Source organism: Thamnophis elegans, unplaced genomic scaffold (assembly GCF_009769535.1).
Source record: "Thamnophis elegans isolate rThaEle1 unplaced genomic scaffold, rThaEle1.pri scaffold_117_arrow_ctg1, whole genome shotgun sequence".
Lineage (NCBI taxonomy): Eukaryota > Metazoa > Chordata > Lepidosauria > Squamata > Colubridae > Thamnophis > Thamnophis elegans.
Genome location: NW_022473588.1, coordinates 63,836 through 120,708, shown reverse-complemented (window position 1 = coordinate 120,708; position 56,873 = coordinate 63,836). Strand labels below are relative to the sequence as shown.

The following is a 56,873-nucleotide window of genomic DNA, read 5'->3' as shown; positions in this document are numbered from 1 at the left end:
TGTGGTGAGTTGGCTGCAGCAAGCTGACAATATTGAGTTGTCCGTGGGAAGTTGATCCTGGAAAATTGGCCGTGGCAAGTTGGCCATTGAAAATTGGCAGTGGCGAATTGGCTGTAGGAAATTGGCCATAGTGAGTTGGCTGTGTTGAGTTGGCCATGGAAAATTGGCCATGGGGAGTTGGCTGTGTTGAGTTGGCTCTGGAAAGTTGGCCATAGAGAGTTGACCATGGGGAGTTGGTCATGGAAAATTAGCCGTGGGGAGCTGGCCGTGGTGAGTTGGCCATGGTGAATTCACTGTGGGAAGTTGCCTGTGGCAAGTTGGTTGTGGCAAGTTGGCCGTGGCAAATTGTCATAAACCTGCCCAGGATCCCCACCCAGAGGCCACTTACGCCTGACTCTCCAGGGGCAGCGACAGGTCGATGCGCTCAGCCAGGGGAACGCTGGACTCGGGGCTCTGCGGCCGGCCCAACTTGGCGGAGCCCGTCGGGTGCTTCGGCAGACACAGCCGGTGCTCTTTTGGGCCTGAGGATGAGGAAGAGGAGGAGGGAGAGGTCCGGTCCCACTTGGGGGCTTCGAACTGCGCTGTGGGAGGAGCAGGACAGACCCTTAGACGGATGGAGAGGCATCTCAAAGGAGCAAACAGCCACGTCCCCTGCCAGAGAAGGTTTCCTGATTGGCTAGGAGGGTCCCAAGGGGAGCGAGGTCAAAAAAGTCAAGATGGCGACTGTGCAGAGCAAGCTCCGCCCATTTCTTACATGCCCTCTTGCCATCAGCTGCCATTTTGACTTCCCTGGCAGCAGGGACAGGAGGGTGAAATGTTGGCAGTCTGTTTTTATTATATATATATCTGTGTGTGTGTGTGTGTGTGTGTGTGTTGTATTTGTGCTGATAAATAAATAAAGGGAGACTAGTATAGATCTGTTTCAAGCTATTTAGCTCTCATCAGCTAGCCATACCCTTACTGGGAATCGAACCTGTGCTGTATTACATCTTAGGCAGATGTGTTAACCACTAAGCCACAAGGTTCTCCTCCTTTATCAGCTGAGCCAGGGAAATAGGTATGTATTTAACGTCACGACCCCTGGTATGCCCAAATATGGGAGGAAGTCTACTGCTTCCATTCTGTCTATCGGCTCGTCACAAGAGACCATCCAGACAGAAACCCAATGTTTTTACTGTTGCCTTTGTTACATTTGTGTTGTATTTGTGCTGATAAATATTTATATATATATATATGTATGTGTGTGTGTGTGTGTGTGTGTATTCTGGATTTTCTGAAATAATTTAGACACTGCAGCTGAGGAAAAAAAATGAGTATCCCTTCCAGGATCTGTAGAGAGGGTTCAAAAACATCGAGATGGCGGCCACAACATGTGGAGAGTGTGTGTGTGTGTGGGAGGGGTTAGCCATGACCGCCATCTTGACTTTTTTGACCTTGCCCCCTGTGGACGCAGTTTTATAAGCCTTTTCTTTTCTGCCTCTACATAAGCAACGTTTGCAGGTTGCCAAGGCATTAAAAATTGAGCCGTTTGGGCTTCTCTGTGTTGTGCGTGAATGTGGTCGTGTGGTTGTGTCATCAAAACGCTAGGCGGGATAAGCCTATGGTCACATCTGAAGGAAGTTACCTTGGCTCGGGAATTAAACCTCTGGTTTCAAAATCGTTCTGGACTGCCAGCTTCTATGGCAAGATTGTGGGAGGAAATATGCCTCTCTCTCCCATTCAGGCAGTCCTCAAATTATGACCATGACTAGCGCCGGAACTTTGGTCGTTAAGTGAATCCCGCTCCCCCCCCCCCATTGATTTTGCTTCTAGGGAAGCCACCTAGAATGGTCGCAAGTGGCAATCAGGTGACGCCAGGACGCTGAAAACATCTTGAATATATGCTGGCTGCCAATCACAGGAATGTGCCAGGTCATAAGTGTGAGGACTGGTCATAAATCACTTTTTTCAGAACTGTTAATGATAGTTACGTTTGGGATTACTTTTACTTTTATTTATTTAGCACAACCTTAATTTCATTTCAATAATTAAAATAATAATTAAAATTAACTATTATAATAATTTTCAATAATTAAAAATTATAGCGATGGGAAGACAGGTAGACCTCAACCTACAACAGTCCTTGACTTACAACGGTAGTGGCCCTTTGACATTACAACAACACTGAAAAAAGTGATTTATGAGCGTTTTTCCCACACATATTACCATTGCAGCTTCCCAATGTGATCAAAATTCAGACCCTTCCCAACTGACTCGTATTTACGACGGTTGTAATATCCGTCAGGTTATCCTCTTCTGCAACCTTCTCACCAGCAAAGTCAGTGGGGAAGACAGAGTCACTTCACAACCCTGTTACTACCTTAACAACTGCAGTGATTCACTGAGCAGCCGTGGCAAGGAAGGTCATACAATACAATACAATAGCAGAGTTGGAAGGGACCTTGGAGGTCCTCTAGTCCAACCCCCTGCCTAGGCAGGAAACCCTATACCGTTCCAGACAAATGGCTATCAAGCATCTTCTTACAGTCTTCCAATGTTGGAGCATTCACAACTTCTGGAGGCAACTTCTGTTTAATTGTTCTAACTGTCAGGAAATTTCTCCTCAGTTCTAAGTTGCTTCTCTCCTTGATTAGTTTCCACCCATTGCTTCTTGTTCTACCCTCAGGTGCCTTGGAGAATAGCTTGACTCCCTCTTCTTTGTGGCAACCCCTGAAATATTGGAACATTGCTATCATGTCTCCCCTGGTCCTTTTTTCCATTAAACTAGACATACCCAGTTCTTCATATGTTTTAGTCTCCAGTCCCCTAATCCTCTTTGTTGCTCTTCTCTGCACTCTTTATAGAGTCTCCACATCTTTTCTACATCATCGTGACCAAAACTGAATGCAAATATTCCAGGTGTGGCCTTACCAAGGCCTTATAAAGTGGTATTAACCCTTCACGTGATCTTGATTCTATCCCTCTGTTGATGCAGCCTAGAACTGTGTTGGCTTTTTTGGCAGCTGCTGCACACGGCTGGCTCCTATTTAAATGGTTGTCCACTAGGACTCCAAGATCCCTCTCACACTGTTGAGCAAGGTACCACCTATACTGTCCCTGTGTATTTCGTTTTTCTTGCCTAAATGTAGAACCTTACTCTTTTCACCATTGAATTTCATTTTGTTAGATAGCGCCCAATGTTCAAGTTTGTCAAGGTCCTTCTGTATTTTAAATCTTCTGGAGTGTTGGCTATTCCTGCCAGCTTGGTGTCATCTGCAAATTTGATGAGTTCCCCATTTATTCCCTCATCCAAATCATTGATGAAGATGTTGAAGAGTCCTGGGCCTCAAACAGAGCCTTGGGGTACTCCACTGCATACTTCCCTCCATGAAGATGCAGTTCCATTGAAGACTACACAATGGGGCAAAACTCACTTAACAATTGTCAAAGGAATTTTGGTTTCCATTGTAGTCGTAAGTTGAGGACTGTCACCTAGGCAGTAGTGTCTGCAGAAAGAGAGCAGGGGAAAACCAACAGGAGGACACAGGTGTCCCAACACAACTCCCCCCTTTTTTTGAACATGCATCAGGATACCGCACACCCACACGTCAAAGCCAGAGACGGCATCACAACATCGCAAAGTCTTGTTTTCCGTTTTGGACCAAACGTTGGGGTTTTATACCGCAGACGCCTCTGGAAATGGGCTGTGAAAAATGCACAAGGACAGACAGTGTGTGAAACATGCTTTAAAAACAAGCAAGCCCATGCAACACACACACACTCACACACAACACAATTGACACATGTGCAACAAAAAGGAACAACAGTGAAAGGCAGAAAGGTGAGAAAAGGCGGGGAGGGAGGAGTAGAAACGATTAAATCTCTACAAAAAAATAATAATTCCGTGTCAATTTTTTTCAAAAGGGGGAGAGGTGGCAGCTCTGGAGGCCTTGGATTTTATTCCTGCAAAACTCATCACTGAATTTTTAAGCCCCAAGTTAAAACGACAACAGTTAGGTTTCTGTTGTGGCCCAGCAGGAGCTGTTGGAGCTGCCACCAGACTCCGACAGCGAGGGGCCCTCTGAGTCGGCTCTGGAGGATGTGGAGGACCCTGGACAGGGTTCCGACTCCGAGCAGGGCGCAGAGAGGTTGGTTGGCCATCAGGAGGCGCCTGAGCCTTGGACCAGTGCGGAGGAGGCAAGGGAGAGTGATCCAGAAGCCAGCAGTGAATTGTTCCTGGATGCCCGGCCCCGAAGAGCTAATAGGCGTCAGGAACAGTTGCGCAAGTACAGGAGGTAATTGCACTCAGCTGGTGGTCATTAGGCTCTTCTCCAGATTATAAAAGGACTGCTTGTGCACATGCCCCTCTTGCAGGAGTCAACGCAGGAACGAATGTTGGAGAACAGTCTTGTGAGCCTGGCAGGCTGGATTGCTGCCAAGCCTTATCTGTGCCTGTCTGTCTGTTAATAAATTCCGTAAAATATCTTTGACTCGGAGTGTGTTGGTGTGGGACGAGGGGGGTGAGAACAGGTTTCTAAGTTTTAAAACGTAAGGCATTTGGATTTTGTATACTTCTGAAATGCAGGTAGTCCTCGACTTACAACAGTTCATGTAGTGACCGTTCAAACTTACAGGGGCACTGAAAACTGTGAATTATGACCCTTTTTCACACAACTGTTGCGGCAGCCCTGTGGTCGCATGATCAAAATTTGGGCGCTTGGCAAGCGGTTCATATTTATGACGGTCGCAGTGTCCCAGGGTCATGTGATCCCCTTTTGCGACCTTCTGACACGCAGAGTCAATGGGGAAGTCAGATTCACTTAACAACTGTGTTCATAACTTAACAATTGTAATGACTCACTTAACAACGGTGGCAAGAAGAAATGGTAAAATGGGGCAAAATTCATTCAACAAATGTCTCACTTAGTAACAGAAATTTGGGGCTCAATTGAGGTCATATATCGAGGACTACCTGAATAGGAAAATTAGATTTAAAAGCTGTGTTGGCAGCAGCCAAATAAATAGAGTTCTTGATGACTGCTTCATTTAGAAAGAAAACACCTTTCTTTGGAAAGCAAATTGTGATTCGTGAAATTGGTTTCGGACAATATTTTTTCTCAACTTCTGCAATTCTAAGATGTGTAGACTTCAACTCCCAGAATTCCCCAGTCAGAATTTGTGGGAGTTGAAGTCCACACATCTTAAATTTGCAGAGGTTGAGGAAAAAAATGGTCCAGAGAGAACCCCATCTGTTCTTCTATCAATCTGGCACACTTTTGAGTTCAGAGGGGGCCATACCTGTTGAATTCCTGCCTGCCTAACTACAACTTCTGTCTACTAAATAAGGTAGACAGCTCCCTCTCTGTCAACCTCCCAAACTTGGGAATCACAGTGCTCAAAAAAGTTTAAAAGAGCTGTAGCAAAGTATTCTGACCGAGGCTTCCCGAGAGCATGAAGCCAACTCCTGGTCCCGACAAAAACCCCTTTTATTAATTGACTGTGAATTCTGCTCCTTCACATCCAGCAAAGTCTTTCGAGGGAGGATTTGCGGTCACAGACCTTATCTGGCTTGGAAAGCTGCCAGGCCGAGATCTGCAAAACTTGGCAAGGAGTCTCGGAGAGTCACGAACTAATTAAGCAAACTAATTGTATCCTGCAAACTCCATTTCCCCTTTTCTCTCCTCTTTTATTTCCTCTGGGAGGGGCCATTCACCGTCCACCTGTGGCCTTACTCCCAAGTCGACCCCTGTTCTTTAGCTGTTCCCTTCATCTGGCAGCTCTGTGCATGCGCACACTGGGAACAGGCTCCAGCTGTTCTTCTGCTCCACTGATGTCTGACTCCGAAGGCAGCTGATAACTGTCAGAGGGCCCTGGCCCCCTCTCTGCCTCCGACACAGAGCCCTCATCAGAGCCTTCCCCAGACTCCAGGACTGGCCCATCTTCCTCCCCAACCCTCCTCACTGTCTGAATCTGCCGCCAGCTGTGCTGGCGGGCCACAACAGAAAATAGAAAAACGGAGCGAAGGAAAGGAGAGGTTTTCATGGAGGAAGGGCAGGCTGAAAACAAACAGGAAGAAGGGAAGGTTGAAATCAAGACATCACCTTCTGGATCTAGGGGGTCTTCCGTCCCCGCAAGTTGTCCTACCGGCGGTGGCCAGGGCAATACTTTATTCTCCTTTATGTCTACTGCAAGGGGAAAGGGGATGCCATGGAGATGGGTTGGGAGAGTTTGTAGAGAAAGGGACAGAAGAGCACGGAAAGGAAGGAGAGAGAAGATGACGGGAGGGATGGGAAGAGGAGGAAGAAGAAGAAGACAAAACCGGCATGATAAAAAGGAAATGATCGAACCAGACAGACAGATAGACAGACACGGGAAGACCGGAGGAAGTCCCCTACTTCAACCTGACTAGGTCCCTCGAGTGACGACGGCAAATCGTTGCAACTCCTATCTTCCCCATCAAATGCATTGCCGATACAAATGGGAGGTCAACATTTTGAGACACTTACCTTGTCCATCCTATCCTGGATTGATGAATGAAACCTCATTTAACAGACTAAAGAGGTCCCTGTTATTCCCAAGTGTTCACTGAACACAAAAGTACATCACGCTCGCGTTGCGACAAAGATTCGTGTCTTTGGTGTTGATATGAATAACAATAACTGGGTGGGAAGGGATCTTGGGAGACTTCTAGTCTAACCCTCTGCTCAGGCAGGAAACCCTATCACAGTGATGGCCAAGCTTTTTGGCGGGAGCGTGTGTGTGCGCTCTCGTCAGGACTACAATCCCGAAGGACTTCCTGTTTCCGGCACGCGCATGCAAGCCAGCCAGCTAGTCTCCCAGTTAATGAAGCGCATTTGTGTGTGACGATCAGGGGTGGGTTCCTGCCAGTTCTAACCTCTTCTATAGAAGAGGTTCCACAAACCTACAGTGCCATTTAGAACCGGTTCCAGCTCCCTCTCCCCACCCGCCCGTCCGCACATCATCAAGATGAAGAGCCAGAGGAGGAATTGAAGTCCACAAGTCTTAAAGCTGTCAAGTTTGAACACCCCTGGGGTTTTTTCTCTAAAGGGTTAGGAGTGCAAGGGTGTTGTAACTTGACAGCTTTAAGACTTGCATGCTTCAATGCCAGAGTTCCTGAGCCAACATGACTGGAGGAGGAATTCTGGGAGTTGAAGTCCACAAGTCTTAAAACTGTCAAGTTTGAACACCCCTGGGTTTTTTTCTCTAAAGGGTTAGGGGTGTGAGGGTCTTGTAACTTGACAGCTTTAAGACTTGTGTGCTTCAAATGCCAGAGTTCCTGAGCCAACATTTTGGTTGCTAAGCAAGAGCGTTGTTAAGTGAGTTTCACCACATTTTACAAATTGGCCACGCTCACCCAGTCACATGGCCGGCAAGCCACTCCCACAAAGCAGGCCACACCCACAGAAGAGGTTCTAAAAAATTTTGAAACCCACCACTGGTGACGATCAGCTGGCTGGCATGCTCTTGCCGGAAAACGGACAAGCAGCTCTTCCACTTTCCAGCACGAAGGCCAGCTGATCGTCACGCGCACATGCGTGCCAGAAACCCAGTAGAGGAACGGGCAATGTCACACATGCCAGGCAACAAGGCTCTGCGTGCCACTTTGGCAGGCATGCCATAGATTCGCCACCACGGCTCTATACCAAATGATTTTCCAATCTCTTCTTAAAAACCTCAAGTGCTGGAGAGCCCATAACTTCTGGTGGAAAGCTGTTCCACTGGTTAATTATTCTAACTATCAGGAAATTTCTTATTAGTTTGAGGTTGCTTCTCTCCTTGATTAGTTTCCACCCATTGCTTCTTGTTCTGCCCTCAGGTGCTGTGGAGAATAGCTTGACTCCCTCTTCTTTGTGGCAACCCCTGAGATATTGGAAGACTGCTATCATGTCTCCCCTGGTCCTTCTTTTCGTTAAACTAGACAGACCCAGTTCCTGCAACCGTTCTTCATATGTTTTAGCCTCCAGTCCCCTCATCATCTTTGTTGCTCTTACAATACAATAGCAGAGTTGGAAGGGACCTTGGAGGTCTTCTAGTCCAACCCCCTGCCTAGGCAGGAAACCGTTTCAGACAAATGGCTATCCAACATCTTCTTAGAGACTCCCAGTGTTGGGGCATTCACAACTTCTGGAGGCAACTTCTGTTCCACTGATTAATTGTTCTAACTGTCAGGAAATTCCTCCTCTGTTCTAAGTTGCTTCTCTCCTTGATTAGTTTCCACCCATTGCTTCTTGTTCTACCCTCAGGTGCCTTGGAGAATAGCTTGACTCCCTCTTCTTTGGGGCAACCCCTGAGATATTGGAAGACTACTATCATTTCTTCCCTAGTCCTTCTTTCTCTTAAACTAGACATACCCAGTTCCTGCAACCGTTCTTCATTTGTTTTAGCCTCCAGTCCCCTAGTCCTCTTTGTTGCTCTTCTCCGCACTCTTTCCAGAGTCTCAACTTCATATTTTATATTGTGGCGATCAAAATTATGTGTCGTCTGCTTAGGAAAAGCACTTCCCAAACCGCGATAGCTTCTCCAAAATTGGGTATGAGTGGTTTTTCTTTGGCTAAACAACTCACAAGCCCCCTACACAATCACAACAGCGGCATTTAAGTAGACTTAAAATGTTTTACCTGTACAGGTAGTCCTCAAATTAAAACCACAATTGAGCTCCAGATTCCCATTTGCTAAACAAGACAGTTAAGAGAGTTTGGCTCTGTTTTACAATCTTTCTTGCCACCGTTGTTAAGTGAATCACTGCAGTTGTTAAGTGAGTAGCATGGCTGTTAAGCGAAACCCGGCTCCCCCATTGCTGCTCAGAAAAAGAGGTCACGTGACCCCGGGATGCTGCCACCGTCATAAATACATGCCAGTTGCCCATGGTCTGAATTTGTATACCATAAACCACTGCAACGGTCGCTAAGTGTGAAAAATGATCATAAGCCACTCTTTTCAGTGCCATTGTAAGTTCAAACAGTCATTAAATGAACAGTTGTATATAAAGAACTCCCTGCCTGCACCTCAGTTTTGGGTAATGAATAAAAAAAGTTTTAGAAACATTGGCTTAAGAACATTGCGATGCGATCTTTGTGCATATTATAAAGTTTGTGTCAATTTAATCAGCTCCCCCAAACTACTTTAAATGGTGGACGCTTTGCTCAGAGGCTAAAAAAGATTTAGGAGTAGATTTGAAATCACAGCCTATTTTTGGGGTGGGGGGAAGCAGCTTGTTTGAGCTAATTTGAGAAAAAAGCTGGCAACGTACCAATTACTGTAACAGGAAGACACTAGGAAAAAGCTCAGAAAATCTTCCCCTTATTAAATGTAAAAGCAAATTGCCTCCTAACACAAATCTCATCCTTTTGCTGAGATTTCTCCCCCTCCGGCTCTCCGTAAGTCTTGTCAAAAAGGACGCATTGCAAATTTACTTGGGGTTGAACCAACAGGATGCAAAGACCTTGGATTATTTCAGAAAAATCGCTGGAGGGAGAGTATCCAACCTTGGCAACTTTAAGACTTGTGGACTTCAACTCGTAGAATTTCCCCAGCCAGCATGTCATAAATTCCATTTCGGTGCTCCGTTGTACCTTCGAACTCTAAGGGATAGTCATAAGTCAAGGACTGCCTTTATAGGTAAAATTATTCCTTTAGAAACTGTCCCCAGAAATGCACTGACATTGCAGAGGCTCTAGAAATATTTCAGAGAAGCGCAACAAAGATGATTAGGGGACAGGAGACTGAAATATAGGAAGAATGGAATTGGGTATGCGAGAATTGGATACGTCTAGTCTAAGGGACGTGATGGCTCAGTGGCCAAGACGCTGAGCTTGTCAATCAGAAAGGTCGGCAGTTCGACAGTTCGAATCCCTAGTGCCACGTAATGGGGTGAGCTCCCATTACTTGGCAGCTTCTGCCAACCTAGCAGTTAGAAAGCATGTAAAAAATGCAAGTGGAAAAATAGGGACCACCTTTGGTGGGAAGGGAGCAGCATACCGTGCGCCTTCGGTGTTTAGTCATGCCGGCTACATGACCACGGAGACGTCTTCGGACAGCGCTGGCTCTTCGGCTTTGAAACGGAGATGAGCAGTGCCCCCTAGAGTCAGGAACGACTAGCACATATGTGCAAGGGGAACCTTTCCCTTTTAGTCTAAGGAAGAGAAGGACATGATAGCAGCCTTCCAATATCTCAGGGGTTGCCACAAAGAAGAGGGAGTCAAGCTATTCTCCAAGGCACCTGAGGGTAGAACAAGAAGCAATGGAGATAGAGATAGAGATAGAGATAGATAGATAGATAGATAGAGATAGATAGATAGATAGATAGATAGATAGATAGATAGATAGATAGATAGATAGATAGATAGATAGATAGATAGATAGATAGATAGATGATAGATGATAGATGATAGACAGACAGTTTTGGTCGCCACGCTGTAGAAAAGATGTGGAGACTCTGGAAAGAGTGCAGAGAAGAACAACAAAGATGATGAGGGGACTGAAGGATAAAATATATGAAGAACGATTGCAGGAACTGGGTATGTCTAGTTTAATGAAGAGAAGGACTAGGGGAGACATGATAGCAGTCTTCCAATATCTCAGGGGCTGCCACAAAGAAGAGGGAGTCAAGCTATTCTCCAAGGCACCTGAGGGTAGAACAAGAAGCAATGGGTGGAAACTAATCAAGGAGAGAAGCAACCTGAAACTAAGGAGGAATTTCCTAACAGTGGGAACAATTAGCCAGTGGAACAACTTGCCTCCAGAAGTTGTAAATGCTCCAACCCTGGAAGTTTTCAAGAAGAGTTTGGATAGCCATTCCATCTGGAACAGAAGGTTTGAACAGGGAGTTCGACTAAAAGACTTCCAAGTTCCCATCCGACTCTGTTATTCTGTCATTCTATTAAAGCACTATGGAGTGGTATATAAGTCTGGGTTATTGCTATTGCAGAGAAGAGCAACAAAGAGGATTAGGGGATTGGAGGCTAAAACCTCTGAAGAACAGTTGCAGGAATTGGGTATGCCTAGTTTAGTGTAAAGAAGGGGTGATAGGAGATCGGTTTTCCAATATTTGAAGGGCGGCCCCAAAAAAGAGGGGAGGGGGTCAACTTATTCTCCAAAGAACCAAAAGGCGGGACAAGAAGCAACGGATGGAAACTAATCAAGGAGAGAAGCAACTTGGAATTAAGGAGAAACTTTCTAACAATGAGACCAATTAACCAATGGAACGGCTTGCCTCCAGAAGTTGTGGGGTGTTTCCATCACTGGAGGGTTTTTATTTTTAGAAGAGATCGGATAACCATTTGTCTGAAATGGTATAAGGCCGTGATGGCGAACGCCGAAAAGGCTCGCCATCACGGGTATAAGGTTTCCTGCCTGAGCAGGGGGTTGGACTAGAAGACCTCCGAGGTCCCTTCCCCCTCTCTTATTCTGTCATACCCAGGAATGAAAAGAAAGCGAGGGAGCACACCAGTGGTGAATTGCTCTTACCGCCGCCACCGATATGCTGGTCGCGGTCTCTCCATGCACGAGCCTGATGTGTGCCGCGCATTCATGCGCAATCCACCCACCCCTGAAACACCCAGCTGCTTGTCAGAGGGCGTGCAGGCTCTGGATTCTGTACGCACGTGCGCAGTGTGCCTTTTGGTATAAATACAGCTATAGAGCATGGGTGGGCGGGTGGACCGAACACGCCGCAGTACCGCTACGCTCTCAGCTGCTCCAGGCCACTCCCGGTATCGCTGTCCTGGTCAGGACCGGCAACGACCCACCACTGGAGCACGCATGAGATTGTTTAAGGCAGCCGGGCATCGGTGAAACACAGAACGTAAGGCAGCCAATCAGCGGTCATAAATTGAGTTCCACCTATAGATTTCTGAGAGCAGTAACGCACGCAGCAGAGATCCAACGGGCAGGTTCAGGCACTTCGCCTGCTGTTTTTATCTGAATGCTCCAGGCAGATCCGGTGGGAAGCATATCACGGCTGATAAGAGAAAGAGCAGCTAAATTTACCTGCCGTATCTCTTATCAGCTAAGCCAGAGAAAGAGGCAATGGATGCATCAGATTGTGACTTTTCTGCATCCCTAGAGATAGGCCGTGCCGGGGGGGGGGGGGGGGCTGGTAGGGACAGGGGCGCACCTCTTTCCTTCCTCAATATCATATATATTCAAAGATGAATTGCCTTTCTTGAATTCTGAGTGGCCCCATTCTTTTTTTGCCGCTTAAAAACAGGGCGGGGGGCTTTTATCACATTTATTTTTAACAGAGCGCGAAAGATGGAGAATCGCCTCTTCTTCAACGCCCCATTAACTTTTTTTTTTAAAAAAAAACCCACACGAAATCATAGAAAAAGTATTTTTATTTTTTTTAGCTAGGAGTCATTCCGGGAAGCAAATGCTCACTCGATGGATGACTCGTGCGGGGAAAATGCAGCCAGCAGGTTGTCCTCGAGTTACGGCCATAATTGAGTCTGGGATTTCGGCTGTTCGTTAAGCGGGTCACCATGATGAACGTTGAGGGTGAAAGTTCGTTCTCTGAGCTTGTGGGTTGGTTTCTGAATAGCAATCGCGACAGAGTAATAGAGCCAGGGGTGGGTTTCAACCGGTTCGCGGCAGTCCTTGCGAACCGGTTGGTCAGCGAACCCGGAAGTAAGTAACTTCCGGGAACGGCGACTGGCCCACCCGCGCGCCCGCGCTCCTTACCCGGTTTTGACGAGTTCTGCGCTTCCACGCATGCGCAGGATGCATACAGCGCCTGCGCGATCCTCCAGGAGCAGCTGGAGCATCGCACAGACGCTAGTACGCATGTGTGAGCCGCGCGCGTACACGAGGACGCCGCCGGCCCCGTTCCAACCAAACCGGTTGGAACGGGGTGAGAAACCCACCCCTGAATAGAGCAATAGAGTCTCCTGCTTCTGCAGGGGGTTGGACTAGATGACCTACAAGGTCCCTTCCAACTCTGTTAATCTGTAATCTGATTAGGAGACTGGAGGCTAAAACATACAATGAACGGTTGCAAGAATTGGGTATGTCTAGTTTAGAGAAAAGAAGGACCAGGGGAGACATGATAGTAGCCTTCCAATATTTGAGGGGCTGCCACAGAGAGGAGGGGGTCAAGCTATTTTCCAAGGCACCTGAAGGCCAGACAAGGAACAATGGATGGAAACTAATCAAGGAGAGATTCAACCTGGAAATAAGGATAAATTTCATGATAGTGAGAACAATCGACCCATAGAACAGAAGTTGCCTTCAGAGGTTGTGGGAGTTTCATCCCTGGAGGCTTTCAAGAAGAGATTGGACTGGCACCTGTCAGAAAAGGTGTAGGGTTTCCTGCTTGGGCGGGGGGTTGGACTAGATGGCCTACAAGGTCCCTTTCAATTCTGTTAATCTGTTAAAACCAGGGAAGCCCAGTGGCCTTTGAGGGGGAAAAAGCACCTTTGGAATGACCACAATCTTATGCAGAGAATCTCCTTCTTCCTCCAGAGCAGCTGGAGGGGGTGGGATGTCATTTTTCTCCTGCATGAATTTTACATTCTTTTCACCTGCTCCCAAATTGCCGTTCAGCACGCATCCTTCCTCCAATGTGACAAAGCAAGCCACGCTCCCCTTCCTTTATAGAATAAAGTTTGCACAAGCCTCCGTTATGTTCAGAGAAAATATTTGCTCTCCTCATTTGGGGCTCTTGCAAGCAGAAGGACTACAATTGCTCTCCAATTTCCTACAAGTGTCGATGGTGGGAAGCTGTACAAAAATTCTCCCAGGCTGATTGACTGCAACGTGACCCTTTTGCCGAAAGTGAGCAATCAGGAGAAGTTGACATTTTCAAAGTTTACGGAAAACTCTTACACAGATTTTCCCATTATTTTTGGGGGGGGGCTGGGTCTCCAAGGGTGGCAGTGCCCTGCCTTACAGGTAGTCCTCAACTTACAACAGTTCATTTAGTGTCCACATTACAAGGGCACTGAAAAAAGAGACTTACCATATTTTGGGAGTATAAGACGCACCTTCCCCCCCTAAAAGAGCATGGAAATGTTGGTGCGTCTTATACACTGAATACAGCCATTTTTGGCATCCTGAACGCCTGCTCCCGCATCCCATTTTTGCGGGGAAAAAATGGCTGTTTTTCACAAAAAGCTGAGACTTTTTTTGCCTTACCCCAGTCCTGATGAAGCCTGCAGAGTACTACTGAGAGCTGAGGGAAGGCAAAACCTTTTTTCCCCTTACTTGCCGCTTTGAAATCTTGGTGCGTCTTATACTCTGGTGCGTCTTATAGTCCGAAAAATACGGTATGTCCGATTTTCACACTTACGCCCACTGCAGCATCCCTAGGGCCGTGTGATCAAAATTCAGATGATTGGCAACTGACTCGTATGTCAGGCCTGCCGCCATCTTTTCTTTTGGGTCTTTGGTCTACCACACTTTCTATTATTCTACTCTGCATTTTCTATGGTGGGAAAATGGGAGGTGAGATTGTAGGGAGTTAGATGCGATGTAGCCATAACAACATTCTTTCTAGAATGCCAAGGTCATCCTTTGTCTCTGAACTCTCTGCACCTGACTGGAACTGGATGGGTGGAAGCTGCCAGCATGGCAGTGGGAGATTGGACCATGGGATGGACTTGTGGGGGTGGGGGCAAGATCTTGAACTTTCAACTGGGTGGGAAGCTTTCAGATTCGGGTTTTCCCAGATGTGCCAACATGACATCTCTAATAAACTGGAACTTTGAGGAATCCTTTGCCTCGGACTCTGACTTACTTTTGGATGCTATTTGGAACCCTGACATCGTATTTGTGATAGTTGCAGCGTCCCGGGCTCACGAGATCCCCCTTTGGCGACCTTCCGATGAGCAAAGTCCACGAGGAAGCCAAATCCACTTAACAACCGTGTTACTAACTTAAGAACGGCAGTGTTTCCCCTAACCCCTGTGGCAAGAAACATTGTAAAATGAGGCAAAGCTTACAGCCAATGTCTCGCTTAGCGGCAGAAATGTTCGGCTTGATCGTGGTCGTACGTTGACCACGACCGTTTTACTCTTAGATAGGAAAAACCAAAAGGACAAGCATGAGGCGAAACCTGTCTCAAAAACAGTCACTGTGAGAGGCACCTTGGAGTCCTAGTGGACAACCATTTAAATAGGAGCCAGCCGTGCGCAGCAGCTGCCAAAAAAGCCATCACGGTTCTAGGCTGCATCAACAGAGGGATTGAATCAAGATCACGTGAAGGGTTAATACCACTTTATAAGGCCTTGGTGAGGCCACACTTGGAATACGGCATTCAGTTTTAGTCGCCACGATGTAGAAAAGATGTGGAGACTCTAGAAAGAGTGCAGAGAAGAGCAACAAAGAGGATTAGGGGACTGGAGGCTAAAACATATGAATAATAGTTGCAGGAACTGGGTGTGTCTAGTTTAATGAAAAGAAGGACTAGGGGAGACACGATAGCCGTCTTCCAATATCTCAGGGGCTGCCACAAAGAAGAGGGAGTCAAACTATTCTCCAAGGCACCTGAGGGTAGAACGAGAAGCAATGGGTGGAAACTAATCAAGCAGAGAAGCAACTTAGAACTGAGGAGAAATTTCCTGACAGTGAGAACAATTAATCAGGGGAACAGAAGTTGCCTCCAGAAGTTGTGAATGCCCCAACACTGGACGTCTTTAAGAAGATGTTGGATAGCCATTTGTCTGAAACGGTATAGGGTTTCCTGCCTAGGCAGGGGGTTGGACTAGAAGACCTCCAAGGTCCCTTCCAGCTCTATTCGGATTGATTGTTGCAAGGGTGAAAACAAGAAAATAATTTGGCTTGGCAATTTCCAGAGGAAAGGCAAGTTTAAAATCTGCTCGGCGGACACAATTACCGCTCAGCTGTCTATGGAGGGAGATAATTTTATCTTGGCCCTGCCAGCGTTGCCGAGATGACAAGAGGAGCACCTGTCTCTTGACATTCTCCTTGTGCGTTGTCCGGGTGTCTCCCCTTTTCAAAACAAACCGCTGGGCTTCACACTGATGGGAGATACCTCCCCCCCCGCCGCCTTCGCCACGGTGCCAAATCCACAGGGACCCACCGATCATCCGGATGGAAAGGAGCTCTTGAGATGAGTGATGGAGAACAAGGGGGAGAACTGAAGAGGCTACGCACACTGGAACACACACACACACACACACACATACACAAAACACAGCGCTCAATCAAGCTTAATCTTCAGCAGCGCCTGCCAGCCTCATCCGAAGGCTGGCACGTCAATTCCAGACATTCAGCCACCGCTAAGATTCCATTAAGTGACGTCGGGGGTTTCTCGAAACGACTTGGGAGAGAGGGTGGGGAAATGGGGGAGAAAGGTCAAAGCCAATATAAAGATCCCGGGGAAAGATTTAAGGGAATGTTGTGGCCCAGCTAGCGGCCAGCAGAGCTGGCAGCAGATTCGGAGAGTGAGGAGGTTGTGGAGGAAGATGGGCCAGTCCTGGAGTCTGGGGAAGGCTCTGATGAGGGCTCTGTGTCGGAGGCAGAGAAGGGGGCCAGGGCCCTCTGGCAGTTATCAGCTGCCTTCGGAGTCAGTCATCAGTGAGGCAGAAGAACAGCTGGAGCCTGTTCCCAGTGTGCGCATGCACAGAGGTGTAAGGAGAAGGGAACAGCTAAAGAACAAGGGTCGACTTGGGAGTAAAGGCCACAGGTAGACGTTGAATGGCCCCTCCCATAGAGAACAAATAGGAACAAAAGGGGAGTGGTGTTTGCAGGAGACAATTAGTTCATTTACTTCGTGACCCGACAAAAGCGCGCATGAGAAAAGCACGGCGACAAAACCGCGTCGCTAAAACCACGACGTCATCAACGCCCCGACAACAGCGCGGCAACAACAGCATGGAGACAGAAGGGCGCTTTACAACAGCGCTTCGACAGAAAGCCAATTTCACTTAAGGTAAGGGTTAGGTTTAGGGTTAGGTTTAGGGTTAGGTTTAGGGTTAGGTTTAGGGTTAGGTTTAGGGTTAGGTTTAGGGTTAGGCTTAGGGTTAGGCTTAGGGTTAGGTTTAGCGTTACGTTTAAGGTTAGGGTTAGCGTTACGTTTAGGGTTAGGTTTAGTTTTACAGCGCGCTTCTGTCGCCGCACTGTTGTCGGCGCGATTCAGCGCTCATTCGTCGGAACGCTTTAGAACGCGCGGTTTTGTCACCGCGGTTTAGTTGGGTGCGGCTTTGTCATTCGCCCTTTTATCGGTGAACCCATTTACTTTTGTGAAGATTTGCTTATCTCTTTTCCAGGTATTCCATTGTGCAGCGTTGCGACTAGATGTTGTGGCCTGCCAGTGGCCAGCAGAGCTGGCAGCAGAGTCGGACAGTGAGGAGGTTGGGGAGGAAGATGGGCCAGTCCTGGGGGCTGAGGAAAGCTCAGATGAGGGCTCTGCTTCGGAGGCAGAGAGAGAGCCAGATAGCAGTGAGGCAGAGGAACAGCTGGAGCCTGTTCCCAGTGTCCGCATGCGCAGAGCTGCCAGAAGACAAGAACAAGTAAGAAAGCGGGGTCGACTTAGGAGTAAAGCCACACCTTGGAGGTGATTGGCCCCTCCCACAGGAAACAAAAGAGGAATGAATGGGGAGGGGGCTTTTGCAGGAAACAATTCGTTCTTTCGGTCATTTCAAGAGTGGAAAGTTCTGTTTGTGAATATAAGAGACTCAGTGCCAAGTTTTGCCTTGCCCTGCATTTGGAAACTAGTTATCTGGCAGCTCTCCAAGCGAGATAAGGTTCGTGTTGATGAATATTCCTCTGAAAGACTGTTTGCTAAGCGGATTGTGAATGAAAGGAATTCACAGTCGTGTAAATAAAAGGCCTTTTGCCAGGACCAAGACTCTGCTTCTTGCTTTTTAAGGAAGCCTGAGTCAGGACACTAGAATCTCTCAGCCTGGCAACTATCCAAGGACTGATAAGGTCTGTTGTTGCAATTAAACTTTGAAAGACTTACTGCTGGGACTTTTTCTGAAGGTGAATGCAAGGAATTCACATTAACCAAATAAAAAGGGTGGGGTTTTTTTTTTGCAGGACAAAGAGCCTGTTTGGTGATTTTGTGAAGCCTAGGACAGAACAGGGAGGATTCTGGAAAGTGAAAGAAGGAGAGAGGGACAAAAGGGATTTCTTTGGGGGGGTCTTTTGATTTCAGCGGCCGAGTGGAAAAGGATGAAATTTTGCGGAGTGATAAAAGAGATTCCAAATCCATAAAGGATGCAGCAATCAAAGCCTCTTTAGACAGGAAGGACTCTCAAAAGTGTGTCGTATGAGAAGCTGGAAGCATAGAATTGCGTGGTTTTTTAAATTACAGGTAGTCCTCAAGTTACAACCGTTCATTTAGTGACCATTCGAAGTTACAACGGCACCAGAAGAAATGACTTATGACTGTTCCTCTCGCTTACAACCCATGGTGGCCTCTCCAGGGCCACGTGATCAGAATTCACATTTTTGACAACCAACTCTTATTTATGACGTACGTCGTGTCCCGGAGTTATCCTCTTTTGCGACCTCCTGACAAGCAAAGTAAAACGGGGAAGCCAGATTCGCTTAATGGCCGCGTTACTAACTCAGCCACTGTGACGATTCACTTGCAAACCGTGGCAGGAATTGTTGTAAAATGGGGCAAAATGCACTTAACAAATGTCTCGCAGGACAACAGAAATGTTGGGCTCCGGTTGTAGTCGTAAGTCGAGGATTACCTGAAGCCATTACTTGCCACCTCTTTCACACCCTCCTCCTTCCAAATGGGGGTTGGACTAGACGACCTCCAAGGTCCCTTCCAATTTTGTTATTCAGTTCTTGTTTTATATTAAGGGGCCTTATTTCATGCTGGCACTAATCTGCACTTCTCAAAGGACTGGAATGATGATAGGTTAGAGGACAATTGCTTCCTATTTGTTTATTTCATCTTTATTTATCTTCCGTTGTCGTTTTGTTGGCTACCGAGCTACGTGCTGGAGAACCAAAGGGAAAAATTCTTCTAAAGTAGAAGAAAATATTTGTAGCTTGGAGTTGAACTGGGAGGCCCTTGGTGCTCTCTGAGCTTGGTGGTTTTCTTGCAGACTTTTCATGAACCAACTAGGTAACATCATCAGTGCCAGAAGGGATCGGGGTTTGTAGAAAGGAGGAGGAGGAGGCGGGGGAAGAGGAAGAGGAAGAGGAGGAGGACTGTGGGGTCCTTGGTGCTCTCTGAGCTTGGTGGTTTTCTTGCAGACTTTTCATGACCCCACTAGATAACGTCATCAGTGCTAAGAGGGAGTGGGGATGGCTGGGGAATTGTGGGAATTGAAGTCCACAGAGTCTTAAAGTTATCAGCCTTGAGAAACAGTGATCTAATTGGAAATGCTGCGTGTAGGGTTTTACTCACGGGAAAAAAATTAGGAATGATTTACTGATGATAAGATCTTCCCTAAAAACTCTCAGCACCTCTCTCTCTTTCTCTCTCTCTCTCTCTCTCCCTCCCTCCCTTCCTCCCTCCCTGCAATTTACTTTCCAAAGTTTTCTTCAGTTCTTTAGTTTCATTTTATTATAGGCGATACGATATAAAAAGCAACTTTTCCTTCCCTTCATCTACAAAGATGCTAGGGATACACGCTGTCAAACATGAGGACTAGAAGATTGTGTGTTTATTTTTAACAGAGGTTTCCTTGAAAGTGGATTTTACGCTCAATCTCCTTTCTGGATATTTTTGTCTAGAGCAGGGGTGTTCTGCTGCTAAGTGACTAGTCCTCAGAAGTTTTCTTCCAGGGAAACTCGTTTGCATTTCAACTAGAGTCCGTTCGAACCTCTGCTCTGCTGTCTCTGCCCTCCCTGCACCTCCAAAATGCTAGATGCTCTCAAACAGGGCTGTCCAACTTGGACATTTTAAGACTTGTGGACTACAACTCCCAGAACCCCCCCAACCCAGTTATGCAAATTAGCCATGCTGGCTGTGGCTGGGGAATTCTGGAAGTTGAAGTCCACGAGTCTTAAAGTTGCCAAGGTTGGAGACCGCTGATCTAGCATTTGGGGGAGGTGGGAGCAGCAGACCAGAGATTAGAACTGATTCTAGCTTCAATGCAAGCCAGTTTCCCCGAGAAGAAAGCTCTTGAGGACTAGAAACTTAAGCAGCAGACGCAGCATTCGCAAATTGAAAGACCCGGGGGTTATATGAGTCCGACAGGTTAGTTTTAACCCTGGGAGGAGAAAGGATCGCACCAATTGTGGTTTCCTGGTCAACTCACCAGCGAAAGCCCGCGAAATGTGATTCTTCTTCCACTCCCAGGGCTGGTCGTATTCGTCGGCGGGCCGTTCATCCTCCTGGGGCAGGCGGCTCTTGGGGGGCTTCTCCATGGGGCCGGCCTCGGGGTTGGCCTCGGCCTCCTCCTCCTCGTAAGGGGTGTCGTACAGCTGCAGGTCGATCCGGGATTTCTTCACCCGCTGTTCCTCCCGTTCGTTTTTCCGCTGGAGGTCTGCGTACCGAGAGAGAAAAAACTGTTTCATTCAGGAAAGGATCCCGTCGTCCTCGACTTACGACCGTTTGTTTAGTGACCATTCAAAGGGCCTCGCCGCAGAAGGGCACCTCAATTTGCAACCATTCCCTTAGCGATCATTTGAAGGATCCCATCATGCAGGGAGTCCTCGGTTTACGACCGTTCATTTAGCGACCGAAGAATCCCATCATAAACGAATCCTTGATTTACGACCATTCACTTAATGACTGTTTGAAGGACCCCCATCATACAGGGAGTCCTCGATTTATGACCGTCCATTTAGCAATCAAAGAATCCCATCATAAGAGAATCTGTGGCTTATGGCCATTCACTTAACGACTGCTTGAAGGACCCCCTCATACATGGAGTCTTCGATTTACGACCGATTGTTTAGCGACTGTTCAAAGGATTCCATCATGTAGGGAGCCCTCAACTTACGACCATTCACTTAATGACCATTTGAAGGATGCCATCAGACAGGTTGTCCTGGACTTACGACCGTTCATTTAGCAGCTGTTCAAAGGATCTAATCGTATACATCGTCCTCGACTTACGACCATTTGAAGCTACAACAGCACTGAAAAAAGTGACTTAGCACCATTTTTCACACTTAGCGACCGTTGCAGCATCTCCAATCTTGGTCACGGGATCAAAATTTGGGTGCTTGGCAACTAGCGTGAATTTCCAACGCTCGCCATGGGTGACCTTCCCAGCCAGTTTCCAAGAAGCCAAGTTAATGACGGGGGGGGAGGCTGATTCGCTTAACGACCTCTGCAAAAAAAGGTCGTAAAATCGATGGACAACCCGTTTTGCAACTGCCTCGACTTAGAACCGTGATGGGGAGACTCTGTTACTGTCATAAGTCAAGGAATACCTGTAAAACGGTCTTTTATTTATTAGGAAAAAGGAGAAAGTGACTCTTTTTTCTTTCTTTTCCTTTTTCTTGTCCTTTACTTTTCCATTCCCTCTCTTATTTTTCCTTCACTCACCAGCCACCACTCTCTGGGCATTGTAGGGCTCCATGTAGCCATTGTTTTCCAGGCCCGCATCTTCCTCGCCTTCCCCTTTCGGTTCCCGGTGAGCATCGAAGGGGTCCGAATATTCACTTTCTCCAGGGGCCTAAGGGAAAAGCAAATGATTTTGATTCCATCATTAATGTAACCAATTCAATAAATAAAATAACAATTAACTTAAGTATTACTAATTATTTTAATTTTACTCAGTCCTCGAATTGCAACCACAACGGAACTCAAAATTCGTTAAGCGAGACATCCGTTAGGTGGCCCAGTTTTACGACCTTTCCTGCCACAGTTGGTAAGTGAGTCGCTGCAAATGTTAAGTCAGTACCACGGTTGTTAAGTGACTCTGGCTTCTGAGACAGAGAGACGGAGAGAGATAAAGAGACAGAGAGATGGGGAGAGAGAGAAAGAAAGAGAGAGAGAGAGAGAGAGAGAGAGAGAAAGGGAGAAAGACAGAGAGAGAGAAATACAGAGAGATGGAGAGAGAGAAAGAAAGAGATGGAGAGAAAGAAAGAGCGAAAGGCAGACAGAGAGAGACGGAGAGAAAGAGAGACGAAGAGAGAGAAAAAGAGAAAGAGAAAGAAAGAGGGAAAGGAAAACAGAGGGAAGGAGAGAGAGAGAGAGAGAAAGATAGAGACACACAAAAAGAAAGACAAAGAGATGGAGAGAGAGAAAGAGATGGAGAGAAAGAAAGAGTGAAAGGCAGACAGAGAGACAGAAAGAGAAAGAAAGGCAGAGAGACACAGAGAGAGAAAGAGATGGAGAGAAAGAAAGAGTGAAAGGCAGACATAGAGACAGAAAGAGAAAGAAAGGCAGAGAGACACACAGAGAGAAAGAGATGGAGAGAAAGAAAGAGTGAAAGGCAGAGAGAAAGGGAGGGAGACAGAGACGGAGAGAAAGAGAGAGAGAGAAAGAAAGACAGTCAGACAGAGAGAAAGAAAGAAAAACAGAGAGAGACATCGAGAGAGAAAGACAGAAAGAAAGATAGGCAGACAGAGAAAGAAAAAAAAAGAGAAAGACAGAAAGACACAGAGAGAGAGAAAGAGAAAGACAGAAAGAAAGGCAAACAGAGAGAAAGAGAGGGAGACAGGAGAGGAGAGAGAGACACACAGAGACGGAGAGAAAGATAAAGAGAAAAAGAAAGACAGATAGTCAGAGAGACAGAGAGACAGAGAGAGAAAGAAAGAAAGAAAGACAGATAGACGGCGAGAGAGAAAGACAGAAAGAAAGACAGGCAGACAGAAAGACAGACAGAGACAGGGAGAGAGAGAGAAAGAAAGAGAAAGACAAAGAAAGACAGGCAGACACAGAGAGACAGAGACAGAGAGACAGGAGGAAGAGAGGGACACCCAGAGACGGAGAGAGAGAGAGAGAGAGAAAGACAGACAGAGAGAAAGAGACCTTCAGAACTTCCAATCAGGGGTCTAAGTTGTCCCAGATACTTCCATCTAACCAACAGAAGGAAGGAAGGCTGAAGGAAGAAGGATCGCAACCGGTCGTAAGTCGAGGACTACTTTTAAAGAGGCTTCCCCAAGATGTGAATTGCCTGTTGCTTCTCTGTCTGAGTCACCGACCTGAGCTCAACCCCATTGAGTCATAGGCTTATTCCAGGAACACGTCACATCCACCCCTACCCAAGTGGCGCCATCACCGCACGACACGTCACCCTCCCCTCCCCCGCCTGCCGCACCGCAGCAACCCGTCTAGTGAACCCCAAGCCCTCCATCGCAACGGTGTGAGGCTGAGGTTCTTGTCCTGCGAGGCTGTCTCTCTCCAAAGCCTGGGGTGCATCGGGCCACGATATGTGGCGCCTTGGGCATCCAATGTGTTGTTTCTCAGTGTCATGTAATATATGTGGGTATAAACATAATTTTGCATTCATCTATCTTGTCGTGTTTATGTGGTGTAAAATTGGAGGTGGTGACCCTTTAAGAGCTGTATGAGACAAAATTTCATTTCTAATGTAAGTACATTTTAATGTACATTCAAAGTTTATTCTATTCTATTCAGAGGTGGGTTGCTACCAGTTCGCACCAGTTCGGGCGAACCAGTAGTGGAAATTGCAAATGGGTCGCTGAACCGGTAGGGATGGCAAGCTCGCCATGCCCCCAAACTGGTTCCTGGGTTGCCGCAGCATGGTTTTGTTTTGTTTTTTTGACATTTTAAATGTTCTGCGCATGCACAGACCTATTTACGGGCAACTGTGCATGCATGCAGAGCGCACATCAGGTGCATGAATGGGCAAAGTGCGTGCACACTGAACTGGCAGTAATGGTGGCAAAAACCCACCCCTGATTCTATTCTATTTTATTCTCTTTCTTTCATCTATATCTATCATCTACCTCTATTTATCTATCATCTCTCAATAATATCTCTCTCTCTCTCTCTCTCTCTCTCTCTCTCTCTCATCTATTCTTTTATTCTCTTTCTTTCATCTGTATCTATCATCTACCTCTATCTATCATCTCTCTCTCTCTCTCTCTCTCTCCCTCTCTCTGATCTATTCTATTTTATTCTCTTTCTTTCATCTATATCTATCATTTACCAATATCTATGTATCATCTCAATAATCTATCTATCTATCTATCTATCTATCTATCTATCTATCTATCTATCTATCATCTATCTATCCTTATTCTCTTTCTTTCATCTATCCATCTACCTCTATCTATGTATCATGTCTCAATAATCTCTCTCTCTCTCTCTCTCTCTCTATCTATCTATCTATCTGATCTATTCTATTTATTCTCTTTCTTTCTTCTATATCATCTACCTCTATTTATCTATCATCTCTCAATAATCTCTCTCTCTCTCTCTCCCCTCTCTCTCTCCCTCTGTCTCTCTCTGATCTATTCTATTTTATTCTCTTTCTTTCATCTATATCTATCATTTACCTCTATCTATGTATCATCTCAATAATCTATCTATATCTATCTATCTATCTATCTATCTATCTATCTATCTATCTATCTATCTATCTATCTATCTATTCTTATTCTCTTTCTTTCATCTATCTATCATCTACCTCTATCTATTTATCATGTCTCAATAATCTCTCTCTCTCTCTATCTATCTATCTATCTGATCTATTCTATTTTATTCTCTTTCATTTATCTATCATCCACCTCTATTTATCTATCATCTCTCAATAATCTCTCTCTCTCTCTCTCTCCCTCATCTATTCTATTCTATTTCCCCTTCTCCTCTTTCTCCTTCTTCTCTTCTCTTCTCTTTCTTACTCTATTCTATATCACAAAAAGCAGCTGTGCAATTCCCCCCGGAGAGTGTGTGTTTGTGCGTCCGTGCGAAAAGCTAGGTCAGGATGGCATCCCGCCGTTTTGAACCGGGGAAACCACCAGCCAAGATGGGGGCTGCTACCCACCCAGGAACCAGCTCTATAAGTGGGTTGATTAAAGCCCTCCAGCGGAGCCGGTTCGGGGACCCCCGTCATCTGCGATCCCCCCCCCCCAATTGTCCTTGAGTGCATCCTCAAGGCTCAAAGCCTCGGCTCAAGTGAAGACCTGCCCTGCCCTGTCCTTCTGTGTCTTCTGCCTCACACCTGCCCGTCAGGTGGCCCGCTCTGCCCCCCCTCCTCTGCTCTCCTGTGGACCCTAATGGCTCTGCTCACCACCCCACCTGCCCGATGGCGCATTAAATGCGCTCCAACGGGCCAGAAAAAGCCCGCAAGACAATTGTAGGCCAATCCTTCTCTTCCCCCAGCCATTATCCTCTCTTTTCCCCCTCGGTGCCTGCCGATTGAGTGCTGTCGAACAGCACCCGAGGGACGGAGGAGAGGGGGGAGCCCAAAGAAACGTCCTTCTTCGTTCAGTCCTCCACTCCCCCCCCTCCATTCCCTGCACATGAGAGGGGCTCTTTGCAATCTTCGCACACTCTTTCGACTGCAGAATGACAGCTGTCCTCTTTTCTTATTCGCAGACAACCCAGGCTGCGGTCAGGGTGAAAGTGTGGAGCAGGGAGGAGAGGGGGTGGGGGACACATTGCCTGCCCCACCAGCAAAGGATTTCTGGGACTGCCAGAAGCTTGCGTGGTTACGATTTTGCAGGAGAATATTTGGTGGATCAGGGTTTATCTGTGGGGTCCTTGGTTCTCTCTGAGCTTGGTGGTTTTCTTGCAGACCTTTCATTACCCAACTAGGTAATGTTATCAGTGCTAGAAGGGAGAAGGGTTTGGAGCAGAGGTGGGTTCCTACCAGTTCGCACCTATTCGGTAGAACCAGTTCATCAAATCTACCGAACCGGTTAGAAGAGGTTCCACCAGTGGACCCGGAAAGCAGGCCACACCTACAGAAGAGGTTCCAAACATTTTTTGAAACCCACCACTGGTCCTTGGATGTGATTATTCTACACTATCATGCTCCTATTTATAAAACTCAGTGCCTCTGTGAAAGGTAAGGATGGCTACTGCGTTTGTGGTGCAATCAGAACTTTGTGTGTGTTGAAGTTGTTTTAACGCAAACCAAAGATGCCTTTTAAAAAACAAGTTTGCATCCTATTCTTATGCATCCCAGTGCTGTGTGAGAGGTAATTTAAGGTGGTTCTGACAAGTGTCGCCGGCATCTTCATATCCGGTCACATGGGCGGCAAGCCACTCCCATCCGGTCACATGGGCGGCAAGCCACTCCCACAAAGGAGGCCACACCCACAGAGTAGGTTCGAACAATTTTTGAAACCCACCACTGGTTTGGAGGAGGAGGGAGGGAGGGGGACGGAGTGTGGGCTCCTTAGTGCTCTCTGAGTGTAACTGTTTTCTTGCAGACGTTTCATTACCCAACTAGCTAACATTATCAGTGATAAAGGGGAGGGAGGGAGGAGGAGGAGACTGTAGGATTCTTTGTGCCCTCTGAGTTTTGTTGGTTTTTTTCCCCAGATGTTTCATGACACAAACTAGGTAAGATCATCAGTGCTAGAAGGGAGTGGGGTTTGTGGGGAGGAGGAGGATTGTGATGCCTTCCGTGCTCTCTGAGCTTGGCGGTTTTCTTGCAGACGTTTCATTACCCAACCAGGTAACACCATCAGTGCTAAAAGGGTGGAAGGTTGGTTCTCTGATTATATACAGTGGCTTGCACTTCCAACTCAGGCAATCAGTCAAATAGCCAACAGCAGCCTAGTCAAGGGACTTACTACCAACGAGAAAACAACACCCTCACCAACATTGCAAGTTACTTGCACATAATCAGAGTCAATCCCAACTTTCTTCTGGCACTGATGTTACCTAGTATGGTAATAAAACGTCTTCAAGGAAATAAGCAAATTCAGAGACCACCAAGGACCTCCTCCTCCTCCTCCTCCAGACTCTTTTTAACACTGATGATGTTACCTAGTTGGGTCATGAAACGCCAACAAAGAACCGAGGGCAGACAGCACCAAAGACCCCCACCATGATGATTTATTTTAGCTACTTCCAGCTTAGATCAACTCCCTGCATGTTTTGAGACTTAGAGGCCATAAAAAAGAATATCTCTATTTTGCCCTGCATTCCACTACCAATGTTTTATTTTAGTAATCAATAAATATAATACTAAAATTTATTTTAGTTGTATTTGTCTTGTTTGCCCTCTACTTTAACCCCAATTAATGAATCATTATAATTAATAATACTCAGCATTTTTTTTGTGTGTGTGTATACTGTACACATACACTAACTTGCCGAAAGTATTCGCTCACCCATCCAAATAATCAGAATCAGGGGTTCCAATCCCTTCAATGGCCACAGGTGTATAAAATCAAGTACCTAGGTGTTCTGATCCCCTCCTCCGTCCAGTAACGAATGCTGAGATAAGCTTAACTTAACTGGAACGTCACAGCATTTTATTAGCAAGAAACCAAAATCTCGGTGGCTGAAAGCCAAGCGTAACAAACAGATAAGAACCTTGGCAGCAACTCAGACTTCGACAGATAACAGCTTCTCCAGCGTTAGGAATGACGTTGAATCCTGCAAAACCAGATTCCTCCCAGTCTCTCTTTAAATACTATCTTGAGAGGAGCCTAATTACAATCACCTGGGTCTAATTATCTTTGGTAACTGCGTAGCTGCTCTCTACGTCGATCTGCCCGGCATTGCTGGGCATCCAGGAACAACTCCCTTGGCTCCTCCCCACTGCTCCAATGCAGGACGTCAGGATTACACTCCCTTGTCTCCTCCACACTGGTCCAAGGCTCAGGCACCTCCTGGTGGCCAACCAGCCTCTCTGCACCCTGCTCGGAGTCGGAACCCTGTCCAGGGTCCTCCACATCCTCCAGAGTCGACTCATAGGGAGTCTGGTGGCAGCTCCAACGGCTCCTGCTGGGCCACAACACCTAGGCATGCAGACTGTTTTGACAAACTTTTGTGAAAGAGTGGGTGGCTCTCAGGAACTCATTGAATTCCGGCGTGGAACTGTGATAGGATGCCACCTGTGCAACAAATCCAGTTGTGAGATTTCCTCGCTCCTAAATATCCCACAGTCGACTGTCAGCTGTATTATGAGAACGTGGAAGTGTTTGGGAACGACAGCAACTCCGCCAGGAAGTGGTAGGCCACATAAACTCGACCGACATCAGTGTGTAACCTCACAAATGCGCTTCTGGAAGAATGGCCAAAGATTCCCATAAACACACTCCTGAACCTTGTGGACAGCCTTCCCAGAAGAGCTGAAGCTGTTATAGCTACAAAGGGTGGACCGACGTCATATTGAACCCTATGGATTAGGAATGGGAGGTCACTTACAGTAAGTTCATAGGCGAGTAAAGGCAGGGGAGCGCATACTTTTGGCAATATAGTGTGCCAAAGAGGTGGTATTCAGCCGGTAAGCGGAAATTGCAGGTGGGCCTGGCTACCCACCCCGTTGGCTCTATGCCATCCTATTTAGGCTACGTTTTTGAGGCCGGGCACATGCGTGGAAGGTGCGCGAGAGAGCAAACCACATACACGGAAGACTGGGTGCATGTGCGGGAGGGACGTGTGCGCCTGCGAAATGGGCTCCCCCCCTGCGCGAAGCGTGGCAAACTGGCGGAAACAAAATGGGAAACCCACCGCTGTTGTGCGCGCACACAAACACACACCCACATTTTCCTGAAACAACAGTCCTGCCGGGTAGGTTGGTGGCTGGGGAATTCTGGGAGTTGAAGTCTACACGTCTTCAAGTTGCCCAAAGTTGGGAGACTCTGAGGTGAAGAGAAACCGTTCTAGCATCCCTCGTTTTGGCTGAGATAATTATTACATTTATTAATTTTGGCGGGTGATTAATTATTTGAATGCACCGTGGCATTTCTTAGCGGTAGGCAAGGATTGCTTTTGACCCCTGACCCCTGGCAAGGTATCTTCCCATTAGAGTTTTTAATCTGGTTTGAGAGTCCGCTGGCGGCATTTTCAGGGAATTAAGAAAGTAAAAAGAAGCAACGAGGAACTTCGTAATCAAACTAAGCCACCATTTTTTAACCCCAACAATTCGAAGACACTTCGATTTCTGGGACTTCAACTCCCAGAATTCCCCAGCCAGCCATGCTCTACAGGTAGTCCTCGATGTACGACGACGATTGAGCCCAAAATGGTCTGTTTGGCCCCGTTTTATGACCTTTCCTGCCACGGTTGTTAAGTGAACCCCTCCCATTGTTAAGTTAGTGACACGGTTGTTAAGTGAGTCTGGCTTTCTCGTGGACTTTGCTTGTCAGTAGGTCGCAAGAGGGGATCATGTGACCCCCAGGACAGGCAACCGTCATAAATATGAGTCAGTTGCCAAGCATCCAAATGTTTGTTACGAGACCATGGGGATATGGTCGTAAGTGTGAAAAAGATCCTGTCACTTTTTTCAGTGCCGTTGCAACTTTGAACCGTCACTAAATGAACTGTTGTAAGTCCTATCTGTACTACAGCTGTTTTTTTTTAATCTGATGGAATACTCTGTGCATATAGCAATAGCAATAGCAGTTAGACTTATATACCGCTTCATAGGGCTTTCAGCCCTCTCTAAGCGGTTTACAGAGTCAGCATATCGCCCCCACAGTCTGGGTCCTCATTTCACCCACCTCGGAAGGATGGAAGGCTGAGTCAACCTTGAGCCGGTGAGATTAGAACCGCTGAACTGCAGATAACAGTCAGCTGAAGTGGCCTGCAGTGCTGCACCCTAACCACTGCGCCACCTCAGCTCCTCCTATTGTTTGTTCAGGAATGCTACATAAATTCAGATTATTCTCCTGCGTTATTCTCCTGTAGCCTAAATTCTAAGCACTAATGGAGCCTCCATTCAGATTCCTTTGGTTCCAACAATTCCAACTTTAACCTGATTTTTAAAAAGGATTTACCTGTTTGCATGGTCCCTAAGAAAACCAAGGGGAAATGCCAAATGGGTTCCAAAAACAATGATTTCATTAGAATTGCAATTCAATCCCATTAATTTAATGAATGTATTAATTAACTGAATATATCCCATTTAGACATTTGCCCGATCCTTAACAATAGATCTTTTGCACCAGGTTCCAGGTGGGCTGAGGATAATGGGATCCCCAAGAGGAGAGGAAGGGCCTGAAAATTCGGAAGTTGCTACAGAACAAGCCACAATGACAACCCAAGCCATGAGGACAGAACAAGCCATGATGATAGCACAAGCCATGAGGACCAAACAAGCCATGATGACAGAACATGAGGACAGAACAAGCCATGAGAACCGAACAAGCCATGATGACAGAACAAGCCATGAGGACAGAACAAGCCATGAGGACAGAACAAGCCATGAGAACAGAACATGAGGACAGAACAAGCCATGAGGACAGAACATGAGGACAGAACAAGCCATGAGGACAGAACAAGCCATGAGGACAGAGCAACCTATGAGGACAGAACAAGCCATGAAGATAGCCCAAGCCATGAGGACAGAACAAGCCATGATGACAGAACAAGCCATGAGGACAGAACAACCCATGAGGACAGAACAAACCATGAGGACAGAACAAGCCATGAGACAGAACAAGCCATGAGGACAGAACAAGCCATGAGGACAAAACATGAGGACAGAACAAGCCATGAGGACAGAACAAGCCATGAGGACAGAACAAGCCACGATGATAGCACAAGCCATGAAGACAGCCCAAGCCATGAGGACAGAACAAGCCATGAGGACAGACCAAGTCATGAGGACAGAACAAGCCATGAGGACAGAACATGAGGACAGAACAAGCCATGAGGACAGAACAAGCCATGATGACAGAACAAGCCATGAAGACAGCCCAAGCCATGAGGACAGAACATGAGGACAGAACAAGCCATGAGGACAGAGCAACCCATGAGGACAGAGCAACCCATGAGGACAGCCCAAGCCATGAGGACAGAACAAGCCATGAGGACAGAACATGAGGACAGAACAAGCCATGAGGACAGAACAAGCCATGAGGACAGAACATGAGGACAGAACAAGCCATGAGGACAGAGCAACCCATGAGGACAGAGCAACCCATGAGGACAGCCCAAGCCATGAGGACAGAACAAGCCATGAGGACAGAACAAGCCATGAGGACAGAACAAGCCATGAGGATGGAGCAACCTATGAGGACAGAACAAGCCATGATGACAGAACAACCCATGAGGACAGAACAACCCATGAGGAGAGAACAAGCCATGAGGACAGAACATGAGGACAGAACAAGCCATGAGGACAGAACAAGCCATGAGGACGGAGCAACCCATGAGGACAGAACAAGCCATGAGGACAAAACATGAGGACAGAACAAGCCATGAGGACAGAACAAGCCATGAGGACAGACCAAGTCATGAGGATAGAACAAGCCATGATGACAGAACATGAGAACAGAACAAGCCATGATGACAGAATAAGCCACGATGACATCACACCCCTCATGCAAACATGGCCGACGATCGATGAGGCAAGATACCCTGATCCCCGACCTTTGCACGATGACATCATAGCAGAGTGGGTGTGACATCATCTCCCCCTTCTTCCCCCCCGCAGAGGCCCGCAGCAGGACCCGGGTTCAAATCCCTCCCCCTCCACCAAATATTTCTTCCGCCATTTAATGTCATCCTCATCCAATTGCTGCTGATTTTTTTTTCAGGCTTTGCTTCCCTAACTCCATTATTGGGAATATATTCATCAGACTGTATATTAAGTGCTCTGATCTATTATCGCAGGTGAATTAAGTGTCAGGAGCGAAGGGCGTGTAAACTCTGTCGATATTTTAATTAAAATCGGACGCCCGGAGGGGGTTTAGGGGGGGGGATGGAGAAAGCTAAGTGTGAAATGCGAACACGGAAAAGAGGTGATTTGTTCAGTGCAAGGCTGGGACGAATCCTTGTTTTCGACCAGCCAAAAACAGGGTCACAGAAGCAGAAATCGCAAGATATTAGAGAAGCCCCAAATTTGCCCCATGCTCCTTCCCTCAAATTCTCAGTTTTAACATGACAAAAGATTCTCTCCCTTCCTCTCTCTGAGAGAGAGACAGAGACAGAGAAAAGAGAGAGAGAGAGAGAAATATGATATAATAAGTAGGTAAAGAGAGAGATTGATAGATGGTAGAAGATAGATGATAGACAGACAGATAGACAGACAGAAGATAGATAGATAGACAAAATAGATAAATAGACAGACAGACAAGATAGATAGACAGATAGACAGACAGAGATGATAGATAGATGATAGATGACAGAGACAAGATAGACAGACAGAGAGAGACAGACAGACAGACAGACAAAGACAATGATATTGATAGATGATAGACAGACAGGATAGATAGATAGATAGATAGATAGATAGATAGATAGATAGATAGATGATAGATAGATAGATAGATAGATAGATAGATAGATAGATAGATAGATGATAGATAGAGATAGAGATAGAAAGATAGATAGATAGATAAATAAATATTGATTGATTGATTGATTGATGATAGATGATAGACGATAGACAGACAGTTTTGGTCGCCACGATGTAGAAAAGATGTGGAGACTCTGGAAAGAATGCAGAGAAGAACAATAAAGATGATGAGGGGACTGAAGGATAAAATATATGAAGAACGGTTGCAGGAACTGGGTATGTCTAGTTTAATGAAAAGAAGGACCAGGGGAGACATGATAGCAGTCTTCCGATATCTCAGGGGCTGCCACAAAGAAGAGGGAGTCAAACTGCTGTCTCATATTTAACTGGTTCTCCACTAAGACTCCAAGATCCCTCTCCCAGTCACTGCTATTGAGCCTGGTTTCTTCCAGTCTATATGTGTACTGATGAAAATTGGGGCTTTGTATCATGTATCAAGAAGTCTTGAGTGCAGGGAACTTAAGGTAAAGGTTACTCTCGCACATATGGGCTAGTCATCCCTGACTCTAGGGGGCGTTGCTCATCTCCGTTTCAAAGCAGAAGAGCCAGCGCTGTCCAAAGAAGTCTCCGTGGTCATGTTAAAGCAACCGTAAAGTGAGATTTGGACATTAAGTGTGAAACCTACTGGGTCAGGCTGGACAGCCTCTTAGAACCCCTTTACTTCTATATTAAAAGTCACATAGACAAGAGTTGGAACTTGCAATAGAATAACAGGGACAGTTAGAAGTTACTTAAAGGAAGTGTCCCCATTCACTAACCACAGGATGTTCTCGCCAACGTCCCTATGTCGAAACTTGTGTTAAAAGTCCAAACCACAAAGTTCAATTAAAGTTCGTTAATAACACGTAAGCCATACCTGAAACAAAAGGAGAAGTAAGACCCTCATCTCCTTATAAGGTTTTCTCCTCAAGGTAACCACTAAGAAATGTGTTAAGAATTTCCGTGTTGCAATGCTTTTGGGAATGAATAAGAATGCGTGCTTCGATAATTAAGGTTGTTCAGAACTTGCAATGCTAAGCCATGGGCTAGCTTTCTGAACTTGGCTGCCAAATAAACTTTTCCTGTATCCCGAGAAGTCTAACGCCTGTCATTTTCTGCAACAATGTGGCCAGCATCACTAAACACCAAAGGCGCACGGAACGCTGTTCCCTTCCCACCAAAGGTGGTTCCTATTTTTCTACTTGCATTTTTAGGTGCTTTCGAACTGCTAGGTTGGCAGAAGCTGGGACAAGGAACGGGAGCTCACTCCATTATGCGGGCGCTAGGGATTCGAACTGCCGCCCTTTCTGATAGACATGCTCAGCATCTTAGCCTCTGAGCCACCACGTCCCACAGAAGGGACCTTGGAGGTCTTCTAGTCCAACCCCCTGCTTGCTTTGTACTTAGAAGGAACAAAACATGAATGGAATTGCCTCTCCCTGAGTCAAAAAATAAATAAATCTCAAAGCAAAACAATTGAATCAGTTGCAAATTTGCCACAAAGGCATGCGCAGAAGGCCCTTTGAAGGAGCCCCTTTGAACCCCTGGATGAAAGCAGAGCCTATTTGAAAGGGAACAATGCTCCTGATTTTGCCTTTCATATGGACTGGGCTCTTGAATCAATTGTTTGCATGGTGCCTTTGAAATGCACCAGGAGACCTCTTTAAACTACACATCTGTGCATGGAACTGTTAAACTAAGTGACAGATTTCTGGTTTGTTTTAAAAAAAGATCATGATTGTGTTTGAGATGGGAGGGGGTGTAGGTAGCTCCTAATCTTACACAGATCCCTATTGGGGGTTGCCTTAGCCCTCACCCACCCACCCCAAAACAGGAAGCAGAGAATTGCGAGGGAAGCAGTGTGAATAAAATTGAACTGTGATCTTGCTTGCGGAGTGTGACATTCTAGGTCAAGCATTAGCTCCCATCTGTGCAAAGAGGCACAGAGAGAGAGGGGGGAGGGGAAGGGAAGAGAAAGGGAAAGGAAGAAGCAAAAGAGAAGAGGGAAGAAAGAAAAGAAGGAAGGAAAGAGAAGGGAAGGGAAGGAAGAGGGCAGGAAGGAAAAACGGAAAGGGAAAGAGGGAAAGGAAGGAAAGGGAAAGGAAAGTAAGAAGGGAAGGAAGGAAAAAGGGAAAGAGGGAAAGGAAGGAAAGGGAAAGGAAGAAGGGAAGGAAGAAAAATAGAAAGGGAAAGAGGGAAGGGAAGGGAAGGGAAAGGAAGAAGGGAAGGAAAAATGAAAAGGGAAAGAGGGAAAGGAAAGGAAGAAGGGAAGGAAGAAAAATAGAAAGGGAAAGAGGGAAAGGAAGGAAAGGGAAAAGAAATTAAGAAGGGAAGAAAGGAAAAATGGAAAGGGAAAGAGGGAAAGGAAGGGAAAGGAAGAAGGGAAGGAAAAATGGAAAGGGAAAGAGGGAAAGGAAAGGAAGAAGGGAAGGGAAGGAAGGAAAAATGGAAAGGGAAAGAGGGGAAGGAAAGGAAGAAGGCAAGGAAGGAACAATGGAAAGGAAAGGAAGAAGGGAAGGAAGGAAAAATGGAAAGGGAAATAGGGAAAGGAAAGGAAGAAGGGAAGGGAAGGAAGAAAAAATGGAAAGGGAAGGAAGAAGGCAAGGAAGGAAAAATGGAAAGGGAAAGAGGGAAAGGAAGGGAAAGGAAGAAGGGAAGGAAAAATGGAAAGGGAAAGAGGGAAAGGAAAGGAAGAAGGGAAGGGAAGGAAGGAAAAATGGAAAGGGAAAGAGGGGAAGGAAAGGAAGAAGGCAAGGAAGGAACAATGGAAAGGAAAGGAAGAAGGGAAGGAAGGAAAAATGGAAAGGGAAACAGGGAAAGGAAAGGAAGAAGGAAGGGAAGGAAGAAAAATGGAAAGGGAAGGAAGAAGGCAAGGAAGGAACAATGGAAAGGGAAAGAGGGGAAGGGAAGGAAGAAGGGAAGGGAAGGGAAGAAGGGAAGGAAAGGAAGGGAAACGGGAAAGAGGGAAAGGAAAGGAAGAAGGGAAGGGAAGGATGGAAAAATGGAGAGGGAAAGGAAGGGAAGTGTGTGAAATCCTTCCAGCACAATTAACACTTTTCCAAACAGAAGAGCACTTTCAAAAACACCCCAGTGTCAAAACGTGTCCAGGCAGGAAGAGAGAAAAGAGAATCGAGGTTGCCTTTTGTCCACACACATTTTGCTCCAAGCAGGGGCATCCATGAGTGAGTGAGTGAGTGTGTGTGTGTGTGTGAGAGAGAGAGAGAGGGGGGGGGGGAGAGAGAGAGAGATATGACAGCCACATCTGTGTAACTGAAGCCCACCCCCTTTATTTCCACAGCATCTTGATTTTCTTTTTGACACCCTCCAGGATTTGTCCCTCCTTAAGGACTTGTAACTTGTTAAAACCAGGAAAAAACTTAAATTTTAAGTGGATCGACAGGTCGGGATAGTGCCTGATTCACACAACCTGAGGGAACCCATCTTTACAAACAGACTTGTTGGTCCATTCTGTGAGGCCCAAGCAACTCTGTCAGTTTCCCTCAAGAACTTTAAGAGGTGTGGACTTCAACTCCCAGAATCCCCCAGCCAGTGCCATTTTGAGGGAATCCATCATAACTTTGAACCAAGCAACCAGTCCTAAGTTGAGGACTACTTGTGCATTGCTTCTGCTGCTTTGATTTTAGAACTAGATATTTGTCCTACAGCTAAGTCCTCGACTTACAACAGCTTGTTTAGGGACCAAAGTTCCAACAGCACTGAAAAATGTGACTTACGACCGTTTTTCACACTTACGACCATTGATCAAAATTCAGATGCTTCGCAACCGACGCGCACTTATGACGGTTGCTGGTATCACGTGATCCCCTTTTGCGACCTTCTGATAAGCCAAGTCAATGGGGAAGCGGGATTCACTTAAGGACTGGGTTACTGACTTATCACCTGCAGGGATTCCCTTAACAACTGTGGGCAGGAAAAGATGTAAATTGGGGCAAAACTCACTTAACTGATGTCTCACTTAACAATAGAAATAGTTGGTCTTAAGTCAAGGACCATTGCATTCCACACAGATACCAGTAGATCATCCTTTCTTTCTCTTGTCATGTTAAAAATGAGAGTTTGATGGTCACCCATAGAAGGAGAGAGGGGTACATATGGGGCTTCTCTAATATCTTGCGATTTCTGCTTTTGTGACCGTCTGTCTGTCTGTCTGTCTTTCTGTCTGTCTATCTATCTATCATCTATCTATCATCTATCTATCTATCTATCTATCAATCTATCAATCTATCTATCATCAATCTCTATCAACTATCTATCAATCTATCTATCTATCATCAATCTCTATCAACTATCTATCTATCTATCTATCTATCATCTGTCATCTGTCATCTATCATCTATCTATCTATCTATCTATCTATCATCTATCTATCTAACTATCTATCTATCTATCATCTATCTATCTATCTATCTATCATCTATCTATCTATCTATCTATCTATCTATCTATCATCTATCAATCTCTATCATCTATCAATCTATCAATCTATCTATCTATCATCTATCTATCTATCAAGCTATCTATCATCTATCTATCTATCTATCTATCTATCTATCTATCATCTATCTATCATCTATCTATCTATCATCTATCAATCTATCTATCAATCTATCAATCTATCATCTATCCTCTATCAATCTCTATCATTTATCAATCTATCTATCTATCATCTATCTATCTATCTATCTATCTATCTATCTATCTATCTATCATCTATCTATCTATCTATCTATCTATCTATCTATCTATATATCTATCATCTATCTATCTATCATCTGTCTTCTGTCTGTCTATCTATCTATCATCTATCTATTTATCTATCATTTATCTATCATCTATCTATCTATCTATCTATCTATCGATCTATCAATCTATCGATCATCTGTCTGTCTGTCTGTCTGTCTGTCTTTCTGTCTGTCTATCATCTATCAATCTATCTATCTGTCATCGTCTGTCTGTCTGTCTGTCTGTTTATCGCGTACGGTCTCTGTCTCCTTGGCTGTATAGTGGTTAAAATGCAGCATTGCAGACAAACTCTGCCCATTGCCAGGAGTTCGATCCCAACCAAAGTTGATTCAGCTTTCCCACCTTCCAAAGTCGGTAAAATGAGGAGCCAGATTTTGGGGGGAAATAGGCTGACTTTGAAAACTGCTTATAGAGCACCGTGAAGTGGTATATAAGTCCAAGTGCTATTGCTATCATATAGCTCTCTCTTTCTCTTTTTCTCCCTCTCCCTCCCTCCCTCCCTTCTATCTATTTACAATATCTTCGTATCATCTCCATCTCTCTCTCTCTCTCTGTCCCTCCCTCCTTCTCCCTCTCTCTTTCTCTCTCTCTCTCAAGAGCTTTGGTGGCACAGTGGTTAGAAGGCAGTATTGCTGCTAACTCTGCCCACTGCCAGGAGTTCAATCTTGACCGGCTCGAGATTGAGTCATCCTTCCGAAGTCAGTAAAATGAGGACCCAGATTGTTGGGGAAAATAGCTGACTTTGTAAACCGCTTAAAGAGAGGCTGTAAATCACTATGAAATCGCATATAAGTCTACGTGTTATTGCTATCTATCTATCTATCTATCTATCTATCTATCTATCTATCTATCTATCTATCTATCTATCTATCTATCTATCTATCTATCTATCTACCTACCTACCTACCTACCTACCTACCTACCTACCTACCTACCTACCTACCTACCTATCTATCTATCTATCTATCTATCTATCTATCTATCTATCTATCTACTATTTACCTACCTACCTACCGACCGACCGACCTACCTATCTCTATGTCTCTCTCTCTCTCTATCATCTATCTATCTATCTATCTATCTATCTATCTATCTATCTATCTATCTCTATGTCTCTCTCTATCTCTCTCTATCATCTATCTATCTATCATTTATTTATCTACCTACCTACCTACCTACCTACCTACCTACCTACCTACCTACCTATCTATCTATTTATCTATCTCTATCTTCTGTCTAGGTACAATAGCTATCACTGTCTATCTATCTGCCAGTCTCTATTCTTTCTTTGCCTGCCTGCCTACCTATCATCTGTCTGTCTGTCTGTCTATCTCTCTATCTACCTTCTGTCTATCTACAATATCTATGTATCCTCTCCCCCTCTCTCCCTGCAGTTGTTAAGAGAATTGTGCAGTCATTAAGCAAATCTGTTTTCCCCATTTGACTTTGCTGGTCCAAGAGTCACAAAAGGAGATCATGTGACAACCCCCTCCCCAGGACGCTGCATTTGTCATAAAGAAATGCCAGGGGCCACGCGACCGAGTTTTGATCACATCACCATGCATCGGTTTTAAGTAGCGAGAACCGGTGAGAAGTTTTATTTTTCCGATGCCGTTGTGTAACTTTGGTCACTAAATGAATGGCTATAAGTCAAATACTACTTGCAGTGTGCTACAGTTCTCATCAGTCTCAGGCGCCACAGAAACAGGGTGCAAGACGCGGAGGAGTCTAATAAAATGGTATTTTTTACCATTTCCTACCCAGAAATATTTCATTGATGGAATTATTTATGAGTCCCCTTGCAGGGCAGACGGGGCCTCCATGGGGAGCAGACAAATTAAACCATGTTAAACAAGCTCATGAATAATATCATAAACATATTAGAATTACATAATTAATCAAAAAGAGTATCATATTTATGAAGCCTCCAATGGCACCTCTGCAGGGATATAATTTTAAAAAGGGCAGGAGGGAAAATTGAGACTATAAAGTGGAAACGGTTGCAGCCTCTTTGAAAAATGCTTTTTTTTACACCTGAGGGGCTAAACTGTCTCCAGACCCAATTCTGGCTACAGACGCCTAGAAACCCGTTAAATGCACATAATTCACAAGCTACCTTAATTGCGGGCAGTCCTCGGCTTATGTCCATTCGTTTAGCGTCTGTTCCAAGTTATGGCGGCACTGAAAAAAAATCACATACGGCTGGTCCTCGCACTTACGACCATCAAAATTAGGGTGCTTGGCAACTGGCATGGATTTACGACGGTGGTAGCATCCTTGGGTTTTGTGGCAATGAAAACATGACCGAGAACCGATCCTCACACTTATGACTGTAGCAGCATGCCCATGGTCACAGGATCAAAATTCAGATGCTTGGCAACCGGCTCGTATTTATGACGGTTGCAGCGTCCCGGGGTCACGAGTTCCCCACTTACAACTTTCTCAGCAGGTTTCTGACCAGCAGACAATTGCGGAAGTTGGTTTCATTTAACAACGGCATCACTCACTTAACAACTGCAGTGATTGGCTTAACCAAGCGGTCATAAAAAAAGATCATAAAAACTGAGGTGACTTACTTAGCAACTACCTTGCTTAGCAATGGGAATTGGGACCAACATTTCTGTTGCTAAGCACGATGGTTGTTAAGTGAATCAGGCCTGACGTTAAGACCCTTCCTGCCACAATTGTTAAGGGAATAGTTGCAGTTACAAATTCCTGGTGATTGGCCTAAAGTCACCTAGCCAGCTTTCATGGCTAAGGCGGGACTAGAACTCACCGTCTCCTGGTGATTGGCCCAAAGTCACCAAGCTGGCTTTCCTGCTTAAGGTGGCACTAGAACTCACGGTCTCCAGGTGATTGGCCCAAAGTCATCCAGCCGGCTGTCATGGCAAAGGTAGTACTAGAACTCACTGTCTCCTGGTGATTGGCCCAAAGTCACCAAGCTGGCTTTCCTGCTTAAGGTGGCACTAGAACTCACAGATTCCTGGTGATTGGCCCAAAGTCACCCAGCCGGCTTTCATGGCTAAGGCGGGACTAGAATTCACCGTCTCCTGGTGATTGGCCCAAAGTCACCAAGCTGGCTTTCATGCTTAAGGTGGCACTAGAACTCACGGTCTCCAGGTGATTGGCCCAAAGTCACCAAGCTGGCTTTCTTGCTTAAGATGGGACTAGAACTCACCGTCTCCTGGTGATTGGCCCAAAGTCACCAAGCTGGCTTTCATGCTTAAGATGGGACTAGAACTCACTGTCTCCTGGTGATTGGCCCAAAGTCACCAAGCTGGCTTTCATGCTTAAGATGGGACTAGAACTCACCGTCTCCTGGTGATTGGCCCAAAGTCACCCAGCTGGCTTTCATGCTTAAGATGGGACTAGAACTCACCCTCTCTTGGTGATTGGCCCAAAGTCACCAAGCTGGCTTTCATGCTTAAGATGGTACTAGAACTCACCGTCTCCTGGTGATTGGCCCAAAGTCACCCAGCTGGCTTTCATGCTTAAGATGGGACTAGAACTCACCGTCTCCTGGTGATTGGCCCAAAGTCACTCAACTGTCTTTCCTGCCCTAAGGAGGCACTAAAACTCACCGTCTCTCGGTTTCTAATCCGGTGCCTGAACAACTAGACGATGTATTGAAGCTACTCCATTTCGTTTTCTACTCTCCACCGCTCCTGTTTCCAGACCTAATGAGGACTAGCCCCCTCAAAAGAAGCCCATCAACCGCTCTCCCAGAGCTCGCCTTCCTTTCCCCTCCACCAGTCGTCACAGACCACTTGACAGCGGAGTGTCAAAAGCGCATGATCGATGTGGGAAGGACGGCCACAGATCAAAACGGCAACGACAGAACTAGTCAAAGCACTTCAGGGAAAATGTTGTTGCTGGTTTTTTTTTATGTTTTATTTTTTTTTAAAAAAAATGGTTTATGTTTTCCGTTTAGATCCATCCCGCGATCTGCCTCATCAATTTGATTTTTCGGTATCTTTCTGCTTTTCAGATAAGATTTATAACCTTTATGGTTGCTTTTTTTCCTGCTTTTTTAAAAAACTCGATTTTGTGAATTCTTCCTCAAAAGTTATTCTCAAAAATCAGGAAGAAATTTGACGCCGGGGGAGAGAAAAATACCAAATTTGGTGGCAAAATGTTTCCTTCTGGGGTTGAAGGAAGACCTCGGCTTAGGGACCGTTCAAAGTGACAACGGCACCGAAAAAGGGGACTCACGAACCGTTCCTCACTCTTGCGACCATCGCAGTGATCAAAATTCAGATCCTTGGCAGCTGACTCGTATTTGTGACCGTTACTGAGTCCTGTGGTCACGTGATCCCCCTTTTGCGACCTTCTGACAAGATTCACTTAACAACCTCATTACTAACTTAACAACTGCAGCGATTCACTCGACAACTGTGGCAAGGAAAATGGAGAAAAGCTCACTTAACAACTGTCTTGCATGGTGACCCAAATTTAGGAGTCAATTGTGGTCGTAAGTTGAGGACCATCTGTGTGTTTCTCTAGAGTAGAAAACATTCCTGTTTTTTATTGTCCCCCATAACCCTAACCCTAACCCCCCCCCCAACATACAGGTAGTCCTCAACTTACAACAGTTCATTTAGTGACTCTTCAAAGTTACAACATCACTGGAAAAAAGTGAGTTAAGAACATTTTTCACCCTTATGACCATTACAGCATTCCCCTGGTCACGTGATCAAAATTCAGACACTTGGCAACTGACTCACAGTTATGACGGTTGCAGCATCCCTGGGTAACTTGGTCCCCTTTGGTGACCTTCCGACAAGCAGAGACCACAGGGAAGCTGGACTCACTTAACAACCGTGTTACTAATTTCACAACAGCAATGATTTGCTTAACAACCACAGCAAGAAACGCCATACAATGGAGCAAAACTCACTTAAGCAAATGTCTCATTTAACAACATAAATTCTGGGTTCAATTGCCATCGTAAGACGAGGACTTACATCACCATTTCAACTTTGACACGGGAACTTTTCCCGGAGTAACGTGGAAAAGGCCCCTTCACCACTACTGACGGCCCCTCGCCACCCAAAAAAGGAACTCACAAATAGCTCCAGAGGGATGTGAAATTCTCAAGCTCCCCGAAAATAAAGCGGAAAACTGTTGTGGTCCATCAATGGCCAGTGGAGCTGGCAGCAGATTCGGAGAGTGAGGAGGTTGGGGAGGAACCTGGGCCAGTCCTGGAGTCTGGGGAAGGCTCTGAGGAGGGCTCTGTGTCGGAGGCAGAGAGGGGGACAGGGCCGTATGCCAGTTATCAGCTGCCTTCGGAGTCAGAGATCAATGAGGCAGAAGAACAGCTGGAGCCTGTTCCCAGTGTGTCCATGCTCAGAGTTGCCAGAGGAAGGGAACAGCTAAGGAACAAGAGTCGACTTGGGAGTAAGGCCACAGGTGGACGGTGAATGGCCCCTCCCAGAGGAAATAAAAGAGAAGCGAAAGGGGAGTGGAGTTTGCAGGAGACCATTAGTTCCCTTAATTGGTTCCTGACTCTCCAAGTCTCCAAGCCAGATAAGGTCTGTGACTATAAATCCTCCCTTGAAAGACTTTGCTGGATGTGAATGAGAAGAATTCACAGGAAATTAAGGGGTTTTTTTTTGGTCGGGACAAGGATTTGCTTCGTGCCCTTGGGAAGCCTAGAACAAAAACCGGAAGCCTCTCCCCCTCCCCAGGGGACAAAACCATCCCAAGACGCGCGAGAGAGACTAGAAACCGCATTTTACCTGATCTGACGGGACGGCCGAGTCCTCGCCCACCGTGGCAAGGAGGGCCTTGCTCCGGTTAAGATCAGAGGCGTCTACTTTGATGAGACGGTGTTTGGGCGACCCGTACTTCCCTTCCAAATTGCCGCTGCAGACACACCCCTTACTCGGAGAGCCTCCCGGATCGGGATCGGTTTTGCCGTCGCCCTCTTCGTAGGGATCCTCAAAATCTAAACTCTTCTGGGCCCGATAGGCCTTTAAGATATCACTCTCGGTGTAATCTGGTTTGGGAGGCTGTGGGGGAGACCTCCTGCTCCCAAAACTGAGGTAATCCTTAAACCATTTGGCCATGGGTTCCCCTTTATCCGAGGTTGGTGGCAGCCAGGACACTCCCACCACCCCCAAATTCCCTGCGAGACGGACAAGCCGACTAGGAACGAAGCCCAATCTTCAAATCCTCGCTGAAGATCATCCGTATGAATTGGGATTGGTAATCCGGATTAGCTGCTATCCATCACTGCTCCTGATGTGAAGAAGGAAAGGGAAGCGGAGTGGTTATTTCACCCTGTGCTGGTAGTCCTCGACTTACAACTGTTCGTTTAGTAACCATACAACGGCACTGAAAAAAAAAGATTTGGGGCCATTTCTCTTTTTCTCTGTCTCTTTCTCCATCTCTCTCTCACTCTCATTCTTTATCTCTGACTTTCTCATTCTCTCTTTCTCTCTGTTTCTCTCTGTTTGTTTCTCTCTTTTTTCTCTCTCTCATTATTCACTCCATCCATCCACCTCTATCTCTTTATTATTCATCCATCCATCCATCCATCCATATAATTACTCCATCCATCCAGATGAGAGATTTTCAACTATAAGATGTGGACTTCAACTAATATCTCTCTCTTTCTCTCTCTTTCACATTTTCTGCTCTTCTCTCTGTCACTTCCCCCCTCTTTCTTTCTCTCACTTTCTCACTCTCTTTCTCTTTCTCCCTCTCTCTTTCTCATTCTCTCTCTCCCTTTCTCCATTACTTACTCCATTCATCCATCTCTATCTATCCATTATCTATCCATTCTTCGATCCCTCCCCCACTCTTTCCATCCATCCAATTACTCCATCCATCCAGACAAGAGAGATTTTCAACTATAAAATGTGGACTTCAACTAATATAGATCTCTCTTTCTCTCTCACACTTTCTCCCTCCCTCTTTCTCTCTCTTTCACCTTTCCCGCTCTTCTCTCTCTCACACTTTCTCTCTCTGTTTCTCTCTCCTTCATTACTTATTCCATCCATCCATCTCTATCTCTCTATTATCCATCCATCCATCCATCCATCCATCCATCCATCCATCTATATAATTACTCCATCCACCCAGATGAGAGATTTTCAACTATAAGATGTGGACTTCAACTAATATAGATCTCTCTTTCTTTCTCTCACTTTCTCCCTCCCTCTTTCTCTCTCTTTCACCTTTTCTGCCCTTCTCTCTCTCACACACACTCTTTCTCTCTCTCTCTTTCTCTCTCTGATTCTCTCTCTCTCTCTCTCTCTTTCATTACTTACTCCATCCATCCATCCATCTCTATCTATTATCTATCCCTCCCTCCATCCAATTATTCCATCCATCCAGATGAGAGAGATTTTCAACTATAAGATATAAACTTCAACTAATATAGATCTAACTGTACAGTTCTCGACTTACAACCATTCAACGTTACAATTCAACGTTACAATGGCATTGAAAACAGTGACTTATGTCCATTTTTCACACTTACGCCCAGCATCCCTAGGGTCGCGTGATCAAAATTCAGATGTTTGGCAATTGACTCATATTTGTGACGGTCACATTGTCCAGGGAATCATGTGATCCCTTTTGCGACCTTCTGACAGGCAAAATCCAGATTCGCTTAACAACCGTTTTACTAAGTTAATGACTGCAGCGATTCACTTCACAACCGCGACAAGAAAGGTCGCAAAATGGGGCAACTGTCACTTAACGACTGTCTCGCTTAGCAACGAAAATTTGGCCCTCAGCTGTGGTCGTAAATCAAGGTCTACCTGAAATATTGCTGGAATTGTACGATGGGGTTTTTTTTTCCCCCTCCAGTAATCTAAGCTTACATTTGATTTCCTGGAATAAATCACTCATATTTGGCAGGCATATTGCTGAAGCTAAAAAACTGTGATTTAAGCAAAACTTGAATTTAGGCAAGCTATCAATTTTAAAAGAGGCTTGCTCCCGGGGAGGAAAGCTAGGGCAAATCTAAACAGCATCCTAAAAAGCAGAGATATCATCACCCTGCCAACAAAAGTGCATATAATCAAGGCTGTGGTTTCCTCAGTTGCAATGGATGGCTGTGAAGGTTGGGCCATAAGGAAGGCTGAGCGCCAAAGAATGGAGGCCTTTGAACTCTGGTGCTGGAGAAGACTCCTGCTCTGAGTCCCTTGGACTGCAAGGCCATCCAACCGGTCAGTCCTAGAGGAGATCAACCCTGACGGCTCTTTAGAAGGCCAGATCCTGAAGAGGAAACTCAAGTATTTTGGCTACCTGATGAGAAGGAAGGACTCCCTGGAGAAGAGCCTCATGCTGGGAACGATGGAGGGCAAAAGGAGAAGAAGGGAGCGGCAGAGAATGAGGGGGCTGGATGGAGTCACCGAAGCAGCAGGCGTGAGCTTAAAGGGACTCCAGAGGATGGTAGAGGACAGGAAGGCCTGGAGGGACGTTGTCCATGGGGTCGCAATGGGTCGGACATGACTTCGCAACTAACAACAACAAATCAATTTTGCCCCTTTTTTGGACTGCTCCAGTCTTTAGAATAAAATAGTTAACTTTTGCCCTACCTTTCTAGACAGTCATATAGAACAGTGTTTCTCAACCTTGGCAACTTGAAGTCCAGACATCTTCAAGTTGCCAAGGTTGAGAAACATTGGATAGAATATTGCCACAAAGTAGAGCCGAGGTGGCGCAGTGGTTAAATGCAGCACTGCAGGCTACTTCAGCTGACTGCAGTTCTGCTGTTCGGCTGTTCAAATCTCACCGGCTCAAGGTTGACTCAGCCTTCCATCCTTCCGAGGTGGGTAAAATGAGGACCCGGATTGCTGTTGGGGGCAATATGCTGACTCTGTAAACCGCTTAGAGAGGGCTGAAAGCCCTATGAAGCGGTATATAAGTCTAACTGCTATTGCTAAGTACTGTGGCCCATTTAGGAGGTCTTTTTGCACTGAGGGCATTATTGCTATGGCGAGAACACAGATGGAAAGTACATATATATCTCAGGCGAATAAGCAAGGCTGGATAAAGATTTATGAGGGGATTTTTTTTTCCCTGCAAACTTCTTCACAACAATACACAAAACCAGATTTTACTGTAAACAGGCCAGACGTATCCAGTTTTGGCCATGTCGGTTCTGCAAATATTGCGGTGGCAATGGTTTTATATTTTATTTTATTGATCCAATCGATGCCACCAAATCTTATAAGAGGAACTCTGTAACACTGTACCGAAAAATGCATTTAGGAGTTCAACAAATTCCAGCAAAGGTGCTTTCTCAAATGTGTGGCCTACCTCACTGGATTGCTGTGAGCGTTATCAATAAAAACTTTTCAATTGTATATATTATAAGAGAAGGACCAGGGGAGACATGATAGCAGTGTTTTAATATCTCAGGGGCTGCCACAAAGAAGAGGGGGTCCAACTATTCTCCAAGGCACCTGAGGGTAGAACAAGAAGCAATGGGTGGAAACTAATCAAGGAGAGAAGCAACTTAGAACTGAGGAGAATTAATTGTGAGAACAATTAACCATTGGAACAGTTTACCACCAGAAATTGTGAAGTTTTTAAGAAGAGACTGGACAGCCACTTGTCTAAAATGGTATAGGGTTTCCTGCCTGAGCAGGGGGGGGGGGTTGGACTAGAAGACCTCCAAGGTCCCTTCCAACTCTGTTATTCTCTATTCTGTATTCTATTATAGTGTTGATTCATCCAACAGAAAGCATCTTTAGACTGGGCATTCTCTGATAACTCAGTCTAACAAAGGATAGTTGCTGTTATTGTTGTTCTTGGTATTATTATTAATTTAATCAATTCGATTCACAGTCTGGGATTGATTAAAAAAAAACTTAACAGTTCAAGTCCTAACCAAGGACCTAACAGCTGTCAAGGTAACGTCTGAATATGTAGGCAGTTCCGAGTAGGGTGGTTTTTGACAAATTGGGAATATTATATTGTTATTGCTATTATAGTTACCATTATTGCTATTTTTATTATCACCAATAATAATTAAAAGCCTTCCTTGGCTTGCCTCATTCCTAGTGTTTCTTTCCCATGGAAACAGCTGGGCTTTTAGATTTTATTCTATCCTCTAAATGGCACAGATTAGAAGAAAAATCTAAGCATTAAACAAATCCTTTATAATCTCACGGCTCCTATCTTTAACAAAATATTAAATTGCAGTTCGGTAGCTTCTGTTTTTGGCTACATTTTTCCCTCCTCCCCAGTTCCCCTTTAGAGGATTTGGTACAGTGGGGATATTTACTTTCAAGTTTTCCTTGTAAATCCATCGGGCTAAGACAACCAAAGTTCAACAGATGAATCTTAGGAGGGGGAAAATGCAGAATCTTCAAAAGATGCTAATCTTACTCAAATGTCACCTTCCTGCTGAACTCAGCATGGCTCACATCACATTTTTGGGGGGGTGGGAGGGAATTGTTAGGCTTGAAATTCAACCTAAGGGCATAAAGACTGCTCACACTTTTCAGTTTCGGGGCAAAAGATAATTTGGTCCTTCCCTGCCAATCCAACCTATCGCACCTCAAAAAAGACCTTCCTTTTTTTAAAAAAAACAGTGCCAACCTTGCAAATGGTTTGAGTCAAAAAACAGAGGGAGAAAACACCATTTAAAAAAAAATCAGAAAGAGAAGAGAAGAGGGAAGGGAGGGAAGGAAAGGAAGTATGCAGATGAAGAGAAGGGAAGGATAGAAAAGAGGGAAGGGAAGAATAGGAAAACGGGAGGGGGAGGGAAGGATAAGAAAGAGGGAAGAGAAGGGAGAGAAAAGAAGGGAAGGGAAGGAAGTATACAGATGAAGGGAAGGATAGAAAAGAGGGGAGGGGAGGGAAGGATAGAAAAGAGGAAGGGAAGGGAGAGAAGGGAAGGGAAGGAAGTATACAGATGAAGGGAAGCATAGGAAAGAGGGAAGGGAAGAAGGGAAGAAAGGAAGGGAAGGGGTATATAGATGAGGAAGGGAAGGATAGGAAAAAGGGAAGGATAGGAAAGCGGGAGGGGAGGGGAGGATAAGAAAGAGGGAAGAGAAGGGAGAGAAAAGAAGGGAAGGGAAGGAAGTATACAGATAAAGGGAAGGATAGAAAAGGGGAGGGAAGGATAGGAAAGAGGGAAGAGAGAGAAGGGAAGGGAAGGAAATATACAGATGAAGGGAAGGATAGGAAAGAGGGAAGGGAAAGGAAGAAGGGAAGAAAGAAAGGGGGTATATAGATGAGGAAGGGAAGGATAGGAAAGAGGGAAGGGAAGGAAGTATACAGATGAAGGGAAGGATAGGAAAGAGAGAGGGGGAGGGGAGGATAAGAAAGAGGGAAGAGAAGGGAGAGAAAAGAAGGGAAGGGAAGGAAGTATACAGATGAAGGGAAGGATAGAAAAGAGGGGAGTGGAGGATAGGAAAGAGGGAAGGGAGAGAAGGGAAGGAAGTATACAGATGAAGGGAAGGATAGGAAAGAGGGAAGGGAAGGGAAGAAGGGAAGAAAGGAAGGGAAGGGGGTATATAGATGAGTAAGGGAAGGATAGGAAAGAGGGAAGGGAAGAAGGGAAGGAAGTATACAGATGAAGGGAATGATAGGAAAGAGCGAGAGGAAGAGAGGGAAGAAAAGGAAAGGGAAATTAAGGCGGGAAGAGAAGGGAAGGCAGGAAAAAAAAACCATTTACCGGCGTCTTCAGACAGGATCCGAAGGAAATTCAGCGGGAACCTCGGAGGGTAAAAATCGAGACGTAATCCAGAAAAGCGCAGCGCCCAGCCAGCCCTCCGCCGCTTTCCCCGAAGCCAGACCCCGCTGCTCATTTCCATCCGCTTCTCGCCAATCCTTCTCCGAAGGCTGGTTTGTTCTCCACCACCACCACCCCCCACTCCCAATATAACCCCCCCCCTTCCGCGATAGTTATAAAGTTCAGCCTTGGCTCTTTTTTGGGGGGGGGTCTCTTTTGCAACGAAACGATCCGCCAAGGGGCTTCAAAGGACAAGTCGCCCACTCCCCTTCCCCCCCCCCTTTTGTTTGCAACTGAGCGCTTGTTTTGGGTTCAATGTAAAAAAAATAAAATCAAAATATGGCAAAGGCGAAGCGGGCTCCCTTCTCGGTCTTTGAGGCTGCTCGGAGGGGCTTCGGTCCTTGAAAGGCAGGAGTGAAGCGATGCAAAGCCCCCTCCCCAACGCCCCCACCACCCACGAGTCTCTCCCCCCCAAAAAAAAATAAATCAAGCTCAAAAGCCAGCCGCCCACCCGCCCTTGCCTCGCTTTTTCAAAAAGGAGACCCCCAAAACTGAAAGGGGAAAACTTTCACTGGCGGGAGGGAGGGGAGGGAGGCGTCCCCTTCTCTCCCCCCCTCCCCTCTTAATGTTGCCCCCTCCCCTTCAAAATTTGAGGGTGGGGGGAACAAAAACAACAACCGGGCTTCCTTTTGAGGAAGGGTCCCTGCGGCTTTCCTTGCCCCCCCACCCCTTTCCTCCCGCTTCAATCGTTGCAATCAAAGCACGGATCTTTTGCAAAAGAGGCGCCGTTTGCAAGCCTCCCCCACCCACCTCCTTGCGGGGAGAGAGAGAGGGAGAAAGAGAGGGAAGGAGGGACAGAGAGAGGGGGAGAAAGCGAGAGAGAGGGAGAGAGAGAGAGAGAGAGAGAGAGAAAGAAAGAGAGGGAGGGACTGAGAGAAAGGAAAAAGAGAGAAGGGGAGAAAGAAAGCGAGGGAGAGAGACAGGAAGAGAGAGAAAGAAAGAGGGAGGGAGGGAAAGAAAGAAGGAGCGAGCGAGAGAGAGGGGGAGAGAAAGAGAGAGGGGGGAGAGAGAGAGAGAAAAAGAAAGAAAGAAAGAAAGAAAGAGGGACTGAGAAAAAGAAAAAAGAGAGAAGGAGAGAAAGAAAGCGAGGGAGAGAGACCGGAAGAGAGAAAGAAAGAGGGAGGGAGGGAAAGAAAGAAGGAGCGAGCGAGAGAGAGGGGGAGAGAAAGAGAGAGGGGGGAGAGAGAGAGAAAGAAAGAAAGAGGGACTGAGAAAAAGAAAAAAGAGAGAAGGAGAGAAAGAAAGCGAGGGAGAAAGACAGGAAGAGAGAGAAAGAAAGAGGGAGGGAGGGAGGGAGGGAAAGAGAGAAGGAGCGAGCAAGCGAGCGAGAGGGAGAGAAAGAGAGAGGGGGGAGAGGGAGAGAGAGAAAGAGAGAGAGGGGGAAAGAATGAGGGAGACCTTCCGTAGCTCTTTCCCGTTTCTTTTTGGGTTGCTGAAGGCGCACACACAAACACAGAGACACGGGGGTCGTGATTTTAAAAGAAAACAAACGCGACCCGAGAGGGGGGTGGGGGCGTGAAGGGGGGTCGGTTGAGGAATGTACAGGTTCTCGCGGGGAAGATGGGGAGGAAAGTCAAGCGAAGGAGCAGCTTAGGGCAGCCGGAAAAACTATTTTTTTAATAGTTAGGAAGGTGTGATAGATTTAGCTCAAAGGGGAGGTGTAGCTCTCTCTCTCTCCCTCCCCTCCCGCCAAGTTGTTTTTTTTTTTTTTAAATAGTGGGGTGGGTGCGTAAACTAAACACTTTCAAATGTCTAAATCTTTCTTTATTCACAGCCTCTCATTAAAAAAAACGCTTTGGAGAGAGAGAGAGAGAGAAATTTGAAGGTGTTCGTTTTTCTCTCCCTTCTCAAAGAATGTTATTTTCTTTGCGTTTTCTTTCAGGAGGATTGGGGGAGTTCTGCTGTTTATTTATTTAAAAGGTAAATGGAAAGAATTTGGCGTCGTATTAAAAAGAAGTGGTGCTTTCCCCTTCCTTCCTGTTTCATCTTTATAATTGTTATTATTGTTGCCATTCATCTCACCTTCTTTCCTTCTTTATTCTTCCTTCCTTCCTTCCTTCCTTCCTTTGCTCGCTCCCCCATCTTCCTTCTTTTTCTTCCTTTCTCTTTCTTTCCTTCCATTTTTCCTTCCTTTGCTCTCCCTTCCTCCCATCTTCCTTCCTTCTTTCATTTCTTTCTTTCTCTTTCTTTCCATCCTTTTTTTCCTTCCTTTGCTCTCCCTCCCCTTCCTTCCTCCCATCTTTCTTTCTTTCTTTCTCTTTCTTTCCTTCTTTTTTCCTTCCTTTGCTCTCCCTCCCGTCCTCTTTATAATTGTTGTTATTGTTGTTGCCATTCATCTCACCTACTTACTTTCTTTCTTTCTTTCTTTCTTCTTTCTCCCTCCCTCCCTTCTCCCTTCCTTTCATCTTTTTCTTTCTCTCTCTCTCTCTTTCTCTTCCTACCTCTTTCTTTCTTTCTTCTTTCTCCCTCCCTCCCTTCTCCCTTCCTTTCATCTTTTTCTTTCTCTCTCTCTTTCTCTTCCTACCTCTTTCTTTCTTTCTTTCTTTCTTTCTTTGGAGTAAATGTGTATTGCAGAATCTACACACAGGCACACACACACACACACACACACACACACACACACACACACACACACACAAAATGGATGGAAGGGAATAGCCTGGAACAGAAGTGCATTTTTTTTGCATTCTTGAAGTGTGAAACGAGAGAAATTAGGAGATTTTCCAATTGCTCCCCTCTCCGTTTGTGTCACAGCTCTTCCTCCCCACCTCCCTTAGCAGTGACGGGAGGCTTGGGGAGGAGAGAGAAAATGCCTCTTTTCCTCCCCCCCCCATTAATTTTTCAGGAGGAGGGGGCGGCAATACGTCCCCAACACCCAACCCCTGCCACCTCCGATGGCCTGAGGACGTGTTAGTGTTAAGATCTCTACTGGGGCAAACGGCGAAGTGACAGGAAGGCAGGGGGAAATTACACACACAGACACACACACACACACACACACACACACACAGAGCGAGAGCGAGAGAGCTTATACCACAAAACAGGACCCAAACCACAGACTAAAGAGATTTAACCTAGGAGTCCCGAATGAAAGGGAAAAAGGAGGTGATTTGGAAAAAGGAAAAAAAAAAGAAACGAATAGTTTTGCTGCCTTCGGGTTTTTCCCCCTTTCTCCCCCCTCCCGAAAGAATTGCACACCTGTTTCCCCCCCCCCAAAAAAAAATCTTTCAAACACTATCCCCAGACCCATTTGCTTTGCAAGCGGGGCTAAAATGGGCCCAGAGAAGCGAAATTGGCAAAACGGGGGGAAAAAGAAGAGAGAATATTTTGCTTGGGCAAAGAAAAGTGTGTGCGTGGGGGGGGGGGGATGAAATGCGTGCCAGGCTGAAACTAAAAAAAAAATGGGGAAAAGAGCCCCCCCTCCATAAATATATAAATAAAGCAACACCCCCCCCCACCCCCACCCCCCCCACCCCCGCAAGGATAGAGGATTCGACGCTTGGAAAAAAACTACAAAGAGGAGAAATTCTGCGCCAGCCCTGTAACCCGACCCATCCTCTTAAGGACGAGTGGAGAAATTGATTTGCAAAGAGACAGAAAAAAACCCCGGGGAGCTGATATTGATTAGCTGGTGGAGATTCCCCCCCCTCCTTCCGCTTTTAACCCTCAGCCCCAGAGAGAATAAACTCTTCCCTCCCCCCCCTCTTTTAACTGCACTGGAGTTAATGGCCATTTTGTAGCTTCGATTTCTCCCCTCCCCTCCACACACACACAAGCCGCCCTCCCCCTCTTATATTGACCAGGGAAGGAAAGTTGCTTGTCTTTGTGAATGCATTTTAAAAGAGGGAAGAGGAGGAGGAGGAGGAGGAGGAGGAGGAGGAGGAAAAGATGAGGAAGAAGAAAAAGATGAGGAGGAGGGAAAGAAGAAGAGGAGGAAGGACGAGGAAAAGATGAAGAAGAAAAAAAGAAGAAAAAGGAGGAAGGACAAGGACAAGGAGGACAAGGAGGAGGACAAGGAAAAGAAGAAGAAAAAGAGGAAGAGGAGGAAGGAAGAGGAGAAGAAGGTGAAAGAAGAGGAGGGAAAAGAAGAAAAAGGAGGAGGGAAAGAAGAAGAAGGGGAAGGAAGAGGAGGAGATAAAGGAGGAGGAGGAGAAAAAGAAAAAAGAAAAGGAGGAGGGAAAGAAAAAGAGGAAGAAGAGGGGGAGGAGGAGGGAGAAGAAGGAGGGAAAGATGAAGAAGAAAAGAAGAAAAGGGAGGAAGGAGGAGGAGGAGAATAAGGAGGAAGAAGAGGAGGAAGAAGGAGGAAAAGAAGAGGAAAAGGGGGAAGGAAGAGGAGGAGAAGGTGCAGTAAAAGAAGGAGGAGGAGAGGAGGTGGTGGAGGAGGAGGAGGCGGGAAGGAGGAGGAGGAAGAGGAGGAAGAAAGAGGAGAAGAAGGTGAAAGAAGGGGAGGGGAAAGAAGAAAAAGGAGGAGGGAAAGAAGAAGAAGAGGAAGGAAAAGGAGGAGAAAAAAGGAGGAGAAAAAGAAGAAAAAGAAAAGGGGGAGGGAAAGAAAAAGAGGAAGAAGAGGGGGGAGGAGGAGGGAGAAGAAGGAGGGAAAGATGAAGAAGAAAAGAAAAAGAAAACGGAGGGAGGAGAAGAAGAACAAGGAGGAAGAGGAAAGGAGGAGGAGGTGGTGGTGGAGGAGGAGGAGGGAAGGAGGAGGAGGACAAAGCAGAAGGAACATCGACTGACATAGAGTTGGAAGGGACCTTGGAGGTCTTCCAGTCCAACCCCCTGCTCAAGCAGGAGACCTTGTACCATTCCAGACAGATGGCTGTCCTGTCTCTTCTTTGAAAACCTCTCGTGATGGAGCACCCAGAACCTCTGGAGGCCATTGATGGGTTGTTCTCACTGTCAGGACGTTTCTCTAGTTCTAACTTGGATCTCTCCTTAAGGCTCCTCCACCCTTCGCTCCTCCTCCTGCCTTCGGGCATTTTGGGGGCTAAATGGACACCCTCTTCGCTGGGATTTCCAGAAGTGCTAGAAGGCGGCTCTCATGTCACCCCCCCTAGTCTTTGTTAAACTAGGCATACCTGGTTCCCATGGGCCCCAATCATCTTTGCTGCTTTTCTCCCAAGAGGAGGAAGAGGGGGGGAAGGGGAAGGAGGTGGGCTGTGGAGTCCTTGGTGGTCTCTGAGGTCAGCTGTTTTCTTGTAGATGTTTCATTATCCAACTAAGTAACCTCATCCACGCTGGAAGGGAATGGGGTTTGCAGGGAGGAGGAGGAGGAGATGGACTGTGGAGTTCATGGTGGTCTCTGAGGCTGGTTGTTTCCTTGTAGACATTTCATTACCCAAATTGGTAACCTCATCAGTGCTAGAAGGGTTTTGGGAGGAGGAGGAGGAGGAGGAGGAGGAGGAGGAGGAGGAGGAGGAGGAGGAGGAGGAGGAGGAGGAGGAGGAGATGATGGACTGTGGAGTTCATGGTGCTCTGAGGCTGGTTGTTTCCTTGTAGACATTTCATTACCCAAATTGGTAACCTCATCAGTGCTAGAAGGGTTTTGGGAGGAGGAGGAGGAGGAGGAGGAGGAGATGGACTGTGGAGTCCCTGGTGCTCTGAGGTTGATGGTTTTCTTGTAGACATTTCATTACCCAAATTGGTAACCTCATCACTGCTAGAAGGGTGTGTAGTTTGGAAGAGGAGGAGCAGGAGGAGCAGGAGGAGGAGCAGGAGGAGGAAGAGGAGGAGGAGATAGACCTTGGAGTCCCTGGTGCTCTGAGGTTGGTGGTTTTCTTGCAGACATTTCATTACTCAAATTAGTAACCTCAGTGCCGGTGTCAACCCTCTGTCTTGACATTCCATACAGAGCTTCGGTGGAACTGGATCTCAGATTACAGTAGCTGGGTTGAGACAAATGAAGTTCTTGGATAATGTGATTTATGACAGACTGAAGGGAGGACAGAAACACGGGCAAAGTTCAGGAGCAGATAAAGAAAGCAAAAAAGATGGCTGTGAATAAGAAATGCCTAACGAAACTGTTAATAAACCACTGCTTTTTGTATTACAATATTGGGTCGCTTATTATGAAGCAGGCATCATTAGGGTACTTTACAGCCCGAAGATGTAGGGTTGAGGGGGAGGAAGGGGATCTGCCCCAATATTTCTCCCCCCCCCTTTAGATCCTGGATACCTCCACACACACAGCCCTTGTGTATATGTACACACACAACCTCCCCTTGTTAGAGAGAGGAGATTTTTCTCCCTGGATCTCTGCCCAGAAGCCTTTTTAGGTATGAAAAGGCACCTTGGCTGCACTTGACAGAGAGACAGAAAAGAGACAGAGTGTGGGGGGGGGGGAAATAATAGGAGGAGGATGGTACGATGAGCAGGTGTTTAAGACCTTTTGAAAAAGAAGCCTCAGCTGAAATCTTGGGGTGTGTGTGTGAGAGGAAGAATAAGAAGAGAGGAGAGAAAAGGAGGAAAGTGAGGCCAGAAATGGGAATGAGGGATGGAAGTAGGGAAAGCAATCAAGACATGGATGGAGGCCAATTTTTCCAATGCTTGGGCTGCTCATTTCCTGCCCCGCTTTGGGGAAAAATAGCAGGAAAATGAGCCAGAACCTACAAATCTTGGCTTGATCGAGAGGCAGCACCATCAAAAGGAAAAAAAAAAGAGAGAAAAAAAAGTCGTGTCCAAATATTAGTTTGTTCCAGCGAACAAACTCTTATCCGCTTCTTGAAAGAATGGGGGGGGGGGCAGCGTGGGAAACCGATCACAAAGATCCCCGGAACAACATCAGTGCCAGCTGTGTTCCCGGGTCCCAGCCTTGTTTGGTTCTCCAGCTATGATTCAAACAACCTCGGTCTGTTTCTGTATTCCCGAGGATTTGACCCAGGGGTGGGTTCCTGCCAGTTCTAACCTCTTCCACAGAAGAGGTTCCACAAATCTACAGTGCCGCTTAGAACCGGTTCCAGCTCCCTCTCCCCTGCCTGTCTGCACATCATCAAGATGAAGAGCGAGAGGAGGAATTCTGGGAGTTGAAGTCCACAAGTCTTAAAGCTGTCAAGTTTGAACACTCCTGGGTTTTTTTTCATAAAGGGTTAGGGGTGCGAGGGTCTTGTAACTTGACAGCTTTAAGACTTGCCTGCTTCAATGCCAGAGTTCCTGAGCCAACATGACTGGAGGGGGAATTTTGGGAGTTGAAGTCCACAAGTCTTAAAGCTATCAAGTTTGAACACCCCTGGGTTTTTTTTCTAAAGGGTTAGGGGTGCGAGAGTCTTGTAACTTGAGAGCGTTAAGACTTGCACACTTCAATGCCAGAGTTTCTGAGCCAACATTTTGGTTGCTAAGCAAGAGCGTTGTTAGGTGTGTTTCACCACATTTTACAAGTTGGCCACGCCCACCCAGTCACATGGCTGGCAAACCACTCCCACCCAGTCACGTATCCGACAAGCCACTCCCACAAAGCAGGCCACACCTACAGGAGAGGTTCTAAAAAGTTTTGAAACCCACCTGCCTTATGGCACTTAAGAATAATCCCTCCTCTTCCTCCTCTTCCTTAAGCCACGGTGGTGCAGAGGTTAGAAGGTGGCATTTTCAGCAGGTTTGGTATTCAGCCGGTTCGGATTGGTTTGGACCAACCGGTAGTAGCAACCTGCGGGTGGGCCCTGGCGCTGTGCTGTCCTATTTAGCCTGTTTAGCCACGTTTTCTAAGCCGCCTGTGCAAAGGAAGTGCATGCACAGAAGGCCGCGTGGAAGGTGCGTGCATAAGATTAGGTGAAACCCACCTTTGCATTGCAGGCTGCTGACTGCCAGAAGTTCGATCCTGGCAGACTCCAGGTTTTGATTTTGATTTTTGATTTGATTTTATTGTATTTCTATGCCGCCCTATTCCCAGAGGGACTCAGGGCGGCTCACAAACCAAGTAAAGGGGGGGGGGGAATACAAGCAGGAAAAATGACTCAGGTTGACTCAGCCTTCTGTCCTTCCGAGGTCTGTAAAAGGAGGACCCAGATTGTTGGGGGGGGGGGAGAAATATGCTGACTCTGTAAACCGCTTAGAGATGGCTACAAAGGACTATGAAGTGATATATAAATCTAAGTGCTATTGCT

The 56,873-nt window shown here is 46.2% G+C and overlaps 1 protein-coding gene across 1 annotated transcript; it reads right to left on the bottom strand.

The window, feature by feature from the left end:
• Positions 1-388: 388 nt before the first annotated feature.
• On the bottom strand, positions 389-43,192 carry SHD (Src homology 2 domain containing transforming protein D; the record flags this gene model as incomplete). The annotated part of the gene is made up of 5 exons (XM_032238329.1): positions 42,761-43,192; positions 21,425-21,554; positions 20,187-20,414; positions 6,081-6,164; positions 389-581 (listed from the first exon to the last, which is right to left on the bottom strand). Coding segments are annotated over exons 1-5 (965 nt in total), but the record flags the coding sequence as incomplete, so codon positions are not given.
• Positions 43,193-56,873: the final 13,681 nt, after the last annotated feature.